We start from the raw sequence: 72,089 nt of genomic DNA, 5'->3' as shown, positions 1-72,089 counted from the left end.
AAATCTTATTATTTGTCTACAAAGCCACAAACAGTCTTGCTCCTCAATACCTGTCAGATTTGTTTACTGCGCACAATCCACGCAGAGCACTCAGATCACAGACTAGTCACCTATTACGGGTACCCAGAACTAGACTGAGATGCAGGGGGGACAGAGCCCTGGCTGTAGCTGGCCCAAAGCTATGGAACAAACTGCCCTTATCGATCAAAACTGCACCCACAGTATCTGAGTTTAAAAGTCTTTTGAAAACCTATCTGTTTTCTTGTGCGTTTAATGTCTTGTGAATGTCTATTTTTATAGGTAATTTCTGTACAGCACTTTGGTCAACCAAGGTTGTTTTAAATGTGCTCTATAAATGTAATAAACTTGAAACTTGAAACTAGTACTACTACATAAAAGTTGACAGTACAGGACATTAGGAACTCTAGACACAGACATATTTCTTACAAAACAAAGCAGAGAGACAATCCTTCACCAATGGCCAACCTAAAGTTTTGTGCATTCTTACTAGCCCTTCTATTACAGTTTAAAGCGAGGGTTAGGGTTTGGCATTCTGATTCCCCTTGAATCAGACTAAATTCCCAAATTATGTTGTACATTTAAATATTGACATTAATGATATCTGCAATACATTGTTGGTTCTTTTCTGTTCACCCTAAGGGAGGTTATTGCTGCTTTTATCCATGCTAGGCTGCATGGTTGCGCAGGGAGTTCTTCCCCAGAACAGAACCATGCCGTATAACCATAAAACCAATTGTAATACGTCTTCCAAAGCAGTAGACAACTGCTTAAATGATGTTGCAGGTAAATAAAATGTCATATCATCTGCATACATGACTGTCCATGCACACTTTGGTTAGCTCAAAGGGTAATAATTATTCATAACTCATTATGGTTATTCATTGTGATTAATTATGAATATATTAATAATTTAATGAGATAAACTTGATGTAGCTACATTAACATTACAATCAATCAGTTCATCCTGTGAACACTCAGTATTGATTATTAACTAATTCTAAAAGAAGGGTATTTTTCACGGTCACAGAAAAATAATTCTTCCTAATTAGTAATTTACAGCGCTTAGAGCGTGTAACGAAATCGATTATTTAAGTGATAATGTTTGCAGGCAGGGAGTCAGAAACCAAATATGTATTTTACACAATTTTTATTAATTAAATCATGAACACAACTAAACTAACAGAAACGCATACACATGTAACAGGTACGGAAAGTGTTTTGTTGAAACATATGTATTGATTGTTATAATTCTCACAAAATTGTTCGTTTACATGTACCTGATGTGATTGCCTAAGTGAGTTAAGTGCGTTTCCCCTTTAATTGCTGTGATGTCACCATGAGCCCACCTAATTTCTTGTTTTGTCCCCTCCTCTTCCTCTTGACATTGTAATTGTATGGAAGAGGTGAGTTATTTTTGGCTCCTGCTAATCCTTATTAATCTTTATTTTAATTGTTGCTTTTATTTCTATATCTTCATTGCAAATTATGTGTATTATGTTATTTTACTTACCTGTGTGGTTATTTTTGTCATTTTGCCCAATTTAAGTTATATTTGTGTCTTTGCTCTATATGTGGAGATGAAAAGCACATGGTAATTAAATCTACGTCACATTTGTTTTATAGAGAGCGAAATAAGGGTGATTGTACTCAGAGGCTGCATTTATTTGTTTTACATCAGGTATGTTTTCTCTGTATTTTTTCCTCTTGACATTGTAATTGTATGGAAGAGAGAGCGAAATAAGGGTGATTGTACTCAGAGGCTGCATTTATTTGTTTTACATCAGATCTCAGAGAGTAAAAAAACCCAGTGAAACCGCCGCCTGTTGTCCCGTGTCTGTCTTCACAACGCAGAGAAAAGTGATTTTATAACTGGTGTCGCGAGCCACCGGTTACACGTGGTGCCATAACCCTTCGGATTTCGCATGATCAGCTGATTACCGATCGCCGGAGTTGCTGCTTCAACAGACGACGGTGTGCCGTGAAAGATCGCTGGATGTGAGACGTTGTGCCGTGAAAGATCGCTGGATGTGAGACGTTGTGCCGTGAAAGATCGCTGGATGTGAGGGTGTTTCGCTGATCGCGGAGGCCGCTGCTCATTTCATCTCGGCCGATCTCGTCATCAGTGTTCTATCTTCTGTTGCTCCTATCACAGACGGTAAAGGTTGAACGGTTGCCCTTTTATGAAGTATGATGAAAAACAGTTTTGACTTTTATTAATACTATTCGCTGTGGGCTTTGTGCTGAACTTTTTTTTTCTTTTTGCACTGCTGCACGCTCATTACTGACGGGATATTTTTGTGATCACATTTTATTTTATTTCTCCTCGTGCAACGCTGTACTGAACTGTTCTTTGCGTTGCTGCAAGCTGAAGGACAGTGTTTTTGTGATCGTCGTCACATAAATTTTTTTTTTCTCCCTGAAACTAACATTGAGAGAGTCTAAATGAGTATTTCTGCAAACTACACTTATCTGCATATTAGTTAAGTGATTTCAGTGTTTGTTTGTTTTTTTTTGTTTTTTTTGTTTTCTTATTTTCTGAAACTGTTATTACTTTTTTTTTTAACAATAATTTTTTTTTTCTCTCTATCCGAACTGAGTCATGTTTGAGGACACTGTTAGTCAGGATAATTTTAGCCCTGTACAAAGACCTAGTGCCATGCTACCAGTAGGCAGGGGTAGTGGGGCTGTTCTTAATCGTCCTGACAATATGTATGGAGTTTCACCTCATTGTTTTGGGAGAGGGAGGACATTCTTTACTGCAGATATTGACCATGTACATGCATCTGACTCAGCTATTGGTACCTCAGGGAGCCCAGCTGCTTGCTCTACCCCTTTTGCACGCCTTAACACTGATCGTGCAGTTACCCCTGAGTCTTTGGGGAGTATTATTTCTGATTTGGCACTGAAAATTGGTGAAAGCATTTCAGCCAGTCTCAACTTAACGCAACAGCCCAGCCCAGTGCAATCTAAGTCAAATGTACAGCATTCAGGTGAATGTTTTGATGGTTCTAATTTGAAAGTCATTGTCCAACATGATGTTGCGCCTCCACCGTTCTTTAGAGGTGATCAAAGTGATTCGTTTACTGTACATGAATGGGAAGATTTGATGTACAGTTATTTGAACAGAAAGAAATGCACTGATGAAACTGCTTCTGATCTCATTTTGAGCAGGTTAGCTGGAAAAGCGAGAGATGTGGTCAAAGTGTCCTTGCGCAGCTTCCCTGGGCCGACGGCTGCAGTGCTCCCCACCACTGTGTTCGATATACTGAAGCGCAATTTCAGTGAGTTGATGTATTCAAATATGCCTATGTCTGACTTTTATAACACCCTGCCTAGGGCTGACGAGAGCCCAATGGACTACTGGATACGGCTCAATAAGGCGATTGATGTGGCTGATGAGTGTTTGCGTAGACGGAACAAGTGTGTTGAGGACCCTGCTACTGAAGCTGTTATGATGTTTATCTCACACTGTCCAGATCCTGGCCTTGCTTTGTCTTTTCAGTTCAAGCCTGCTGAACAGTGGAGTGCTTCTGAAGTTCAAGAGCGACTGGATAGTCATCGCAGGACTCTGAAGAGAGCTTTTGCTAGAACTTCACGCTCATTGCCTATGTCTGCTTGCCATCAGAACACTGTAACTGTCTGTGACGATTCTGCGTCAAGTTCTCCCAAACAGCCTGAACTCTCAAGTCAGATAGCAAGTTTAGCTGGTCAGTTGAACCCCAACGCTGCTCCTTTTACTCCTGATGCTAGTATGCAGCAGTTGGTTGGCATGATGGACAAAGTTTTATCTCTCTGCACTGCCTCACTGTCCTCGTCCACCCCAAACTGTCCTGTCAGAACTTCAGACCCCAAGCCCAGTCTGAGCTCAGCATGTAGAGTATGTCAATCTAAAGAGCACACTACACATACTCATTGTATGCGCCAGAGGCTTTGTCGTAACTGCTTCAAACCTGGACACTTTAAGAGCAATTGTCCTAGGACGACAGGCCTTGAGCTGCCGCCTTCAGCCATTCAGTTAAACTAAATAGCCCATGTGCGGAGGGGGATAACATGGGCAGTGGCGTATTTCCCCTAAAAGATGAGTCAGACCCACATGAGATTTTTGTAAATAGTTGCAAATTGTTGCCACCCGACAAAACAGTGCTGTATGTGGGATCTCAGAAAATTGATGGTGCTAGTGAACTCTTCTATGCTCCTGTGACTGTCGGTGGCCAGTCCGTGCTGAACGGTATGCTAGATTCTGGCAGTATGGCTTGCACGCTGAGTATAGAAAGTGAATCAAAGTTGCGTGCTGATGGAGTTCTCCCTCAACCCTCAGTGATTCCTGGTAATGTGGTCCTGGTGGGCTGCGGTGGTCTGACTACTCAGCCTAAGTGCACATATGACCTGGAAATCGAAGTCTACGGGTTCAAGTTTGTCGTGCCAACCTTAGTAGTGCCTGGACAGAAGGATGAGTTCATTATCGGTAGTAATGTAATCAAATGTGTGCTTCAGAAGATGAAAGCCGAAAAGAGATACTGGGAACTAATTTCCTGCCAAAACAGCAACCCTGAGTGTGAAGAATTTCTTGAGCTATTGAGCGGTGTTTCTCGTTGGTCTGGTCCCCAACAGCCCGCTAAGCTCGGTACAGTTAGGCTTTGTCAGGCCGTTACCTTGCTTCCCAGGTGTGAGCACCTTGTCTGGGGAAAACTACCAGCTAACACTAATGTCGTCCCAGGAAGCTCCGTCATCGTCGAGCCCACTACGTCACGTTCAGCGCCACGTCATGTTCTTGTTGGACGTGTGGTGACTCCTATGTGGGGTGATCGATGGGTGCCGATGAAGATCTTAAATCCCACCCAGTCTCCAATCACTCTTCGACGTAACGCTAAGCTGGCTGATGTGTCTCCTTGTTTAGCAGTGGAGGATGTTACAGTCTCACAAGATGTGTGCAAACCTCAAGTTTCTGGTGCAGCTTTCTCCAAGTCTATTCCACCTGTTGACCCTGTGCGGTCACTGCACGAGTATGGTTTGGGGGACATTGATATCGAAAAGTGTGAGGTCTCAAAGTCATGGAAGGAGCAGTTGACGAGTCTTATCGTGTCCTATCAAGATGTTTTCTCCAGAGACAGACTCGATTGTGGAGAGGTGAAAGACTTTGTCCACCGAATTCATCTGAGCGATGAGCGTCCGTTTCGCCTGCCATATCGCCGAACCCCTCCTGCCCACTACCAGAAGTTGAGAGAGGTACTTTCTGAAATGGAAGAGAAAGGCATCATTAGCAAATCCGTCAGCGAGTATGCATCTCCTTTGGTAATGGTATGGAAGAAGGATGGATCTCTCAGAGTCTGTACGGACTTTCGCTGGCTTAATGCCAAGACCATTAAGGATGCTCACCCTTTGCCTCATCAGGCAGACTGCCTGGCTGCTCTAGGCGGCAATCTTCTCTTCAGCTCTGTTGATTTGACGTCAGGATTTTACAACGTCCCGCTCCATGTTTCCGATCGTCATTACACAGCATTTACAACACCAATGGGCTTGTACGAATACAACCGTCTTCCCCAAGGCCTGTGTAACAGCCCAGCATCCTTTATGCGCATGATGCTCAGTGTGTTTGGAGATCTAAACTTTTCCAGCCTCCTTTGCTATCTAGATGATTTGCTGGTTTTCGCCCGCTCTGAAGAGGAGGCTTTGAAACGCTTGGAAGAAGTTTTTTCACGGTTGAGAGCTAGTAATTTGAAGTTGGCTCCGAAAAAGTGTCACTTTCTCAGGCGCTCCATCAAATTTCTGGGCCATGTGATCAGCGGATCTGGAGTTTCCGTGGATGAAGACAAGGTAGCAGTCATTTCAGCATTTCAAAAGAATGACCTGATGAAGGAAGATAATGTCACACCTTCGCCAAAGAAACTAAGATCATTTCTAGGCATGGTTTTATACTACCAGAGCTTCATCCCTGGCTGTACACGTGTCGCAAAGCCATTGTTCAATTTGACGGCCGGTCAAAAACGTTTGGCGAAAGGCACAAGTGGCCGTAATCGATCTGGCACTTATCGAGAGTTGTCTCCCCAGGACTGGACTCCTGATTGTGATGTCGCCTTCGAAGAGTTAAAGAGAGCCCTTGTCGAGAGCGTGGTCCTGGCACACCCTGACTTTGAGCGCCCCTTTGTTCTCTGCACTGATGCGTCGCTGGACGGCCTAGGTGCAGTACTTTCTCAAGTTCCCAGTGGTGAGGACAAAGCACGTCCCATAGCCTTCGCCAGCAAGTCTTTGAGCCGCAGCCAAGCCAATTGCCCTGCACACAGACTAGAGTTCTTGGCCCTCAAGTGGGCAGTGTGCGACAAGTTCAGTCACTGGTTAAAAGGTCATGAGTTTACCGTGTGGACGGACAATAATCCGCTCACATACATCTTGACAAAACCTAAACTAGATGCTTGTGAGCAGCGCTGGGTTTCAAAACTTTCCCCGTACAACTTTAAAATCAAGTACGTTCCTGGACGATTGAATGTCGTGGCGGATGCACTCAGTCGTGACCCATTCGTCAACCCAGTGAGTCAGCGACTTCTGTCCGAGCCTTACTCTGAACTGCTGAAGTATGTACACAGTGTGGGAGATGATTCTGTGCAGAGGACATTCCGTCTCACGTGCCAGCCACAGACACTTGAAACTGACCTCAATCTAAGCTCTGAGATAAACTTTTCCATGACCTCTGAGGATGTTTCATCTATCTTGTCTGTTTGTGATGACTGGGATTCAGGAGCTGCATCCAGAGCAACATCCATGGGTGATCATTTGACTTCTTTGATTCCCGACTGTCAAGACGTAATCCATGCCTTTCCATTGTCTGAACTGCAGTGTCAGCAACACAAAGACGCAGTTATTTCGAGGGTGGCTTTCTATGTCAGCAGGAAGCGCAGACCTACCAGGCGTGAGCGTGCGAATGAGGATTTGCTAGTTTTGAGGATTTTGAGGCAGTGGGATAAACTCTGTTTGCTTCATGGCATCCTGTATAGAGTTGTCAAAGATCCACTCTCTAAGCATAAAAAGTTTCAATTCGTCCTGCCTGCCTCTATGAAACCGCAAGCACTCTCTGGTGTTCATGATCTGGCCGGTCACCAAGGTCAGCCACGTACCCTGTCTTTAGCCCGCCAGAGGTTCTATTGGCCTGGGATGGAACGTGATGTGCGTGATTATGTCAAGACTTGTGCCCGTTGTGTCCTGAGTAAAACTCCAGAGCCAGCAGCAAGAGCGCCCTTGGAGAGCATTAAGACCACTGCCCCATTGGAGCTTGTCTGTATTGATTTCTGGTCTGCTGAAGACAGGCACAATAAATCTGTGGATGTCTTGGTAATTACGGATCATTTCACCAAGTTAGCTCATGCTTTTCCTTGCCGAAACCAATGTGCTAAAAGTGTTGCTAAGAAACTCTGGGATGGCTTCTTTTGTATCTATGGATTTCCCCAGCGTATCCATTCGGACCAGGGAGCAAATTTTGAGAGTGAGCTGATAGCAGAGCTTCTTGATATTGCCGGCGTTGACAAGTCACGGACTTCACCGTACCACCCAATGGGGAATGGAGGGACTGAAAGATTCAACAGAACGTTAGGTAACATGCTGAGATCGCTTCCACCCAGATCCAAGCACAAGTGGCCACAGTTGGTACAAACAATGACATTCATGTATAACTGCACTGCCCATGAAACAACTGGGTTTGCCCCTTTTTACCTGATGTTCGGGAGGGTGCCGAGATTGCCTGTTGACCTTATGTTTCAAAGCGTGCTTCGTGATGAGTCAATCTGTGATTACAATGACTATGTTCAGTCTCTTGTCAGTGATCTACAGTCTGCTATGGCGCTGGCTCAAAAGAACTCTACTGCCGAACAAAAACATCAGTCTGATCAGTACAATAAGAGAGTCAAAGGATTGCCCCTGTCAGTTGGTGATCATGTTCTCATTGCCAACAGAGGCTGTAGAGGTAAACGGAAGCTTGCCGATAAATGGGAACCCACCATGTATTCCGTTGTTGACTCCAAACCTTCACTGCACATTTACAAGATCCGTGACAAATCTGGTCATGAGAAAGTGGTACATCGGAATCTATTGTTGCCAGTTAACTTTCTTCCTTTGCCTTCAACTGAGTTTTCTGTTGGTGAAAGTGCTAGTGGTAGTCCTTGTTCCACACCTTCTCAATCTGTTTGTGATGTGGTTGAGTCAACCTTACCTGTCACTGATGATTTGTCACATGATGAGTCCATGTCTGTCATTTCTCACATTGCTGTTTGTGATGATGATCGTACTGCTTCTTGGGTCTCATCCCATTCTTCTCAAACTCTTTCTGAAGTACAAAATGAGTTTTCTGTTGGCCTTGACACTGTAGCTAATGTTTTTTTTACTGTTCCTGTTGCTGACAGTTCACGTGATCCTTTGGTTGACCATAACTCTGACGATCATTACACTACCAGGTTTGGTAGAGTACTTAAACCTGTTCGTAGGCTGATTGAGTCAATGGTTCAACTTGAAACCTTACTTGGTGTGGAGTCTGTATCTCCTGTTATTCATGTATAGGTTTGTGTATTATATTACATGATCTCTGGTAATACATCTCAACCAAAGTGTAATCTTCTCTATTTTGGGTATATTAATCCTGTTTATGTATTTGGTATGAGTTTTTCAAAGTGTAATGGGCACTTTGTGTATGCCTGCAAAATGTGTAGAAGTTTGGCCAACTTTCTCCATATTTGTATCCCTTGTTTGGGTAACTTTCTAGGTGGAGTCTTCACTGATTTTAAAGTGTGGACCATGTAATTCAAGTGACCAGTGTTTTATTTTTTATACTCTAAGAATTTTGTGTGAATTCTGGGGGGTGAGTGTAACAGGTACGGAAAGTGTTTTGTTGAAACATATGTATTGATTGTTATAATTCTCACAAAATTGTTCGTTTACATGTACCTGATGTGATTGCCTAAGTGAGTTAAGTGCGTTTCCCCTTTAATTGCTGTGATGTCACCATGAGCCCACCTAATTTCTTGTTTTGTCCCCTCCTCTTCCTCTTGACATTGTAATTGTATGGAAGAGGTGAGTTATTTTTGGCTCCTGCTAATCCTTATTAATCTTTATTTTAATTGTTGCTTTTATTTCTATATCTTCATTGCAAATTATGTGTATTATGTTATTTTACTTACCTGTGTGGTTATTTTTGTCATTTTGCCCAATTTAAGTTATATTTGTGTCTTTGCTCTATATGTGGAGATGAAAAGCACATGGTAATTAAATCTACGTCACATTTGTTTTATAGAGAGCGAAATAAGGGTGATTGTACTCAGAGGCTGCATTTATTTGTTTTACATCAGGTATGTTTTCTCTGTATTTTTTCCTCTTGACATTGTAATTGTATGGAAGAGAGAGCGAAATAAGGGTGATTGTACTCAGAGGCTGCATTTATTTGTTTTACATCAGATCTCAGAGAGTAAAAAAACCCAGTGAAACCGCCGCCTGTTGTCCCGTGTCTGTCTTCACAACGCAGAGAAAAGTGATTTTATAACTGGTGTCGCGAGCCACCGGTTACACACACAAATTACACACACATGGAAAGTAACAGAAGGAAACCGAAAAACAGGAATGAAGCTATGGAAAAGAGTCATTAACCATGAAAATAACCATCAGTTTGTTATCTTCAAAGCTCCTTTGTCAGGAGGACAACGAGCCGCCTTCTTTACAGAAGCTACTGGGAGGTCACCGCGCTGAGCACTTAGCAGGTGGTATCATGGGATACTGGAGGACTACATATTGTTATCCACAATTATCTGAAACTTTACACTTATATATTTTTGATATTTATACAATGTTTAATTATTAAACATTTATTTCACAATATGGCATTGTTGGATACATTTTAGGTAGGCTACTTATTACAATATTAAACAACTAAAATTGTAATCAGTGTTCCAGTGTTCTTTTCAGAGAAAATTAAACTATTGCTATTTTCCAACACTTTTAGACATTTTCATATTGTATTGGGTTTGTTTTCATGTGGCCATGGTAGTTTGTATAGGCCTACTTGAATTTTGTATTTTGAAGAGACAATCTTTTCAATGTTTTTCTCAGAAATGTGGGCCCCCTCATTCAACAAGGTCCTACACCCCTAGCATCTCAAATGTCTGCATCTCCTGGTAGATAATAACTCAAATTGAAATATAGCTCAGTGCAGGGGGCATGCTGAGCTTTTAAGTAAAAGTAAAATACATCTTGTGTAAAAAGAATTTATGTTTAAACAGAAAAAAAAAACAGTAGACAGATCAGGGGATGTAGCTCAATCTGGAAATGGATTTCATGTCATTTAAATGCTTAACTCCATTAAAGGGTTACTTTAGCAATTTAGCATTAAGCTTTGTATCAGTAGAAACCCGGTAGTATTATTCGAATTATCGTATACTTTTCCTTCTCATGTCCCCCTGAGACGAGAGAATTATGCATTTCCCAGAGGCTATAGACTACAGCCAGTAGAAAGAGCTAGTTCTGCATGTTTTCAACCCATAGGGGTGGGATCTCACTCACAGAATGTAAATGCTCACGGCCGCTGCCGCTCTGCTCGGGCATTCATAACGGAGCGGTGCTGAGCAAAGTGAGTGTTTCAACTTTTCAATTAATTCCTATGAAAGTTAAGCTTCCATAGGCATGATCTGATAATGCGCCAGACTGGACACACGCCGTGAATGACTGCTGTGCTTACCTCAGCTCTTCACTCTCGTGATTAATGAAATCTGACTCCTGCTGCGTTTGTGTCGTGACTTTCTTTCGGCTCACTCACACTTTATTGAAAAGACACGTTCAGTTTTTAATTGTAGTGTCTATTCTCTAACTGAACGAAATGATTTTACTACTATGAATATCAAAACGACGGTGGGGTGTAGCCGCGGTGGACAAGAGATGTAACCAGTAGCCGTGGCTTTGGGAGTGGCCTCGTAGGGCAGCGAAGCGTGTGCATTCTGGGAGTTGTTGTCTTTCATCCACATGAGACAAAAATACATTTTCTGTCTTTTCTCGGTCTAGAAGGCACCAAATCACATTTCTACTACATAAATGACCCAGTTTAAATATACATTCAGCGCTGAAGTACCCCTTTAATGAGAATGTCATATTTAATCTAAATGTGTATCAGATGTAATATATATTTGAATATTGAATATATATTTTATTTATTCAAACTGTCATTGTGAACATGCACTGTGTTTATGATTAGGATTGAATTAAATTTCACGCCAAGTTGTTTTAACGTCTCTTTCAGGGCCTGTTTTGTGTGCTTTGTATCAGGTACTGGGTTCAATCTCCAGCAATGTTGGACTTTTAAGGCCTGCTATATCACAAATACATCTTGCATAAAGGAAATTGTATTTAAACGGTAAATGTTTTGTGGGGTTCAATTATATAGTATGATTTTTCCATCAAAAATTGTCATAATTTAGAAATAAAAGACATTTTTTCTACCCTGATTTTAGCCCTCTGATTTGAATGCCCTGTTTGCTGTGAGACTTCCGTGTAAATGCCCACTGCTACATAGCTATATAGCACCATATCTTAACATGTTCTGTATATGGTAGCGGTGCTTTATGGCACCATAGTTAGCAGTGCTATATAGCACCTTAGTCAAAGAACCGTTGAAGAACTGCTAAAGAACCACTGAAGCACCAAAATTGGTGCTATATAGCACTTAAAAAATTTCGCTTTGGATAAAAGCGTCTGCTAAATGCATAAATGTAAATGTAAAAAGGTTCCCCTATGATTACAAGCCAAGAACCACTTTTGTGCCATATAGAACCTTTTTTTTTAGAGTGTATGATTGTATGTAAATGCCCACTGCTAAACCTTGTTGCAAATGTCTCTGTGTGTCTTCTGCCTCTCTGGGCCAGACACTCAGAACTTGGTCAATCCGCTTTGGGCTTTCTGGCATGGAGACTCGAGACTTGCTGTAGTCACTGTCTCGCTGGGCTAAAACTCTGAACGTAGTGTTTGTTGATGTCTCTTTCCTCACAGGCTGAAGGCTTAAAATGTGGTCGTATCTGTTGCTGCCTCACAAGCTGTAGACTCAGATCCTCTGATCTTTTGTTGCCTCTCTGAGTAAACCAGAGGCTCAGAACTTGGTGATCTGTTTTAGTCTCATCCTTGCCGGACAGACTCAGAACGAGGGAGTGTCTGTTGAGAGGGTACCTTTATCATGTAAAGAAATTATGTAAAGATTTATATACCAATAATACAATTTTATATTCAATTCTGTAATTTATTGGAAGCCAATGGAGGGATCTCAAAAGGGGGGTGGCATGATCAAATTTCCTCTTTCCCTTAAGGAATTTAGCCGCGGCATTTTGAACAACCTACAGGCGCGATGTCTGGGATTTTGATATACCAAAATAAAGTGAGTTGCAGTAGTCCAGGCGCGATTTAATGATTTAATTTTTGCCAGGAAGCGAAGATAGAAAAAGCTAGATCCAATGACACTACCAAGGGAACTATCTAATATCACACCTAAATTCCGCACTTGGGAAGAGATAGATAAATCTAGAAAGCTAAGGTCAAGATCGTGTTTTGGCCTGGTTTCTGAAGGGTCAAAAACAAGTTCAAAAATTGGAAATTCTTGGCAAGCCAAGCTTTAACCTCCTCAAGACATGCTGTCAAACTGTCGAGAGCACACCTATTTTTCCTAGACAAAGGCATATAAATCTGCATGTCGTCAGCATAACAGTGAAATGAGACATTGTGTTTCCTAAAGATAGAACAGAGAGGAAGAAGATAAAGAGAGAATAGGACAGGAGCCAAGACAGTACCCTGAGGCACGCTGCAAGAAAAATTACGGTTGGAAGAAGAGAAACGTCTATCAGTTAAAAAAGCTTTGAACCAGCTTAAAACCTTGCCCCCTAGACCAATGCAAGTCTCCAGCCGAGAAACTAGAATCGTATGGTCAACAAAAAAGCAGAGGACAAATCTAACATTACTCAAATTACTGAATCTGTAGCCATATAAATATCATTGAGAACTCTTGTAAGGGCAGTTTCTGTGCTGTGCAAAGATTTAAACCCCTACTGAAACTTCTCAAAGATATGATTGTCATTTAAGACAGTCTGAAGCTGTAATAATATGATTTTTTCCAATACCTTGGAAATAAACGGCACAATGGATATAGGGCGAAAATTTGATAAAATAAAGGAATCAAGTGAGGGTTTCTAGGTGTAATTGAGGCAATTTTCAAACTCGAGGGTATCACTCCGTCAGACAAGGATTTATTCAATAACGACACCATCCCCGGACCGACAGTCTCAAACAATTGTCTCAAATAACGGGGATGCAAAGTGTCATACGTGCAGAAGGAAGGTTTAAGTTTAAACAATACTTCCAACTTACTATGTATTTCCGCTATTGAAATTACATTAGATTACATGAGACGTGATATGGATTTCGGTAAGTTATACTGTATCTTTTAACATATCTTCTGATGTTCATTCATGTTTATTTCCTGCTGTAACTAGTAGTAAAGCTGAAGAGATGATCAGTTCACATGCACTTCTCGCTTTGCTTGATCAGAGGCGGCAACAGCGATCTGTTACGCCCCATTAAAGAGTGCCAAAATGGTATTTATTGTTTAAATTTCGGATTTTTAAATCTGAGACTGTTTCATATCAAACGTGACAAATCACAAAGCTTATTGCGATTTATTGGATGGGAGGCACGTTACAATGTCCTGTTGATTCATCAGCTGAAAATGACTGCAGTATCGATACTTAGGATTTAAAAATCGATATGGGTTCATAAAAATGAGAATCGATTAAAACCAAGATTTTTTTTTTTTACTCAGCCCTACTGAATAACATGCACTAGTATCTGTACATCATGTGTCATTAATGCTTTGTGTAGGAGTTCCCACAGTGGCATCAGGCCAGAGGAACAGCCTCCTTGAGTGTGCTGCTTTCCTAGACACACCTGTCACCAAGCAGCCCCTATTCATGTGTGCTGTAATTGGAGACCACTAGCAGGGCCTGTTGTGGAAGCTTTGTTGTGGTTAGTAGGCTGGAGTGTTGTTGCCAATGCCGACGAAACGCTGTTATTTTCATCAGGATTGCAGGTCCACTTTGTTCAGCCTTCCTAGGGACGGGGGTGCATTGCAGTGCGTTTAACATACAGCATGTTATATGCATAGTGTATGAGACAGTGGGGAACAGGTCGCATTTGCAGCAGATATATGCAGCCCATCATAAATCAAAGCACGAGACAGACGGGTCGGAGTAGAAGAACGGAAAATGTGACATAATGGACAATATTCGTCTGTATTTGCAATATACAAAGTAACAACATGCCACTTGGGGCCTTCTGTGCCAAATATGGCTGGGTCATCTTACCCCAAGAGTCTAATTTTATCTTTTTACTTCAAAATAAAAGCTATAACATTTACTCCACAAAACCAAAAACATTGTGTCCACAAATCCCTCATTAACAAATAGACACAAAAACTTTGATATTCAACATAATACAATGTCATATATCACTATTTACGATAGACACAAAATTTAGATCAAAACTGTTTTGACTGACTAGTAAGAGTAAGATGGATAATTTGTATGGACAAGCACCCAATCCTCGCCCCCAACCCCAGTGCCTCTTTTCTTGGTTTGGGCCACTGCCCCTCAAAATGTCTGTGCACGGCCCTGGATAGTACTGTTGTACCATTTAGCGACTTAGTAGCAATCTGCTTTTTTAATACAAGTAAAAGTGTTAAAAAATGTATAAGGGGGTATTACTGATGTATTTTATGTTGTAGAATACTTCTGAATAAATCTGTAAAGTGTCACATTTGATGCTGAGGAGCGTAGAAGGGTATTTACTTATACAACCATTTCTGATCTCTTTCAGAGAGCAGTTACTGGCAGCTCTGCTCTCCTTCGAAGGCCAGCCTGCAGGGGGTGCTCAGCTCCAGCCCTGAACCGTCCGCTCGCCCCTAGCACCTGTGACGAACCTGTCTTTTCCGCCTGAAGCACACTGTCTTCGATGCTCCGTACTCTTCCTCAATCCTCATCAACTTTCACGTTCCATTATTCTCAGCCCTGCGACCTTCTCCTGCTCAAACCTGGCCGAAAGCGGACAGACCATGCACACGGCCTGTGCTAGACTTCGCCAAAATGACACAGGTATGCGTTGGCGCGTTCTTCAAAAATGAAGCGGTCTAAACCCTCGAGTGCACAGGGACGGAAAAAGAGAAAGGCAGACGATCAAAAGAAAGCCCAGGTAAGTCTTCTCATCTCATCCATAAAGGTGTCAAACGAAATAAATTTACTTCGTATTATCGATATCAACTTATATTGGACGGCATTGGACGTTTCATTGCTGTCACTAAGCTATCACTAGCTAGCTAGTTATCTACATATTACTACGCATTTCACTGACAATAAGGAAATCCAGACGAGCCAAATTTTAATGCTGCGTCAATTTTGAAGGTGAATAGAAATGCCAGAAACAACTGTTCATCTTTTATTATTTAAGATAGGGATAAAGCTACAAGAACTTGAATATTTTTATTTTGTAGTGGTAAGTACAGTGTATCCATAATAGCACTTTTGTTTGTAGAGGGTATAGTTAATCCAGTTTATAGGTCATAATTTGCTTAAGTGTCTTTACAGGTGCTTAAGAGAGTTTTTGCACAGTTTATGGAGTTAATATTTGGTAAATATCCTTGAACATTCTTTCTAGCATTTGTGTATGATCAATTTATTGCAGTTGATCCTTCAAGTCTTAATTTTCTTGATTAAGTGTTGGAGTGACTATAAAAGCATTTTTGTTTGTTCATCCATAGTTTGAGTCACAATCTCGCCTAGGGCAACCAAAGAGCTAGAGCCGCACAATGGGCCTGGCTACAGCTAACAGGAATGTTTTTTTTCTGAGGAGGAAAAGGAGCCAGTCGACTGTACAGAAAAGGAGCCAGTCGACTGTACAGAAAAGGAGACATTACAAAATGTGACATCAAATAGCGTGTAAACTAGGGCTGGGTATTGACAGATTTTCTGAGATTTAAATTTGACTCATTTCCTGTTCACAAGCTCTTAATTCAGACCTTACAGAATTAACTTCAACTGCCAAATTGTTTTGTTTAAAAATATTACAACAGCTTGGCTTATGAATATTAATTAGGTGCTGTAACACATAGTAATCTTTATTAAAAAGTGGGTGCTAGCTAGTAGGGGTGGCACGGTTCACAAAACCCAAGGTTTTAGGGTCACGGTTTTCGGTTCTGTACGGTTCTTGTTGTTTTTTTTTTAATCGTTAACACTCCAGAAATTTACATCAGCATATGATATATAGCTTAATCATCCACAATTGTTATATCATGTAGAAGTTGTTTCCTAACTGGCTGTCTACTGAGTCCAACACATTGGTGTAACATTTTTCATGTTAATCATGTCAATTTTGATCAGAACAATGCACTGTGGCTTTAATTCAGCTGACCTGATTAACAAATTTCACCATGAAGTGTTCCGTGTGTTCAGCAAGGGTTCACCATATGACAACCAGCGCTGTGAAAAGAAACAAAAATACACAAAAACACAACACTGCCAGAAGTTTTCGCCCAAACTTCAAAGGCATGTTTAAATTATTAAAACTAGAAGCATATCTTAACTTTTAAATGTTACATTTATCATGTGAACTACTTATATACAACATGTTATATGCATGTGTGTATGAAACAGAGGGGAACACGGTCGCATTTGCATCAGATATATGCTGCCCATCATAAATCAAAGCATGATACAGACAGGGGTCGGAGGAGAACACCGGAAAATGTGACAGAACGGACAATATTTGTCTTTATTTGCAATACACGAGCCGCGGTTCAGCTGCGCGAGACAGGGCACGCGCGGCTCCCGTTTTCCATACGCACAGTATCTGCCCTTCCTGCTATACGTCGCTGGCGCATCCTCCAACTCCGGGCAGCCTTCCTTATCTCTCCCACTTGCATTTCTAGTAGGGGTGTAACGGTACACGTATTCGTATTGAACCGTTTCGGTACAGGGCTTCCGGTACGGTGCACGCGTGTACCGAACGGTTATGAATGTAATGTTTAACAGTTAACAGTCGGCTTGTTGTAAGCGCGGAACACACTTCAATCCGAGTTCCCACACGAACATATTAAGTATTCAGTCCATATTATCATGAAATTCAAACTATAAATGACGTTTTGATGCTCTTTAATGTGCGTGACTGATCAGTGATCACTAAACACAGTTCAAGTGGCCGCGCGGCGCGCGCGCGTGACCGCGATCATTTGTGAACGGTGCACGCGTCGAACGGTTATGAATGTAATCTTTAACAGTTCACTGTCGGCTTGTTGTAAGCGCGGAACACACTTCAATCCGAGTTCCCACACGAACATATTAAGTATATAGTCCATTTTTATCACGAAATTCAAACGATAAATGCCGTTTTGACGCTCTATGTGGCGTGACTGGTCACTGATCACAGTTCAAGCGGCCGCGCGACGCGCACGCGCCTGAACGCGATCATCTGTGAAGGCGATCGATCATCTGTTACTAAAGATTCAAGAATAAACATGAATGACGATCTGAAGGTATGCTGAGGATACATTACAATTTACTGTCATGTATATATGTGGTGTAATCGCTAAATCAGTGTTTCAACTGCGGAAAGATGTCAATATAACTGCTTGTGAACTAAACAATGTCATGTAACGTTAGCATCACATTTACCTCAGGCAGTCATTCAGTGTCCACAGAATTTTATTCACTAGAGAAATCAACTCTTTCGCTAAATATATGCTCTATATTAGCCGTTATATTCATTATATTCTACTTAACCTGTTAGTGATGTCTTGATTATTTCATGCATGTTAAATAAACCTTTCATGAAAATGACAGACACTGTATATAAATTATTATATTTCAACAACGATTTGGAGAAAAAAACTATTTTATAATTAGATTTAGAAGTTAATGCAAAAACTGCCTTATGTGAAGTTTACATATTTGCACACAATGTGTTATTTGAGTGTTGATTATTATACCTAAAAATAAATAGCAACTGAATTTAGGCTAATAGTTTGGGCTCTGTTGTGAACCTTTAATATTAATGTGCAAGTAAGGGCTCCCTATATAATTTACAGAAATATCTTAAATAAACTTTTAGATATAATTTAATTCATTCAAGGACACTTTTTTCTCCAGTAAACCACTGTTAAATATAAAAAATAAATAAAAAGCAATTTTGTAAATCTGCTGTACCGAACTCGTACCGAACCGTGACTTCAAAACCGAGGTACGTACCGAACCGTCAGTTTTGTGTACCGTTACACCCCTAATTTCTACACATGACGTGACCTGCAGCACTACACTATTACTTTATTTTACTGTATGTCCACACACACACCTCTTATTTCGAGCGAAAAGGACACCCACTGTCTGAGGTAAAATGCGGGCACGAGGATACATTGCGCATGCTTCGAAACCGTGCGACGCACACGCTCCGAACCGAGACAAGCGAGCCGAACGGTTCGGTTTTTTTTCATGTACCGTGCCACCCCTACTAGCTACACTGTTAGCAATTGATGTAATTTTTACAATAAATTTTACAACAACGTATTGTATTCACGGTTTTCCTGTAAATGCAAATGCATGACGGGAAATTTTTGGTCAGTCCTGTAATATTATTGTATCTACACTGTAGAAGCGTTCTTTTACAGCAACCGCATAGCATTGTGGGATCGCTGCTGTTTGAATTTCGAAATTTACGCGGCCAGCCGGCCAACGGTACCAGAAGTATTCAACCATTTTTGGAAGAAGGAACATCTCAGGTATGTAACATGACATTTATTTTATAAGTCTATGGATTAATACCGGTGATCTGAGTGAGTGCTGTTTGTTTAGTTTGGTCTATTTCCGTGACATTAGCGTTAGGTCCCGTTACTAAAATTAGCTCGCCTCGACTCGCTCGCTCCCGGTAGAAACCTCCTGAACTGACCGCGGTGAAGTTCGCGTCTTACTCTATCCAACTTAACTAACTTCACCGTTAGTTAAGTTGGATAGAGTAAGACGCGAACTTCACCGCGGCCCTGAACGGTCAACACCGAAGGAATCATATACTAACGTAACGTTAGACAAACTCAGCAGCAGCTGTAACCGCCGCGGGAGTAAATTAGCTGCACATCGGCTCCTAGCTGGATTATTTCAGACACGGATTTGTTGTCAGTTATATCAGAACCAGAGCCGTTGATCTGAACGTCATCTCATCGGCTCGCCTTGTTACCTCGACGGGTACAGTCACAGTTACCTTACAGCCACAAGGCACGAGATTTTCACAATGGAAAAGCAAACATGGGGAATACAGTTGAGGCGAGCTGAACTAGTAACTAATGGAAAACCACCGCAATGACGATAGCTCAAAAAATGTTAGCATCATTAACATTGGCCCACTAGACTAACGTTAGACTGTAAAAATAAACATTAGTAGCCCGGTCAGCTTCCTTAGCTCAGGTTATTATTGCATCGATTACCGGTCAGGCTATTGTAACGTTATTATGACTTCTGTTTTGCTGTCTTGTAATTGACAACAGGTGTGGGTGAAGTCTTGGATGTCTATTAAGTAAAGAATGGCAGCAAGACCATCTACATTATTAAGACTCATGTGAGTATAACTTGCAAATACACACACACACACACACACACACACTTACTTTGGCTCGTTCTCTCTTCCAACAGTTATTTTGTAAATTGTTTGTGCAATACCATTGTGTTGATAATATAGTCTTCACACAGACTATCTATTCCAAATTATTCTAATATTCCATAGACAGTCTGAACTAGGGGTGCACCGATCCGACTTTTTCAGTCCCGATACCGATGCCTGGGCTTTGTGTATCTGTCGATACCCGATACCGATCCGATATATTGTTGAATTAATAATAAACTGTATATCTTCCACCTTATACCTTCCTTGAAGAGACTAAAGGCACCAGACTTTACTAACTAAACATAACTAAGACAAAATAACAGATGTATGTAAGGTGTTGAATTCTTATTTATTTAAAAAACAATTGTGCATTCAAATCTAAAATAGAATGTAATCTAACTTCTTTAAATAAATAAAATGTAGCAGTGGAAACAAAAAACAGTGTATTGGTCAAACATACAATAGTAATCTGACAGTTACCAAACATTTTTTTACACTACAGATAATTGTTTTGGTATATAATCATATCAATATTAAAAAGTAGCATTACAAATTAACAAATAGTCTAATTTTCTGCCATATGCAATTTAATAAAAATTTTCAGCTAGCTAATAACAACTTTGTTCTGGTTTCACCTCACTCCAGATTAAATGATTGTAGGCTAGGCCTATTTATTTTACTACACATTGTCAACAGAAATAAGATGAAATACTTTTGATAATTAAAAATAATTCTTACTACCCACTCTTGCTAAATTGGGTAAGCACACTTGTGTTCTCATTTCAGTTGCGTTCTGAGTAAATTAATAAACTGAGTTCATGAGTTCAGTGTTGGACAGATCAGTTGTTCTGGCCACTCGTTAAAATGATTCGGTTCAAAGGAGTCATTAGGTCACGAATCGGACATTAGCAGACGCGTTGTGTGCGAATCCCGTCTGTTAGAACATCGCGAAAGATGTCAACACACAGAAAACACTTCATAACTGGATATAATTTGTCTCCCGCTTATTGAAAGTATGCTTTATGTCAGCTGGTCAGAGAAGAGTCAATGTTTTTTGAGCGCAATTCACACCCAGTGATAATTCAAGGACAAAATTGTCCGAATGTGTCACGTGCAACATGGTTTCGGTCTTCCGAGCTTTTGATTTGGATTAATATGTGAAATATGAGAGCGAACACTGATTATTTTGAAGACCCAGAGAGCGCGCGCGGGGGAGGAGCTCTCAGATCGGTCTCTCTGTCACTCAGTCACAAGCGCAGCATCTGTTCTACATCACTCGTAAATCACAATAACTCATCAAATTAGGCTTTGGCCGTCAAAAAAATATCAATGCAGGAAAGACCCTGACTTTGCAGCAATACCCTCGAAACAGCGACGAACTAGTTGGCGTGGCAAGCGTGAAATATCTCCTCCACACAGCCGTGGCTCGCTCCCTTCTAGCATGCGACACACGTGAAGCTGACGAATGACGTAGGTTCTGCTGCGACGGAAAAAAAAACACCTGGATCGGCTTGTGGATCTGTTAATTTTTCCGATCCCCGATCCAGCTATTTTGTCAGTATCGCGGCCGATATCCGATCCTAATATCGGATCGGTGCACCCCTAGTCTGAACCGCTATAGGGAGTTGACTGGCTAACATCCTTTAACTGTTTTAGATGGTGTAGCATACATAAAGTATATTAAAAATATTAGCCATTTTTTTTCTTCTGTGTTGAGTGGACCATTTTCTTTGTCTCAAATTATATATGGCTGCATGGCATACTGTATGGAATATTAAAATAATAGTAATTGTAATTTGCTGTGTAATTTACCTTTTGTAATGTTTACATTTTTATTCCCTAGCCCAATGCCACAGCTGCTGATATCCAGAGAGAGACCCTACCCAGTACACCTTGCTTAATTGTGCAAGGTATATTCTTCCCTTTTTTGTTTAATAGCACTGTGCTGGAATTCTGCATGCCAACATCGCCACTTGTGTGTGTTTATGTCGTGCAGTTTTCTAGTGCTCTTTTAGTTATCATATTGTAATGCATTTCAGGAGAGACACTATGCGGACAAGTGGATGATGTCCATGGAACGACATCAACTTGCAGTATCCTAAAGAGGCCTCAAGAACTCTTGAATTTGTCCAAAGGTATGTTTAAACTGTTTACACACTAATAAAGAAAATAGATCTCTCATTCTCATATGGAAAGTCCCATTAATCACTTCCTTTTTGTCCAGTATTATTAGGCTCTATGATATACTATATGCATTGATGTCAATAGACAGGTTTACATCCAACTCATTTGCTCATTAAGTGCATTTGTACAAATTTGGCACACTCAAAAAAAACATTCTAATTAGAGAGCATTTCCATCAGCTCTGTTATCTCAACGAAATATCGAGTCAATCCACATAAAAGTTTTTATTCACATTAGAATATTTTATGTGAATTTTTTTCCAGTCAGGATTTCTTTTTCAAATATACATTAAAAAGTTGGATGGAGACCCAGCTATTGCCATAGTCTGACGGACAGCAGTTTAACATTACGACTTTCATTAATTAATTAATTAATGTCAAATTTGGTGAAGTATGGTTAAGGTATTTAGCAGATGCTTTTGTCCAAAGCGACATACAATATACAGTAGATGCATACATACAATGACATATATTGAAGAAAAACAATGTAAAAGCCAATGTAATTCTAAATGTTAAGTTTTTAAAGGGTTAGTTCACCCAAAAAAATTTAATCCTGTCATTAATCCTCTTTAAAACCGTAAGACCTTTGTTCATCTTCAGAACACAAATTAAGATATTTCTGATGCAAACCGAGAGCTCTCTGACCCCTGCATAGACAGCAATGTAACGAACACTTTCAAGGGCCAGAAAGGAAATAAAGACATCGTTACAATAGTCCATGTGACTCCAGTGGTTTCACCTTAATGTTATTAAGCCACGAAAATACTTTTTGTGTGCAATAAAACAAAAAAAATTACTTAATTCAACAATTTCTTCTAGCCTGTGTCAGACTCTTACGCTGTTCACATATTGCAAACAGTGCAGCGTTTTCAGAACGCTGGCTTACCATTGGCCGACACTGTTCACGTGAGCACCACGACGCATGTGCACAAGTCGTTCTGCCGTAGAACTAGGAAGTCTAACACAGATGAGAAGAAATTGTTCAATAAAGTCATTTTGTTTGTTTTTTCCGCCTAAAAATAATTATCGTCGCTTCATAAAATTAAGGTTGAACTACTGGAGTCACATGGAAGATTTTAACGACGTCTTTACTTCCTTTCTGGCCCTTGAAAGTGTTCGTTACATTGCTGTCTATGCAGGGGTGAGAGAGCTCTCGGTTTTCATCAGAAATATCTTCATTTGTGTTCTGAAGATGAACGAAGGTCTTATGGGTTTGGAACGACATGAGGAATTAATGACAGGATTTACATTTTTGGGTGAACTAACCCTTTAACAACTTAACATTTAGAATTACATTGGCTTTTACAATGTAAAAATGTTTTTTTTTTCTTCAATATATGTCATTGTATGTATGCATCTACTGTATATTGTGTCGCTTTGGACAAAAGCGTCTGCTAAATACCTTAACCATACTTTACGACTTTCATTAATTAATTAATTAATTAATGTCAAATTTTGTGATGTTAAACTGCTCTATGTCAGACTCTTCTGTTTAAATAAATGTCCTGCAGGGGAATGAATACCAACTCTAGATGGAACAGACACTTAACGACAATAGCTGGGTCTCCATCCAACTTTTTAATGTACATTTTAACCATTTGAAAAAGAAATCCTGACTGGAAACTGTTCAAATTCACATAAAATATTCTAATGTGAAGTTGTTGTAATATATAAATTGTTAATGTTAAATACATCAAGGTAGTTTTCTTCTATGAGCAAGTAGGAATTAGGTAACATTTTATTTTTTTACACTGTATTCATCAACAGATATGAAAACGTGAAACTTTTTTTTTTTTTTCTCTCTCTCTCTCCCAGGCGGGCAGCAAAGCAGAGAAGAGACACAGGCTCAACACAACTGTCTGCACCCTCTTAAGAACTCCTGGACTTTTGAGTTGATGGGCTAGTAGTGGTGTGAGCCTTTATAGTAAACCCCCCACCTCCCCCTGATGATGGGCTCTCTGGACATCTGGAAATGAGCTGGATTCTCCCGTGAGACTGTAATTTTTGTATGAAAAAAAAAAGTGGATACTTTTATAAGTCTGTAATGTGTTATTGCATAGTGTGTTAATAAAACAAAGAAAAGAGGCCATTGTATTGTTGTTAATTGCGGAAGACAGAAAATTACAGTATTTTATTGTAATATTTACAAATAACAGGAATATTTCATTGTAATTCTGTCCTGTAAAATTACAGGAAATTCCTGGCAACTGAGTTGCAGTAAAATTACAGGAAATATAATAAATTACAGCATTTTACTGTAATAATCACAGTAGTATTACTGTATAAATACAGTACTTTATTGTATAAAAAAAACAGGAAAAATACTGTATCTTACTTGCTGTAAATTTACGGCAACTAGTTGCCAGGAATTTCCTGTAAAATTACAACAAATTTTTAACAGTGTAGCTATTAGTAGCTTATAGGGGTGGGCGATATGACCTTATATCACGATATGTGTAATTTTATATCACGATATAGTTTATTTTTGTATTTTATTATAGGCCTATGAAAATGTTTTATACCATTTTCAATATCATAATTTTTATCACAATTTTCAATATCATTTAAAAAACCTAATACTAGCCTAAAAAACTCTCAAGCTTACATAAGACAAGTAAACTATGATGAAGAAAGAGCAAAGAAAACAAACTACAATAGAACAAAGACACAAATGAAATAGACCTACCTGAAAAAGCACTAGAAATAATGCATGGGTCTTCACTGTGTAAATGAAATATACATTTATTCTTATTAAAGTTACAAAAGTGATTCAGTCAAGAGCAGTTATGAAATTTCTCTTTTTTTTTTTAGTTTGTTTTCTTTTTTGACTGTTTATTTGCAAAGACATGGTCACTTTGACAAGGTATGTATTCAACTGTTCAGCTCTGCACCATCTGCTACCAGTGTTTAGGGTAACGCATTAAAAGTAACATGAGTTACGTAATCTGATTACTTTTTCAAGTAACTAGTAAAGTAACGCATTACTTTTCAAATTTACAACAAAATATCTGAGTTACTTTTTCACATTTATTTGACTGACAGCTCTCCTGTCCCCATGTTGAGAAAAATCGAGAGTAAGTGGAGAGGCTTTGTGTGTAAACATGATGGTTATTGTAGTTCTAGGGCCCTATTTTAACGATCTGAAACGCAAGTGTCAAAACGCGAAGCGCAAGTAACTTTGTGGGCGGGTCTCGGCGCTGTTGCTATTTTCCCGGCGGGATAAATGGCTCTTGCGCCCGGCGCAAATCTAAAATGGGTTGGTCTGAAGTAGCTTCATTATTCATAGGTGTGGTTTGGGCGTAACGTGAATAAACCAATCCGAGCGTCATCCAACATTCCCTGTAAAAGCAGGTGCGCAAGTTCCATAATGGATTGCTATTATTATGGCGTATTTACCAGGCGCACGCCAGGAGCGGTTCACAGCCGAGGAGACTGATGTTCTTGTAAGAGCAGTGAAAGACAGAGAAGTGAAGTTGTAATGTTGTACATTATGGTAAAGGTGATTTCACAGTCTTTTTTTTCAGTCTTTCAGTTTTTTCAGTTTTTCAGTCGATTTTTGTTCCTGGTTCTTGACGGACAAACCAATTTGTCAGATGTCCTTATATATATATATATGTCTTGCCACTATTGGGCAAACAGGTCTTATCCTTAATTATTACAATTAGCCTGAATCATTTGTAAGCTAGATTTATGCCTATTTTTTCACATCTTCGTGGCACACCACAATGATTTCCGTCATCTCATGTGTTAATATTTTTTTAGTGTAACAATTTATGATTTGCAAAAATAACTGTTGCATCTGTGTAGATTACATGAGCAAAGTGTATGCGCGTTGTGCACGCTATACATTATGGTCAAGCATGCGCCCTTAAAATAGCATAATGAACAACGCGCCACTGACTTTAGACTAGGTTTTTTCTGGTCAGTGGCGCAATTGTTTAATGGAACAGCAAAATAGCACCAGGGATTGTTTGCGCCGGAACACGCCTCCTTTTTTGCGCTGAACCGCCCAGGTAGCGCAAGTTCATTCACTAGTTTAGCGACGTGCTTCTGTGGAGGGAAAAGCGCGCTTTGCGCGGGTGCAAAATAGGGCCCCTAGACTCTCTCACTTGCACAATAAAGATTCAGTATACCTCAAAATGAATAAAATCAGTCAAATACAAAATCAGAGTATTATGCAAACCTCCAATAATTAATGTATGCATTTAATCTACCTTTATTGACCAATGTCTTGCTGCTGACCTTTGATGATTCAGTTAAACCATGAGCAAAAATTACTAGATTACTTTACTGTTCATACGTGAATTTGGATTTTGAACTCAGCCTGAGGCTTATAGGGATAGTTCACCCAAAAATGAAAATTCTGTCATCATGTACTCACCCTCAAGTTGTTTCAAACCTGTATGAGTTTCATTGTTCTGCTCAACACAAAAGAAGATATTTTGAAGAATGTTTGTAACCAAGCAGAGAGAGTAACCATTGACTACCATAGTATTTTTTTCCCTTTTTAAATTTTGGTATGAAGAGGTATTTACATTTGCACAAAAATAGAACTCTTTTTTGTTATAAAAAAACCCCCACACAAAAACAAGCCCAGCCCAGGTGAGCAAAAGTAACGCAAAAGTAGCGTAACACATTACTTTTCTTAAAAAGTAACTAAGTAACTCAATTAGTTACTTTTTAAGGAAGTAACACAATATTGTAATGCATAATTTTTCAAAGTAACTTTCCCCAACACTGCCTGCTACCTTACACTGACAGGCCTCTGGAACCCTGCTGCCCTTGCACGAGGCGCGCAGGCATAGACGCCATTAATGAAGACATGGCGACTACTATCATATGCAGGTAGTCACAGACACTGACCCATCAACATTGTACATTCCAGAATGAGTAGCTGAGACAGTCTGAAGGATGCAAATATTTCAAAAAGGTTTTATGTGTATTGGACGTCCTCTTAGAATTGATCATCAAATGGACAGAAAGGAACCGGGGCGAACAGCTTCCCGCTTCTTTCTTTTCTTGTCTTTCCTCTCGACTTGTTTAGTAAGAATAGACTTTCTTGGATGACGGTTATAAATATCAGTGTTTTGTTCAGTTGAAATATAAAAGGGCAGTATGACATAGCAGTATTTACTCTGCAGACCTTTATACTTCCTGACGAAGGTCCATCTAATTCAACATAAGCCTTAAGAGGCCTGTTTTTTTTCTTCCTCTTAGTCAAAAGATTCCTCAAGGAAAATAATTGTGTACTGTAGCTGTTCTTTTTTTTTTTCTTCTGCAGACTCTTTTTTTATCTGTACAATGCATTCCTCTAAAACTGAAATGTGTATACATCTATTAATGCACTGTATTTGGGACATTTAGAAAAAAAACAATGAAAGCAACTACTGTATTCTGAAGGCACAATATTATACTGTATTGTACAGCGAGTATGTGTTCAAATAAGTTGTGCAAAGATGGTAGCTTGAAGGTTGGAGACAGGCTATTTCTGTCATTTAGAGATTTTTTTATTGTATGTGTGATCAATTCAGACTCAGTTTATGTAAAAAAATTAAGTTTATTTGAAATTACAGCAAGTTGACATACTGAGCAGTATGAGCTGTGTAAAACTGGAATAATTAACATGATAGCAAAATGATAGGATTTTTTCAAAATGCAAGATTTTGTTGCATTCTCCCTCATTTAAAATGAATCTTGCTGTTTATTTGCACAATGGCAAAATTACATAAATGCAACTGAGTGAAAATATCCTCTTGGATGTTATAAAATGGAATGTCACATGCCTTTTGATGGTAAATTTCCCACTGAGGTACGTTGTATGGCATGCAAGTTGAAACACTTCGTTTAGTGGACGGTTTGTAAGTCTTTAAGTCTACAGTTTCAGTGATATCACATATTTTTCAGTTCACATTGAGCTTTTTACAATACATATTGTTTCAAAGCAGCTTTACAGAAAATGCATGTTTCTATGTTACAATTAAGAGTAATCTGTTCTCAGAGGTGACTCTGTCAAAATAATGTCCATTTACCACAACTGTACAGTTAGAAGATAATACAGATCATGCGGTTAGCTAAATTTGGGTATTCATTTAAGCAGAAACAATGAGCACGTAAAAGCAATTACAGTTTTGTATGTCACATAGTATAACTCCTCTTTGAGACGTCACTTACCTCGTATTACTTACCTGGTGAAACTGATCAAATGAGTTACTTAACCTCTGTAGAACTGAAGCATAATCGGAATAGTTCATATTTACAGATTATTATATGTTTTCCCAATAAAATAACACATTTTGTGCTTTTTTCACAAACATTGTGGTTTAATGTGGCACACAGCTGTGGCATGAATCTGCAGCAGAGGAGCCTTTCTCAGGCATCATGTCAGGAACCGCTGGGAAGCTGTTCAACTGGAGCTGCTATGACAGAGCTGTGGGACCATAGCGGGTTCTGGGGTTGCAGCAGCAGGAACCTTCAGGCCTGGACAAAAAGCTTTGGGAGCGGCAGCTCTGAAAAGGTACCTTGTCAAATAACCTCTTTGGTGCCTGTGACTCGAAATAGTTCATATTTACAGATTATTATATATTTTCCCAATAAAATAACACATTTTGTGCTTTTTTCACAAACATTATGGTTTAATGTGGCACACAGCTGTGGCATGAATCTGCAGCAGAGGAGCCTTTCTCAGGCATCATGTCAGGAACCGCTGGGAAGCTGTTCAACTGGGGCTGCTATGACAGAGCTGTGGGACCATAGCGGGTTCTGGGGTTGCAGCAGCAGGAACCTTCAGGCCTGGACAAAAAGCTTTGGGAGCGGCAGCTCTGAAAAGGAACCTTGTCAAATAACCTCTTTGGTGCCTGTGACTCGGACCTCTCTGACCTCAAAGGATCAGCAGCTGTGTCAGGAAACGTTATGGTGTTCTTCACAGTGATTTCTGGAGCGGGCTGACTGGATCTTTGGGACCCATTTGCCAATGGCAGGAATCTTTGGAGCAACAGTGCAAGGGACTTCAGAGACTGTGACTGTGGCGTCCTGGGACTTTTAAGTCAGGAATCTCTGTGGGGCCTCAGAAGGTTCTGGAGCAGCAGTGACAAGAACCTGTATGGCCTTCACTGGCATTTCTGGAGCGGCCCTGACGGGATTTCTGTGCCCAAGGCGGCTGAGAAAGTGAGCTCTGTGGCCAAGGAGCAGGAACCTCTGAGGTGGCAGTGCAAGGAACTTGTGAGATGGCTTGACAAGGACCTCTGGAAAGCTGAGTGTGACTCCACTACTAAAAAACGCTAAAACTACTGCCTTAAGCCAAGGTGCCAGACGCAATCAAGGCCTGCCCGCCCCGCAAGACGCTAAGGCTGGAGGGATGGAAAGGCTAACTTAACTAACTAAAACTAAACAAACTATTTACAATATGTCCACATCCCTAGGCGAGTAGTTCCGCAAGACGCTAAAACTACTGCCTCAAGCCAAGGCGCCAGGCGCAACCAAGGCCTGCCAGCCCTGCAAGACGCTAAGGCTGGAGGGATGGAAAGGCTAACTTAACTAACTAAAACTAAACAAACTATTTACAATATGTCCACATCCCTAGGCGAGTAGTTCCGCAAGACGCTAAAACTACTGCCTCAAGCCAAGGCGCCAGGCGCAACCAAGGCCTGCCAGCCCTGCAAGACGCTAAGGCTGGAGGGATGGAAAGGCTAACTTAAACTAACTAAAACTAAACTAACTATTTACAATATGTCCACATCCCTAGGCGAGTAGTTCCGCAAGACGCTAAAACTACCCCCTCAGGCCAAGGCGCCAGGCGCAACCAAGGCCTGCCAGCCCCGCAAGGCGCTAAGGCTGGAGGGATGGAGTGGCCACCGATGTCAGCCCGCCAGACGCAAGGCTGACCCTCTTCATGATCTACAGGGGGACCTGAAACATATTTATAAATTGTACAAGTTAGACAAACACATTTTATAAGGTAAAAAAATACAACTTGTCATCTGTGTAGTGGATGAGGATTGACTATATGACAGTTGAAGCAGGTATTGAAAGGAAGCTAATGTCTATATTCAGATAATCAATCCCAACAAAAAACAATAAGAAAATGTCAATATATCTTTAAACTCATTTAACTTATTAGACTCAGTACCTTGAACCAGTCCTGGAAGAGCATCTCCTCCAGATGAAGCCTCTGCTCTGGCTCGCTCTTCAGGCAACCCCGAATAAAACGGCAGCATTCTGTGCAGAAAGATGGAGATATGTCTGATTATTACCTTCGACTTTAAACTTGTTGTCTAAGCTGTAAAACTGGGGGAAATTCCTGCATTATCCATAATAACATCTATAAAGCCACTGTTTTCTCTGTTTTGCATGTTTAAGAGTTCCATTGTCCTTCTTTGTTGTAATGAAACTCTCACCATCTGAGAAGCCCGGCTGGAACCAGACATTAGCATCCATCAAATTTATGTCGGTGCTGTCTGGAAAAAGGCTGGTGATCATAGTAAACAGCAGCACCCCCAGCGACCACACCGTTGCCTGCTTCCCATGGTACTCGCCCTTCTCAAAGTACTCCGGAGGGCAGTACTGTTCTGTTCCTGGAGGAAAGAGTTTGTCACGTGTCAAAGTTTGCTTTACCACTGCATTTTTTATCACTTTACTCTGACTGAAATGGCATTTAATTTTTGTCAACAAAAATAATTTTATGCTGAGAATGTTGCATTGTGCATTGTTAATATCTCACTACGTCTCATCTGATTAAGACATGGTGTAACTGGACACTTGAGTTTAAGTCCCAAACTATAAGTTTGAAAGATACATACCAGAGTAGGTATCGTAGGACGAGTTTTTCAGGAGGTCCCCACAGCCGAAATCAATTAATTTGACCTCCAGGTTCTCTGTGTTGACCAGGAGGTTCGGCATCTTGATGTCCCGGTGGAAGACCCCCCGGGAACAGCAGACGGCAGCAGCCTCAATCACCTGCCACATTAAGTGACGTGCCAACTCCTCACTGAAGAGTCTGTCGTGAGACTCCCACAAACAGTGCATGTCCATGCAGGGCAACGGGCGCTCTAAGACCATGATGTACTCATCGGGATGGTCCTGCCAGTCCAGCTGCTCTATTATGTGGCGACAGCTGGGGCCTTGATTGGCCATAACTGTCAGGGCCACCTCAAGAGGAACTGGTCTGGGATGGTCAGGCTAGAAGACAGATAGTTTTCATGAAAATCAGATTGAAGTGGTTTCTCAAATGAGGATTTTGTCCAGTCTGTTCATCTATTGAAATAAAATGTTGTAAATTGCAAACAGTGACTAAGAGGAGATGACATAGACAGCTCAGTCTACTTACAAGGCTGATGTATGGCGTGTTCTTAGTCTTTGCTGTGAATTTCACAGCCACCCGAAGGCCATCCTTGCAACGGGTCCCTTCATACACCGTGCCAAATCCTCCTTTCCCCATTTTCTTGCCGATGGCGTATTTCCAGCAAATGTGGTCTGTTAAAAAAGAATTATAGTTATTTTTATTTTTGTATTGTTTAATAAAGCAGTGTGCTACAGTGTGGCATATTTATTCTAACTGGGGTTAAAAATATGTTAACATTGTTTCTAATTCTCATATAATTAATATATTTTTAATCGCATATTAATTGAGAAATATATAGAATGTTTGTACTTTAAAAAAATTAATTTACAGGAAAGTCAAATTCCCCCTTAGGGCAAATGAGGGCAAAATTTTTCTTAATCTGAGCGGTACAAGACTCAGCTACTTTTCCTAAATTTGCCCCCTGAACACACACAAATAAAATTGACTCAATTCTACAATGTTAATAGCTTGAAAAAAAAAAAAAAACCTCCTTAATCCCTTCTTCGTGGACAAAAATGGGCACCAATAGGAATGAATGGGAAAAATAAAAAAAATCCAATGCAGATCATACATACACACAAATAAAGGAGTGAGCCCATTCTCAATGTGGCAAACACATCCACAAAAGCATTGCATTGAAAGCCATTGAATGAGCCTATAACAGAGTGATTTTTTTTTTTTTTGTAAATAAAAACAGTCACTCACACATACACAAACAAAGGTATTAAAAGAGCCAATAACTGGGCTTTTTTTTTTTTTTTAAAGTGCCAATCAGCCACTGCAAAACAAACACACACACACACACACACACACTTCAAAGTCAGAATAAAGTCCTGCTGCAAGATTTGTTGACACTTCCAAACAAAACGTGTTGAACATTGTTTATTTTTATATGTTTGATACCATTTACTTGTATAGAGATTTTGTTAGGTTTATTGTTTATTCTTACCTGTTTGGTGCTTTTTTGAGTTATTGAAGTTTGATGTTTTTTCTTAGAAATAAATGATTTTGCATTTTCTTTATAGCATGGTCATATTTGTCTGTAAGCATATTTTGGCATCTTTGTATAGTCTCACCCAACACAAATGGTTCTTAAAACATTCTATAATTATAACTTGTGATAAAATCTAAAACTTAAGAGGTTAAGGTTGTTAAAACATTTGTTTACTGAGTTCAGCCCATATGCAGCCATTGAGTTCTATTGCCATCTAGTGGCTTTTGATATTTTAGCTTTTTAAAATATTTGTATACCATCATATGTCACCAGCTGTCACCAAAGCCACCACATTATTAGGTTTTGCCTCTTGACTTACTGGAATGATTTTTTTTACTGAAGTAATGAAATATTAAATATAACATAAAAAATAAGCATATTTTACATTAAAAAATATGGTACTTTTTAAGAGGTAAATAAATAAATTAATACCCCAAAAATCACATAAAAGGCATAAATTGATAGAATGTATTTTATCGAAGATGGTGACATAACATTTTTTTTTTTTTTAAATGTGGGATGTGGGAGACCTTCATGGCCAAATTTGTCCACGAAGGCGGGATTTCTTGGGGGTTAAAATGACGAAACAAAAAATAAATAGAAGAAATGTTACAGCTGCATTATTTAAACTTAAACTTTCGTTTATACATATACACCTTAAATAATATATTTGTGCGTGTTTTATTTTGGGTTATGACAGTAAACTCACCCTCGATGGTCAAGATCTCATCACAGTCCAGCTGTCTCTGCAGATGTGGTGAAATCTCACCCACTGACAGACTGGCTGAACTGCCCTGATCTTGAAGCAGGACGTCCTCCACTTGCTGGTCCTCGGCAGTAGCAGGGGAGACTTCAGGACTACTGGAAGGAGGTTCCTGATGATCATTGTCCTCAGTACAGGTGATATCCTGTAGAGAAGTCTGATCTAAAGAGAGGAATATCAACCAAAAGCTTGTTTTAATCAAATAATATCAATACATTTTTTTTTTTTTTTTAAATGTGGGAAACCTTCATGGCCAAATTTGTCCACAAAGGTGGGATTTTTTTGGGGTTAAGATGACGAAACAAAAAATAAATAAATAAATGTTACAGCTGCATTATTTAAAACTTAAACTTTCGTTTATACATATACACCTTAAATAATATATTTGTGCGTGTTTTATTTTGGGTTATGACAGTAAACTCACCCTCGATGGTCATGATCTCATCACAGTTCAGCTGTCTCTGCAGATGTGGTGAAATCTCACCCACTGACAGACTGGCTGAACTGCCCTGATCTTGAAGCAGGACGTCCTCCACTTGCTGGTCCTCGGCAGTAGCAGGGGAGACTTCAGGACTACTGGAAGGAGGTTCCTGATGATCATTGTCCTCAGTACAGGTGATATCCTGTAGAGAAGTCTGATCTAAAGAGAGGAATATCAACCAAAAGCTTGTTTTAATCAAATAATATCAATACATTTTTTTTTTTTTTTTAAATGTGGGAAACCTTCATGGCCAAATTTGTCCACAAAGGTGGGATTTTTTTGGGGTTAAGATGACGAAACAAAAAATAAATAAATAAATGTTACAGCTGCATTATTTAAAACTTAAACTTTCGTTTATACATATACACCTTAAATAATATATTTGTGCGTGTTTTATTTTGGGTTATGACAGTAAACTCACCCTCGATGGTCATGATCTCATCACAGTCCAGCTGTCTCTGCAGATGTGGTGAAATCTCACCCACTGACAGACTGGCTGAACTGCCCTGATCTTGAAGCAGGACGTCCTCCACTTGCTGGTCCTCGGCAGTAGCAGGGGAGACTTCAGGACTACTGGAAGGAGGTTCCTGATGATCATTGTCCTCAGTACAGATGATATCCTGTAGAGAAGTCTGATCTAAAGAGAGGAATATCAACCAAAAGCTTGTTTTAATCAAATAATATCAATAAAATATTGCAATGCATACACATATTAATTCTTCATTATGGGGAAATTTGGTTACATGACATCTTGAAAGATTTGTCTTCCAACTATGTTTCATCTATTTATCACATGTCTTGGAAAATAAGTCATTGATCAGCATTTTTTATGTATGATTGCAATGAGACATTTATATTGTGTATAAATTATTAAAGGTTAACTAAACCCAAAAACAATTTTTTTTTATCTGTAATACTGGGGCTTTATTAATGCTGTTCATTGATTCGAGGAAATGTTTTAACATTTGAGTATAAAGTGTTTTAATTCTATAAAATATGGTGTTAAACCGCCAAAGTGCTGCCCTCTTAAGGTTGAACGGTGGCTACTGCAGTTGAATTTTCCTATTCCGCGCAAGTGGTTGCCGTGGTAACGGACAACAAAAACGTAACGTGTTGGCCTTGGTGACGACGTATATAGTATAACTTATTTGAGGAAATCCGTTTATAATAGGCTTTTAGGTCTGAACTTATTGATTCAGTTATGAAAATACATCGTATATCAGATATCTGATCTATTTTTAGTGGCATTCAGTGTAAGGATTTGACTGTTCATAGATTATGTCAGTTCTCTTGCGCTGCTGCTTCACTGGCATCGTCGGCATCGGGAGCATTTTTCAAAAATTGCCAGTGGGTTAAGCTCTTTTAGTTACCCTTTAAGAGACTTTTTGATGTTTTGCTTGTCATTTAGCCTACCATCAGTACAGCTCCTGGATGGGGGTTCTTCAGTGTCCTCTTCCACCTCACCCTGCTCCACATGCTCATCCTGAGCTTTGGTGGATTCGGGGCGAGACAAACAAAAGAAAGAGGCAAAAAACTTTCTAATCCTCCTCTTTTTCTTTTTCTGCTTCTTCTTCTTTGTCTTCTCCTCCCCTCTCTCCTGCCCGCCTCCCTCACCGATACCCATAGGCGTATCGTCGGGACGAGGATGGTGCTCCGCCTTGTGGTCGGTGGGTGTCAGTGGTGTACTGAGATTTACCCAGGGCACACACTCACCTCCTCCCTCCGCTTTCTCTTTACGAGATAGTCGCTGTCCCATAATCAACACGATAAATCGCTATCAACAACTGCAAACACACCGTAAACACTGTTAATAACACAACTCCTTACTCGCTACAAAGTGAGCTGGTGAATTTCACGCCTTATATAGTCCCGCGTCAACGTTCTATTTCCTCTATGATGTATGTTATAAGGGCTCAGCAGAAGATTCACAAAAATTCAAGGAATGTCTAATGATGCCAGTGATATTTGTGTGTGTTTGTAAAATATGAAGGTATTAAAATCGCATTCAAACGTATAACACATACAGTAGTGGCCAATAGCCTAGTTATGTCCGGTCTAGGAAAATTAAAAAAACAAATATAGGCCTATAGCCTCCGAACATCACATTTTAAAATTTCATATTTTTTCATATATTGTTTCACCGTTTGTATTTATTAATCTTTGTGTGTTTCAAAAAGTATAATAGTTCAATATTACTGCATAAATTAATATTTTATTATTGTTGTTATTGTTGTTAGGCATAATAGCCTCTTATTATTACAGATTTCATTTTAAACATTTAATAGAGCACAACTTTGAATGTAGGCCTAATTCTTTTTTATTCTTTTTTTTTTATATATATATATATATAGCTAGAAAGCATAAAGACTTGTTTCATTTGTGCAGTGGCTCCCAAAATATTTGTCCACATTTAAATCGGATGTAGACACTCAATAGAAAACTTATGTGATCTTGACTTTACACATTCACTAGCTGGTTAAAAGTAAATGCAATAATGAATGGCTCAGAGAAGTGGAGTTAGTTTCTAGGAAAAATTTGAATCTTTTTGAGGATAATGCACTGACTTATTTTGAGTGTGGCTGAACCGTCCAAATACTTTTTGAGGCCACCGAATGACATGTAAAACACAAAAATTGACTCTTGTGTGAATGTATTCCACAATGTATTTACCCAAAAGCCATTACAAAAATATAATGATAGCCTATTTGGAATTATGCTTTGCAATCATATCGGTGGTCTCCCCTCAACCACCACCAGTGTTAGTTATTGTCCTTTTATGTTTTAGTGTTTGAAACCAACATATGAAACCACTACTAAAGAAAATAATTTGTCTAATTGAATTTTTTGTCTCAAAGTCGAGATATTGCCCTTGTGACATCTTTAATAGCCTAGAACTAGACTCATTTTGGTTTTGCCAAATAATTCATATTTAAAGGGTTAGTTCACCCAAAAATGAAAATAATGTCATTTATTATCTACTCACCCTCATGCCATTCCACACCCGTAAGGTAAATTAAGATATTTTGTTGAAGGCTCAGTGAGGCCTGCATAACCAGCAATGAAATTTCCTCTCTCAAGATCCATTCATTTACTAAAAACATATTTAAATCAGTTCATGTGAGTACAGTGGTTTAATATTAATATTATAAAGCGACGAGAATATTTTTGGTGCGCCTCAATAATGACTTATATAGTGATGGCTGATTTCAAAACACTGCTTCATGAAGCTTCGGAGCGTTATGAATCAGCATGTTGAATCATGATTCGGATCACGTGTCAAACGGCCAAACTGCTGAAATCACGTGTATCACCAAATATTGGATTAAATCTTTTTGCCAACTTGATTACTTAACTGGTTTTGTATTTATTTTACTTTTTGACTGATCATAGGCCTCAGTGATCTGACCTTATGCGCCTCAGTGTTTGAGCAAAAAAAAGTTCACTCAAGCTTATTCACCTCAACACTGAGTTGCACAAGCTTAGACCAATTAGGCCTTTAGTAACAAAAAGAAATACAAAACCTGTCCCAATTGAAAGAAAACAAGTTAATAAAAAGATTCAATCCGAAATATGGCAATAACATAGCATATTAATGAGAGATTTATAAGCATTTTTTTTTCACAACAGATGTAACAACCCCCACCCTCCCGAAAAATAGATTAAAAATACTAATTTTTGAAGAGGAAGTTTTTATACTTTTATTTTTTATACATTTATTTATTTATTTATTTATTTATTTTAAATACAATTTTACAGGAGTATTCATACTGAAAGGGATTCACACACAAATTAAAGTTGTCATTATCTACCGATACTTACAAAATACACATTTTCAGAATGTGACATCACCAGTTCCACTCATTTGTGAGTGAACAATCCCTTTCTAAAATCAAAAACTGAATTATATTAAAGACTTGCAGGATGTGTGAATGTCTGTGTATGAGTAATGACGAGAATCAGGTGGTTTTTGTTTCCTATTCCAGGGTATAGATATTTTCCTCCACTGGTCTTCTTGTGCGTATTTCATATATAATGTGTCGGGCTCCTTTGAGAAACTGAGGTTCAAAACACAGCAATCATTGTGATTACACTGCATTTCAAAGAGCAATATAGTATTCTAGAAGTGAATCACATGTACTTGCCACCCACTGTCAAATACCGTCCCATAAAGGCCACCTGAATCGAAAATACATATTTCCTTTCAGCTCAGAATATATGTACATCACAACTCAACTCATTGAAATGTCATTAAACAAATGTTCAGTAGATTCATAGCTATACGTACGTTTGAAGGTCAGAAGGGCCAGTGCGCCCAAGAGGAGCAGTAGCAGACTGAGAGACAGAGACAGCATGGGATGTTGTTTATCTGTAGTGTGATCCGAGAGATCGGCTCTTCCATCTTTAAATCACAAAGTCAGAAGGGTTTCATCATTTTAAGTTACATTTTATGGTTTAAATTCAGTTTCAAATGTTCCTTTGTTCCCTGTCTGGTTTTGACAATGACTTAGTTAATGTGGTTGTGTTTATTCTCCTGCAATCTACTGAGTTTTCCATTGTGGATTTATTAATTAAAGGCTCATTTGTTTTCATCTACTTCGCTATGTGCATCACCGTAGCCACCACTGTTACATTATACCAGACCCACAAATTGAGTAGTTATGGACATAGCTGTCCAGCTGCTCTGCCTGGAGTAAGAGCAGCAAATTCTCCTGAGGACCACACCCGAGGATTCCTACAACTGCCATGCTAAACAGATTTTCCGGACAGCTCCCCGCACCTTTTATTTTACCAGCTTGAATGCAGAAACCAAAGCATGCCTACGCAGTGTCAGTCCTCAGGGGAAATCCACTGTGTTTGGGGTGTGGGTGCTGATGAATAACAGATCAGCGTTCACCATTGGCCCTGTGGAGGACATCACAAGTCCCACTCCAGATTCAGAGCCCAGCCCGCCACTGCCCCCACACACTGCATGGAGCGAATGCCTGAGCCAACCACAGACAGTGAGCCTGAGCCTGCTGCAATTCATGAGCCAGCTAAGAGGACTGAGCAAACCATCCGCCCGGAACCTGAACCACATGGTGAGGAGAGAAAATATCAATAATCGATAAATCGATTCATGTTTCGATTCATGGTCGCTAAGGGGAACCAAAATGTTCGATGTGACCAGGGGCACTTTTACTAAAATGGCTATAACTTGTGAACAAAACAAGATATTTTCGCTAAACTCGGGACAGATGTGTATGAGCTCAATCTTAGGTCATGTGAAAAAAATTGCGACGATTGGCCACTTGGTGGCACTATAACGGAAAAAAATCCATAAAAATGGCTGTAATCACACCTAACCGTTGAAAATTGGCATACAAGCTGTGTCCCAAAGTGAAGGGTGCGCACTTCGAAGGCCGTGCACGTCGAAGGCCAGACCAGGCCACGCCTTCGAAGTGCATGAAGGGCGAACCGAGGGACAGGGTTGCCAGGTCTGCACAACAAAACCCCTCCAATTGCTAATCAAAAGTAGGGGAATCATGGCCAAAATGGGCCAGCATATGCCAAAACGCGGGGGGTGCCCAGTACAAATATTGCTAAAGTAAAGACAACTTACACCTGTGGACTATAGGCTACAAACAAAACAACCCAAATCAACAGTAAATGCTTCCCAATTCCAGACTTGGCAACACTGAACCGAGCGTCGTTGAATGGGCTGTTGCAGGTGTGTGACTGACAGCGGACGTTCGTGAGGAGATTTTAAAAAGAGAAATGGAGCAGAATTTATTTATTTAAGTAGAATATCCTACACACAGTGTCAGAAAAGATGATTTATGGCTTTATTTATGACCATAGTTATGTCCAAGTGTCACTCAAACTGACAGGTCAGGGGTCTGTCAATGGATGTATTTATGAGTGTTGTCACCCTGATTGACAGGTCACGAGTGTCAATCAGATATAGGGTCTGTTGGATTTATAGTGAGATATATGGGTACATTTATGGCGGGTGTATCTCCCCCCCAGATTGGCGTTTTTACAACATTTTTGTTGAACCCTAGCTCTATGGCTCCTTTCAGTCTGTTGGAAACTCTTTGTGATTGTGTTTCCTTTGATTGTTGGGGGGTGAAAGTCACACAAGCAAGTTTTTAACTTTATGTTGACATCTCAGCAGGATCAGCAGTGTTTGATAGGGTATATGTTAATTGTGTCAAGACATACAGGACTACCATTACCCCTATGCAGCACTGGCTATATCCATTAAAATAACATGTATGGGCATGATCTATATAGATCAACTGTGTGTGTATTGCCACCACATTAGTACCTGAACTATAGGTTAATGTTAGTGTTTAAGACAAAGAATCAGAAATAATCATCAAGCCAAAGAGTCCTCATTAGTGACATACCCATCCTATTTTCTTCTCAACAATGTTGAAAACTTTCTAGAACATCTGAATCTGTGTTTCCAGACACAATGAGAGGATCTATGTTAAAAATACAAAAATAATTAAAAACATTTATTTAACTCAAAATGAAGGTGTTTGTGAGTCAATCTGGTGGGGGAAGAGATCATCCTTAATGTGTGAATGGATTTACGAGAGTTGCTTTGTCTAGATGTTTAACGAAGTTTAAAGACATTTTATCAAAACCTATCTGTTGATTCTGGGATCTTATTTGGATTTAGTGCACATAGTTTTGTCTTTATTTTTGTTATTTAAGAATTTTTGTTTTTAAAGAAATGTTTTAGCTTTTAATCCAACCATACACTGTGTGTGCCACAAAAGCAAAGCATGTTGTTTATTTTCTTTTAATAAAACTTGACTTTGACTATTTTTATTCTTTAAATTCTTATAAAAAAGTCTGGTGACATGTATTTTTTCTTCAGGAGTGATAAGTAAAGACAAGTAAAAACTCTTTGGATGTGTTTTTGGCAAACACATCATTTTCACTTAGAAAGCGTTTTAATGTTTGGACTGAACCTTTTTCTTTTGACAAACCTATATTTCATATGATTTACCTGAGGTGTTTAACAACCACAAGAGATACATGTTGATCTCTTTGTTTCAGGTAGTGCAAACATGTGATGTTTAAGAAAGCTAATCTTGGTTTAATCTTTGTGAGGCCAGAACACAAAATTTAGTGTTGGGTGATCCAGACAAAGGTTCACTAAAAGTTAATGAGTTTGTTTGCCCATATAATTTTAAGATATTGGGTTTAACCTATTTGGCTTGCTGACCACTGATGAGGGGGCTCGATGAAACAGTTTCAACTCGAGCTCTGATATACCCCCACAGTGACTAAATATAGGATGTGATTATGTAGGGCAAGGTACCTAAGATGTCTGTTGATTGGAAGATTAGATGGGCTTGCTCTACCCTAAATTACGTTTAGGAACTTTACAAAATATTCTAGAAGTCATTTTCACTCTGTGAGTATGCTTCAACATGTAAATATACAATATATTGCATATTATGGTTTCATGTTGCTTTAAAGTTTTTGTTTGTTTGTTTGTTTTTTACTAACATCCAGCAGAAAATGAAAGAGATGAGCTTAAGATGTTTCAACTATTACCATCCTCTTTGACCCCAAATAAACAGGTAATGGGATGTTTTATCAAAGCGACAAAATACACAGTTAGATGTTTTTTCTTGGTATGTGTGTGTGTGTGTGTGTGTGTGTGTGTGTGTGTGTGTGTGTTTAGAAGTAGTAGTAGTAGTAGTAGTAGTAGTAGTAGTAGTAGTAGTAGTAGTAGTAGTAGTAGTAGTGGTAAAAATCTTTGTGTGCATTTTTATATTTTATATTTTTTCAGGGGTTATGTCACACCGCTGTTATTCAAAGTTCCACACTCTTGGCTATGGATAACTTTCAAAATAATCTTTATACAGGAATCATGTGTCCAAAATACCTTTCATTTTAAATTCAAAAGACCAAGAATGACCTTACTAAGAAAAGACAACATGCATTGAAAAGTATAATTTATAATGAATACAAAAAAAAAAATTTGTGAGCAATTGTGAAAGTTTGTAAATTGGTTTTGTAAGTTATGTTTTTATATCTTACATTGGAAAGTGTGTGTGATGAACACAGACCTTTGTGTGCAATTTGTAAGTTTGTTACAAGTTTGTAAATGTGTTTTTACATTTTACTTGTATTCTTCTATTACACTATTACTAGATTTAGTCATCTTGTTCAGATAGCACATTTTCATGTTTCTTCTTCTGTTCGGCTGTTTCGTTTTAGGTGAAGACGCCTCTTTGGATGTTGTCAACAAACCATGATCAAATCAGAGTAAGATCATAATTCTCACATTGGAAAGTGTGTGTGTGTGTGTGTGTGTGTGTGTGTGTGAACACAGACCTTTCATATACGAAAAGTTTTTTTTGTCTAAACATTCTCTTTTGACAAACCAACATTTCAAATGATTTTCCTAAGGTGTTTAACATTTGCAGAATCATTTCTTTCAACACCCCCCCCCCCCCCCCCGCTTGACATTAAATATTATAGTGTGTTTTCAGCTATTATCACCATCTTCTTTAAATCAAAAAAGCTACTACATGTGCTAAAATATTTGAACAGGTGTTGCTCTTCTATTAGAACTATGCCACACTGTTGTAATGCAAACACATTAAGAAACTATAAAGATGTAAAGGCTGGATAAATTAATAACATCATCTTTATACCAGTATTCATTTTGCACAAAAGTAAATTCAAGAGGTCAATTTATTAGGAATGTGTGTAAGGCATATAGGAAAAGAGTCATTTAGCTATAAAGAATACAGAAATCCTTTCTTTTGATCTTTTGTAAAAGTTTATGGAGATTTTGTAAATAAAAATGTTCCACTAGTCGATGACGCTGTTTACATTTTTGTAACATTTGTGCAGTTTGTAAAGACTACTCTCATGAAAACATGAACAAATACAGCATAGAGAGAATAGGTGACAGTCCTTCTACATGACACTGTTTAAGACTAAACAAATTATTTTTATTTGAGGTCATCTTTCTGGGTAGTCTGAAACATCGACATGATAATGAGTCTTGCTGTTTTCTACCTCTACAACTATTACACTTTAAACTATTGCACTAAAATCTGTAAATTTCATGGCACAGTCACAGATAGTTATTTTGTGTATTTCTCTAAAAAAAAAAGTTAAGTAAATGTAATACAGTTAAGTAGTAATTTAAGTGAAAGGTGAGATGATTCTTGTTTTTTTTTTTATTTGTTCACACCAATACTTTGACAGCAGTGATTTCGGTGTCTGTCTTATAGATCTGATGCAGAAAACAGACGTTGTGTCTCAATATTTTGTTATACCAAAATGTTTTAACATACTGTAAATATGTAGTAATAAATAGTTAGTTCAATAGTTCTGTTGCATTTGCTAGCTGAGATAATTTACAGTTATATGTGAAACAAAATCAGTCACTTCAGAGTTAGATTCTAATTTATATTGAACATTTGTTATTGTACCGCACGTTTAACAGTGTTAGTGCTCTTGGCCCTCATCAAGGTTTACATAAGTCACAAGGTCTTTCTTAGTGGTCATCTGACTCTGAAACAGCCAAAATATTAGCATGTAACCGTATGGAGACATTTTTTGTTTTTATGCGTTCTTTTATTTTGTTTGCATTTCTCCTGAAACACACTGTTTTGAAATTGTGTGTGTGTGTGTGTGTGTGTGTGTGTGTGTATGTGTGTCTGTTTTCCTTACACTTTGCAAAACAACAACAGTGTTTCGTAGAATCTGCTGTAATGTAAGGAAACTTTGTTATTGTCTTCTCTTTGTTCATATACGACAGTGTTCCTGTGAATTTGTTTGCTTTAATAAAATTATGGTTTTAAACCATCCTCGTCACTGGAGACATGTACATTATATTATTATACTATCCTAGTTTTTGAATAGCGTTGACATAGATTTGTGGGGTGGTATGTGGATATTAAAAGCAGCAAGGAACTAGGTAATATTTTATCAGCAACCCTCACAATCTATGGTGTAAAACAAAATACAGTGCACACCGATTTACCAACAAATTACTTTATCACTTTTGTTTAAAGAAAAGGGTTGCTTTTCTGAATTATCTCAACAACTGTGGTGTTTTATGACTAGCCTACTGAAGCTGTCACATTCTTGGGGCGTCCCATTCTTGGATGTTTCGCACCTACTGGCCCTACCTCATGAATTTGGTATTTAAAAAAGGTTTAGGATACAGTAATTAAAACACAGAAGGCATTCTACAACACTAACGTTTAAAATTGCTACTCCCAATGGTAATGTATTGAGTTTTTGCTTCTGTTTTTGTGTTACTTGACATTATCCGTGTTCCTTGCTAGATGTTTACAATTTTTTGTTATTTTTTCTTTACAGTGATTGGATCCAATTTCCCACATCTTTAAGAGTATGTATGTTACTGTCATAATAATAGTTTATTCAGATTGTTGAAAATTGTTTAAAAGTGTTTGTATATTTTTGAAAAAAAGAATAAAAAAAACTAAAACAAAACAGTCCAATTATTATCGATGTGTTATACGCAATACATTGCGTTTTAATTTTACTTGAGACAATTTAATATGTTGATGTCACTAATCGAACATCTTAAAATTTTCTTTGGTAAAAGTTAACTTAAAGGCTGCACAAAAAGAAATGCCATCCTATCTACTTTCTAAATGCATATTATGATTCCGAACAATCCACCATGTGCATAGGATTTTTATTTGTTTTTGACCTTGTAATATTTAATCAAAATATCAAAACTGGTTAAAATGATAAACTTCTCTCTGGTGACATATGTAGGACTTTTACATGTGGCGATTTCTGTTAGATCGCGACTTAACAGTTGTTGGGTTTTTTTTTCAATTTCTAACAATTGCCTCAATGCCTTTTGTCCAAACTGTTGTCATATCTTCAAAACTCTAAACAATTACCACAACATCCATCTGTTGTGACCATACCATTAACACAATTCATGTTGTATTCACGCAATATGCAGTCAGTTGATACAATTTTAAAATGCTTACATTTTTCTTTTCATACAAGCTTACCCAATACCAAAATAAATAGATTTTTCTGGTCATATCTACTGGTAAATGCTTATTTATATATGGGTAAACATATATCTATTGGTAAAATGCTTGTTAGCAGTTATAAAAAAACAAAAATGTTTCATTTTACATAGTTATTTATGACTCCCTGACAACAATCGTAAACCCAAGGTAACCCCAACCCCCCCAACCCCTGTCCTGATAAACTCTACAAACAGTGCTCTGTTATCACAAGCAATCTGGGTTTCCTAACTAAGCGAAGGGATCTAGCTCTACTAGCCAACCTGATTAGACGACTGCATCAGCACAGACGGCTGTACTGCAACATCTCATAGCTCAAAAGTTGAAGGAATATTGTCTGGTTGTTACATGGACTGCCAAAGTAAACTTCAACATTCCTTTTTGTCTGAGCCTGACATATACCACGCTTCTTCGACTCGCACTTTTGGGGATCTGACTCAAACACCCAAACTTCACAGCGTTAACGCCTGGTCTGGACAATAGTGCTGCAAGAACTCACTCACAGGAGATTCCAGGGACTATTCGAATCTTTCAGCATCAAATAGGGGACACAGTTTATACCGTGCACGAAGTTGAGTTCTGAAGAGACGTCTTCAAGACTGTGGATTTCTGGAATGGCTACGCAGAAGCTGAGCGACTGCCCACTGGGTTCTGATGATGCTGTGCAAAAGCAGGTGTGTGAATGCACCATGGGCAATGAATGTTGTGTAAAAGCTGTGTTAGGCGGTATGTTTAAAGATCATTTTAGAGGCCAGATGGTTGACTTGATGTATAAGATCATCAATGCAGCATGTGATTCAAATAATGATTGTGCAGGGGATACCAAACGTGTAACAAATCTAAAAAAAGAAATGGATGTCGTAAGAGGCCTGACAAATTCATGGCCTGATGTTACAAGCTTGTTTACTAATAACAAAGAGCCTCTCTGTGTAATCCTCAGAAAAGTTATTGATGCGTTGGGTGATTGTAGCGACGAGTTAGGAGTTACTGAGATGCTTTGTATGTATACATTTGTGACAGATCTATGTGTGTCACTGGTGTCAAAAAATGAGAAAACTGACACTGATGAAATGATTAGAACTCTGGTCAGCTTTACCCTAGAACAAAACATGATAGTCTGCAGAGATTTTCTTTTCTGGCTAGACCACATGTAATGTCCTTATTGTTGTTATAATGTGTGTATCTAATGCCATTTTTTATATTTTTCTTCACTACTTGAATGTATGAATGTATGTTCAACAATATATTGTTGACATAAAAGGCTGAATCACTTAACATGTTTTTTGTGATCATGTCTGAGCTCAAAAAAAAGTACAAATTGCACCTCTTAGACGTGAGGGAAATTGGATCCAATCACAGTTAAAAACAAATTTAAACGTATAGAAAGGAACACGGATAATGAAAGAAGCAAGAACTCAATACATTATCTTTGGGAGTACCCATTTTAACGCTAGAGTTGTAGAATGTCATTTTAATTACTGTATCATAAACCTTTCTAATCAGGTATTGGTTGGCTAGTAGAGCTAGATCCCTTCGCTTAGTTAGGAAACCCAGATTGCTTGTGATAACAGAGCACTGTTTGTAGAGTTTATCAGGACAGGGGTTGGGGGGGTTGGGGTTACCTTGGGTTTACGATTGTTGTCAGGGAGTCATAAATAACTATGTAAAATGAAACATTTTTGTTTTTTTATAACTGCTAACAAGCATTTTACCAATAGATATATGTTTACCCATATATAAATAAGCATTTACCAGTAGATATGACCAGAAAAATCTATTTATTTTGGTATTGGGTAAGCTTGTATGAAAAGAAAAATGTAAGCATTTTAAAATTGTATTAACTGACTGCATATTGCGTGAATACAACATGAATTGTGTTAATGGTATGGTCACAACAGATGGATGTTGTGGTAATTGTTTAGAGTTTTGAAGATATGACAACAGTTTGGACAAAAGGCATTGAGGCAATTGTTAGAAATTGAAAAAAAAAACCAACAACTGTTAAGTCGCGATCTAACAGAAATCGCCACATGTAAAAGTCCTACATATGTCACCAGAGAGAAGTTTATCATTTTAACCAGTTTTGATATTTTGATTAAATATTACGAGGTCAAAAACAAATAAAAATCCTATGCACATGGTGGATTGTTCGGAATCATAATATGCATTTAGAAAGTAGATAGGATGGCATTTCTTTTTGTGCAGCCTTTAAGTTAACTTTTACCAAAGAAAATTTTAAGATGTTCCATTAGTGACATCAACATATTAAATTGTCTCAAGTAAAATTAAAACGCAATGTATTGCGTATAACACATCGATAATAATTGGACTGTTTTGTTTTAGTTTTTTTTATTCTTTTTTTCAAAAATATACAAACACTTTTAAACAATTTTCAACAATCTGAATAAACTATTATTATGACAGTAACATACATACTCTTAAAGATGTGGGAAATTGGATCCAATCACTGTAAAGAAAAAATAACAAAAAATTGTAAACATCTAGCAAGGAACACGGATAATGTCAAGTAACACAAAAACAGAAGCAAAAACTCAATACATTACCATTGGGAGTAGCAATTTTAAACGTTAGTGTTGTAGAATGCCTTCTGTGTTTTAATTACTGTATCCTAAACCTTTTTTAAATACCAAATTCATGAGGCCAGTAGGTGCGAAACATCCAAGAATGGGACGCCCCAAGAATGTGACAGCTTCAGTAGGCTAGTCATAAAACACCACAGTTGTTGAGATAATTCAGAAAAGCAACCCTTTTCTTTAAACAAAAGTGATAAAGTAATTTGTTGGTAAATCGGTGTGCACTGTATTTTGTTTTACACCATAGATTGTGAGGGTTGCTGATAAAATATTACCTAGTTCCTTGCTGCTTTTAATATCCACATACCACCCCACAAATCTATGTCAACGCTATTCAAAAACTAGGATAGTATAATAATATAATGTACATGTCTCCAGTGACGAGGATGGTTTAAAACCATAATTTTATTAAAGCAAACAAATTCACAGGAACACTGTCGTATATGAACAAAGAGAAGACAATAACAAAGTTTCCTTACATTACAGCAGATTCTACGAAACACTGTTGTTGTTTTGCAAAGTGTAAGGAAAACAGACACACATACACACACACACACACACACACACACACACAATTTCAAAACAGTGTGTTTCAGGAGAAATGCAAACAAAATAAAAGAACGCATAAAAACAAAAAATGTCTCCATACGGTTACATGCTAATATTTTGGCTGTTTCAGAGTCAGATGACCACTAAGAAAGACCTTGTGACTTATGTAAACCTTGATGAGGGCCAAGAGCACTAACACTGTTAAACGTGCGGTACAATAACAAATGTTCAATATAAATTAGAATCTAACTCTGAAGTGACTGATTTTGTTTCACATATAACTGTAAATTATCTCAGCTAGCAAATGCAACAGAACTATTGAACTAACTATTTATTACTACATATTTACAGTATGTTAAAACATTTTGGTATAACAAAATATTGAGACACAACGTCTGTTTTCTGCATCAGATCTATAAGACAGACACCGAAATCACTGCTGTCAAAGTATTGGTGTGAACAAATAAAAAAAAAAACAAGAATCATCTCACCTTTCACTTAAATTACTACTTAACTGTATTACATTTACTTAACTTTTTTTTTTAGAGAAATACACAAAATAACTATCTGTGACTGTGCCATGAAATTTACAGATTTTAGTGCAATAGTTTAAAGTGTAATAGTTGTAGAGGTAGAAAACAGCAAGACTCATTATCATGTCGATGTTTCAGACTACCCAGAAAGATGACCTCAAATAAAAATAATTTGTTTAGTCTTAAACAGTGTCATGTAGAAGGACTGTCACCTATTCTCTCTATGCTGTATTTGTTCATGTTTTCATGAGAGTAGTCTTTACAAACTGCACAAATGTTACAAAAATGTAAACAGCGTCATCGACTAGTGGAACATTTTTATTTACAAAATCTCCATAAACTTTTACAAAAGATCAAAAGAAAGGATTTCTGTATTCTTTATAGCTAAATGACTCTTTTCCTATATGCCTTACACACATTCCTAATAAATTGACCTCTTGAATTTACTTTTGTGCAAAATGAATACTGGTATAAAGATGATGTTATTAATTTATCCAGCCTTTACATCTTTATAGTTTCTTAATGTGTTTGCATTACAACAGTGTGGCATAGTTCTAATAGAAGAGCAACACCTGTTCAAATATTTTGGTTGTCAAAAGAGAATGTTTAGACAAAAAAAACTTTTCGTAAATGAAAGGTCTGTGTTCACACACACACACACACACACACACTTTCCAATGTGAGAATTATGATCTTACTCTGATTTGATCATGGTTTGTTGACAACATCCAAAGAGGCGTCTTCACCTAAAACGAAACAGCCGAACAGAAGAAGAAACATGAAAATGTGCTATCTGAACAAGATGACTAAATCTAGTAATAGTGTAATAGAAGAATACAAGTAAAATGTAAAAACACATTTACAAACTTGTAACAAACTTACAAATTGCACACAAAGGTCTGTGTTCATCACACACACTTTCCAATGTAAGATATAAAAACATAACTTACAAAACCAATTTACAAACTTTCACAATTGCTCACAAATTTTTTTTTTTGTATTCATTATAAATTATACTTTTCAATGCATGTTGTCTTTTCTTAGTAAGGTCATTCTTGGTCTTTTGAATTTAAAATGAAAGGTATTTTGGACACATGATTCCTGTATAAAGATTATTTTGAAAGTTATCCATAGCCAAGAGTGTGGAACTTTGAATAACAGCGGTGTGACATAACCCCTGAAAAAATATAAAATATAAAAATGCACACAAAGATTTTTACCACTACTACTACTACTACTACTACTACTACTACTACTACTTCTAAACACACACACACACACACACACACACACACACACACACACACACACACACACACACACACACACACACACACACACACACACACACACACACACACACACACACACACACACACACACACACATACCAAGAAAAAACATCTAACTGTGTATTTTGTCGCTTTGATAAAACATCCCATTACCTGTTTATTTGGGGTCAAAGAGGATGGTAATAGTTGAAACATCTTAAGCTCATCTCTTTCATTTTCTGCTGGATGTTAGTAAAAAACAAACAAACAAACAAAAACTTTAAAGCAACATGAAACCATAATATGCAATATATTGTATATTTACATGTTGAAGCATACTCACAGAGTGAAAATGACTTCTAGAATATTTTGTAAAGTTCCTAAACGTAATTTAGGGTAGAGCAAGCCCATCTAATCTTCCAATCAACAGACATCTTAGGTACCTTGCCCTACATAATCACATCCTATATTTAGTCACTGTGGGGGTATATCAGAGCTCGAGTTGAAACTGTTTCATCGAGCCCCCTCATCAGTGGTCAGCAAGCCAAATAGGTTAAACCCAATATCTTAAAATTATATGGGCAAACAAACTCATTAACTTTTAGTGAACCTTTGTCTGGATCACCCAACACTAAATTTTGTGTTCTGGCCTCACAAAGATTAAACCAAGATTAGCTTTCTTAAACATCACATGTTTGCACTACCTGAAACAAAGAGATCAACATGTATCTCTTGTGGTTGTTAAACACCTCAGGTAAATCATATGAAATATAGGTTTGTCAAAAGAAAAAGGTTCAGTCCAAACATTAAAACGCTTTCTAAGTGAAAATGATGTGTTTGCCAAAAACACATCCAAAGAGTTTTTACTTGTCTTTACTTATCACTCCTGAAGAAAAAATACATGTCACCAGACTTTTTTATAAGAATTTAAAGAATAAAAATAGTCAAAGTCAAGTTTTATTAAAAGAAAATAAACAACATGCTTTGCTTTTGTGGCACACACAGTGTATGGTTGGATTAAAAGCTAAAACATTTCTTTAAAAACAAAAATTCTTAAATAACAAAAATAAAGACAAAACTATGTGCACTAAATCCAAATAAGATCCCAGAATCAACAGATAGGTTTTGATAAAATGTCTTTAAACTTCGTTAAACATCTAGACAAAGCAACTCTCGTAAATCCATTCACACATTAAGGATGATCTCTTCCCCCACCAGATTGACTCACAAACACCTTCATTTTGAGTTAAATAAATGTTTTTAATTATTTTTGTATTTTTAACATAGATCCTATCATTGTGTCTGGAAACACAGATTCAGATGTTCTAGAAAGTTTTCAACATTGTTGAGAAGAAAATAGGATGGGTATGTCGCTAATGAGGACTCTTTGGCTTGATGATTATTTCTGATTCTTTGTCTTAAACACTAACATTAACCTATAGTTCAGGTACTAATGTGGTGGCAATACACACACAGTTGATCTATATAGATCATGCCCATACATGTTATTTTAATGGATATAGCCAGTGCTGCATTGGGGTAATGGTAGTCCTGTATGTCTTGACACAATTAACATATACCCTATCAAACACTGCTGATCCTGCTGAGATGTCAACATAAAGTTAAAAACTTGCTTGTGTGACTTTCACCCCCCAACAATCAAAGGAAACACAATCACAAAGAGTTTCCAACAGACTGAAAGGAGCCATAGAGCTAGGGTTCAACAAAAATGTTGTAAAAACGCCAATCTGGGGGGGAGATACACCCGCCATAAATGTACCCATATATCTCACTATAAATCCAACAGACCCTATATCTGATTGACACTCGTGACCTGTCAATCAGGGTGACAACACTCATAAATACATCCATTGACAGACCCCTGACCTGTCAGTTTGAGTGATACTTGGACATAACTATGGTCATAAATAAAGCCATAAATCATCTTTTCTGACACTGTGTGTAGGATATTCTACTTATTTATTTTTTGCTTTTTATGAGTTTTATTGGATTTTGACATGCTTCAAAGCCTGCGATGATGGGAGACCGGGCCATAAGCACGTAAATCTCTAGCATATGGTTAAATATTTAATCGTTAAGTTGCAACTATTGTTTATTTATTATGTAAAATGTAACTGTTACAATATATTTTAAACATTTATATATTTACGTCCAAGTCTTTATTTACTTATTTTTATTCAACTCCCATCATCTCAGATGCAATTGTAGCTACTTTTTATGACATGCCATGCCAGCCGTCGACCGATTCAGCACCGCAAACCTGCGGACAGTGGAATGCACTCATCCCAGATGAAGATGATGTCCCGCTGGCACAGGCCTTACCAGGGTTTCTATTGTGCATTACCATCCCGGTCCAGCTCCACCAGCGTCTCCTGCTCAGCTCAATGAAAGTGTAGAAATGTGTTCTTCTGTTTCAGCTGTTAATTTAAATTTCTGTTGTTTCTGATTTTTATTGTAGGCCTATGAATAGTTGTAAAAAGTACTTTAAGTAATGTATAGACCAATTTATTTTCATTTACACATTTTAATTTACATGACAAGAAAATATATGCATGAACATATGAATTTGTTTAATGTAGCTACAAATTATAACTTGCATTACAAAAATAAACAGAATGTACAGAACAACCACTTCTCTTTTATTTAGCCTACACATTTCAAGTTAACGAAAATGAACAATAGACAGCAGTTACTTCGTTTAATTTACAAATAACTTGCATAAAAAAAAACAATAATAATATAGAGAAATTGTTCTGTGCATCCCGGCCACGACTTTACATTCAGCCTTTGGAGGAGACTTTCGGTATAATGGACCGTCGTCAGTGAGCGACATTCATTTATTCATTCATATAGCCTAAAATACTTTATTTTGCAGTAAAGTCAGCAGTTTTCGTTTATTTGCATTTTCACTTATAGTTTTGAGTGACAGATGTCATATTTGATTTAGCCTATTTTTGTCTGTGACATTTTAGCTACGGTGTTGACAGTAGGCTATGATAAGAAAAAATAAATAAATGATTGCTTGGCCAACATAGCCTTTTACTTCTGTTATCCCCAGTCTCTCTCTCTCTCTCTTTCTGTAGGGGACATTTAAAAGAGAGATTCTGGAAATTAAATCTAAATTTAGCTGGATCGGTCGGGTCGGGAATAAAATAATTTATAGCGCGTGAGCACGGAGTGAATTTGAAGCGCGAGCGGGAGGGTGCGGTGCGGAATAGATCCTATTGCGGGAGTGGGACGAAAAAACAGCCCCGTGCTGATCTAATTTGAAAGTGCAGAAATAAGAAAGATAAAAGAAAAAAGAAAGAAAGAGCGAAAAAGGAGAGAATGGACTGATTCCTCTTCTTGAGAGAATGGTTGAGAAATAAATAACACTTTTGCAAGTTAAAATTGGGAAATTACAGTTTATCTTGCCAGGTTGCTCTACCACGAATGCACTAAACGTTTTGTTTACTTCAAGTTCAAGCGGTTGCGCCAGGCTACACTGGAGTTACCGACCGCTACCGTCTTTCACCTGGAAATTTAAACCCGCGCCGCAAGAAATCTGATCGAGTGCCGCGGGAATGCGGACCAGTCAAATCCTGTAATCACCAGTGTGCTATGAATTCTGGGATAGGGTAGGCTGCGAAGTTGTGCAAAGGTTCCATCTGCTGTACCCTTCCTTTGCCTGAGAAACGGAGGGCGCATTTTGAGTCGCTTTCGACTTGCGGCAGCCTTCGTCACGCTGCTGCGACGCAATCGCACTTCAAATGTGGCCTTCAGAGGTGCAGCTTTAACATTGGGACACCCTTCGTAGTGCCGCTGTGACACAATCGCACTTCAAATGCGGCCTTCAGAGGGTGCAGCCTTCACATTGGGACAGCCTTCGTAGTGCCGCTATGACGCAATCGCACTTCAAATGCGGTCTTCGAAGTGCGCGCCCTTCACTTTGGGACACAGCTGCAGTGTCTTTGTCCAGGGTGCCATCATAATCTATGAGAACTTTGGCGTATCTAAAAAAAACTCGGTATGCGTCATTGGCACAATGCCCTGAAGGAGCCTGAGAAGTTTCAAGCCAGTGTTTTTCACGGGAATCACCTCCTTAATCACCTTCCGTGTCGAATCCAACAATACTAAACATGGCAGGTTTTGCCTTATGGTTTGTGTAACGTGTCATTTGGCGCTTAAAAAACTTTTGCGATTATCTTCAAAACCGCTAGTTCAATCGAGACAAAAACCACCGCAGGAAATTTGAAAACATAGGTCGATAGCTAAACAATAGGCCTAACGTCCAAATGTTAAAATTATGATAGGAAGTGAAATCCAATCAATGTCGCCCATAGATAATTGTTATAAATATGCAGTAAGTTTCTAAAACTTTAAAATAAAATGAGATATTTTTAACAAATTTGACACACATATGTATGGGCACACTCTGAGGACACCTAAAACAAGTGGTGGAGATTGGGCAAGGCATAGTGCTAAAACTGCCAAAAAAAAAACATATTTTTCCTTATAGTAAATTGGCTGTAAATTTAAGTTTATTTGGATCCTCATTAGCCAGTAGAATGTGGCTGGTCCCAACAAGTAAAAAATACAAAACTACATTAAATCAACAACAATAAAAAGTCAATGAAACATACAAACCCAAACTTCATTTCAAATATTCAAATCAACAATTGTGCCATTAAATGTTTCTTAAAAATATATATAAATAAAAGTACCTAAAATGTAATATCCGACGGTAAATCATTCCATATTTCCGTTCCTCTATACATTACAGTCCATTGTTTTACAGTAGTTTTTGATGCAGGAAGTAAAAAACATCCCTTTGATGTATGCCTTTGTGTTAAAATTATGACTAGTACTACTACATAAAAGTTGACAGTACAGGACATTAGGAACTCTAGACACAGACATATTTCTTATAAAACAAAGCAGAGAGACAATCCTTCACCAATGGCCAACCTAAAGTTTTGTGCATTCTTACTAGCCCTTCTATTACAGTTTAAAGTGAGGGTTAGGGTTTGGCATTCTGATTCCCCTTGAATCAGACTAAATTCCCAAATTATGTTGTACATTTAAATATTGATATTAATGATATCTGCAATACATTGTTGGTTCTTTTCTGTTCACCCTAAGGGAGGTTATTGCTGCTTTTATCCATGCTAGGCTGCATGGTTGCGCAGGGAGTTCTTCCCCAGAAGAGAACCATACCGTATAACCATAAAACCAATTGTAATACGTCTTCCAAAGCAGTAGACAACTGCTTAAATGATGTTGCAGGTAAATAAAATGTCATATCATCTGCATACATGACTGTCCGTGCACACTTTGGTTAGCTCAAAGGGTAAATATTAATAATTATTCATAACTCATTATGGTTATTCATTGTGATTAATTATGAATATATTAATAATTTAATGAGATAAACTTGATGTAGCTACATTAACATTACAATCAATCAGTTCATCCTGTGAACACTCAGTATTGATTATTAACTAATTCTAAAAGAAGGGTATTTTTCACGGTCACAGAAAAATAATTCTTCCTAATTAGTAATTTACAGCACTTAGAGCGTGTAACGAAATCGATCATTTAAGTAATAATGTTTGCAGGCAGGGAGTCAGAAACCAAATATGTATTTTACACAATTTTTATTAATTAAATCATGAACACAACTAAACTAACAGAAACGCATACACACAAATTACACACACATGGAAAGTGACAGAAGGAAACCGAAAAAAAGGAATGAAGCTATGGAAAAGAGTCATTAACCATGAAAATAACCATCAGTTTGTTATCTTCAAAGCTCCTTTGTCAGGAGGACAACGAGCCGCCTTCTTTACAGAAGCTACTGGGAGGTCACCGCGCTGAGCACTTAGCAGGTGGTATCATGGGATACTGGAGGACTACATATTGCTATCCACAATTATCTGAAACTTTACACTTATATATTTTTGATATTTATACAATGTTTAATTATTAAACATTTATTTCACAATATGGCATTGTTGGATACATTTTAGGTAGGCTACTTATTACAATATTAAACAACTAAAATTGTAATCAGTGTTCCAGTGTTCTTTTCAGAGAAAATTAAACTATTGCTATTTTCCAACACTTTTAGACATTTTCATATTGTATTGGGTTTGTTTTCATGTGGCCATGGTAGTTTTTATAGGCCTACTTGAATTTTGTATTTTGAAGAGACAATCGTTTCAATGTTTTTCTCAGAAATGTGGGCCCCCTCATTCAACAAGGTCCTACACCCCTAGCATCTCAAATGTCTGCATCTCCTGGTAGATAATAACTCAAATTGAAATATAGCTCAGTGCAGGGGGGATGCTGAGCTTTTAAGTAAAAGTAAAATACATCTTGTGTAAAAAGAATTTATGTTTAAACAGAAAAAAAAAACAGTAGACAGATCAGGGGATGTAGCTCAATCTGGAAATGGATTTCATGTCATTTAAATGCTTAACTCCATTAAAGGGTTACTTTAGCAATTTAGCATTAAGCTTTGTATCAGTAGAAACCCGGAAGTATTATTCGAATTATCGTATGCTTTTCCTCCTCATGTCCCCCTGAGACGAGAGAATTATGCATTTCCCAGAGGCTATAGACTACAGCCAGTAGAAAGAGCTAGTTCTGCATGTTTTCAACCCATAGGGGTGGGATCTCACTCACAGAATGTAAATGCTCACGGCCGCTGCCGCTCTGCTCGGGCATTCATAACGGAGCGGTGCTGAGCAAAGTAAGTGTTTCAACTTTTCAATTAATTCCTATGAAAGTTAAGCTTCCATAGGCATGATCTGATAATGCGCCAGACTGGACGCACGCCGTGAATGACTGCCGTGCTTACCTCAGCTCTTCGCTCTCGTGATTAATGAAATCTGACTCCTGCTGCGTTTGTGTCGTGACTTTCTTTCGGCTCACTCACACTTTATTGAAAAGACACGTTCAGTTTTTAATTGTAGTGTCTGTTCTCTAACTGAACGAAATGATTTTACTACTATGAATATCAAAACGACGGTGGGGTGTAGCCGCGGTGGACAAGAGATGTAACCAGTAGCCGTGGCTTTGGGAGTGGCCTCGTAGGGCAGCGAAGCGTGTGCATTCTGGGAGTTGTTGTCTTTCATCCACATGAGACAAAAATACATTTTCTGTCTTTTCTTGGTCTAGAAGGCACCAAATCACATTTCTACTACATAAATGACCCAGTTTAAATATACATTCAGCGCTGAAGTACCCCTTTAATGAGAATGTCATATTTAATCTAAATGTGTATCAGATGTAATATATATTTGAATATTGAATATATATTTTATTTATTCAAACTGTCATTGTGAACATGCACTGTGTTTATGATTAGGACTCTTATTGAATTAAATTTCACGTCAAGTTGTTTTTACGTCTCTTTCAGGGCCTGTTTTGTGTGCTTTGTATCAGGTACTGGGTTCAATCTCCAGCAATGTTGGACTTTTAAGGCCTACTATATCACAAATGCATCTTGCATAAAGGAAATTGTATTTAAAAGGTTAATGTTTTGTGGGGTTCAATTATATAGTATGATTTTTCCATCAAAAATTGTCATAATTTAGAAATAAAAGACATTTTTTCTACCCTGATTTTAGCCCTCTGATTTGAATGCCCTATTTGCTGTGAGACTTCCGTGTAAATGCCCACTGCTACATAGCTATATAGCACCATATCTTAACATGTTCTGTATATGGTAGCGGTGCTTTATGGCACCATAGTTAGCAGTGCTATATAGCACCTTAGTCAAAGAACCGTTGAAGAACTGCTGAAGAACCACTGAAGCACCAAAATTGGTGCTATATAGCACTTAAAAAAATTCGCTTTGGATAAAAGCGTCTGCTAAATGCATAAATGTAAATGTAAAAAGTTTCCCCTATGATTACAAGCCAAGAACCACTTTTGAGCCATATAGAACTTTTTTTTTTAGAGTGTATGATTGTATGTAAATGCCCACTGCTAAACCTTGTTGCAAATGTCTCTGTGTGTCTTCTGCCTCTCTGGGCCAGACACTCAGAACTTGGTCAATCCGCTTTGGGCTTTCTGGCATGGAGACTCGAGACTTGCTGTAGTCACTGTCTTGCTGGGCTAAAACTCTGAACGTAGTGTTTGTTGATGTCTCTTTCCTCACAGGCTGAAGGCTTAAAATGTGGTCGTATCTGTTGCTGCCTCACAAGCTGTAGACTCAGATCCTCTGATCTTTTGTTGCCTCTCTGAGTAAACCAGAGGCTCAGAACTTGGTGATCTGTTTTAGTCTCATCCTTGCCGGACAGACTCAGAACGAGGGAGTGTCTGTTGAGAGGGTACCTTTATCATGTAAAGAAATTATGTAAAGATTTATATACCAATAATACAATTTTATATTCAATTCTGTAATTTATTGGCCAATGGAGGGATCTCAAATGGGTGGTGGCATGATCAAATTTCCTCTTTCCCTTAAGGAATTTAGGCGCTGCATTTTGAACAACCTGCAGGCACGATGTCTGGGATTTTGATATACCAAAATAAAGTGAGTTGCAGTAGTCCAGGCACGATTTAATGATTTAATTTTTGCCAGGAAGCGAAGATAGAAAAAGCTAGATCCAATGACACTTCTAATTTGTTTATCAAATTTGAGGGAACTATCTAATATCACACCTAAATTCCGCACTTGGGAAGAGATAGATAAATCTAGAAAGCTAAGGTCAAGATCGTGTTTTTGCCTGGTTTCTGAAGGGTCAAAAACAAGTTCAAAAATTGGAAATTCTTGGCAAGCCAAGCTTTAACCTCCTCAAGACATGCTGTCAAACTGTCGAGAGCACACCTATTTTTCCTAGACAATGGCATATAAATCTGCATGTCGTCAGCATAACAGTGAAATGAGACATTGTGTTTCCTAAAGATAGAACAGAGAGGAAGAAGATAAAGAGAGAATAGGACAGGAGCCAAGACCGAACCCTGTGGCACGCTGCAAGAAAAATTACGGTTGGAAAAAGAGAAACATCTATCAGTTAAAAAAGCTTTGAACCAGCTTAAAACCTTGCCCCCTAGACCAATGCAAGTCTCCAGCCGAGAAACTAGAATCGTATGGTCAACAAAAAAGCAGAGGACAAGTCTAACATTACTAAAATTACTGATTCTGTAGCCATATAAATATGATTGAGAACTCTTGTAAGGGCAGTTTCTGTGCTGTGCAAAGATTTAAACCCCTACTGAAACTTCTCAAAGATATGATTGTCATTTAAGACAGTCTGAAGCTGTAATAATAAGATTTTTTCCAATAGCTTGGAAATAAACGGCACAATGGATATAGGGTGAAAATTTGATAAAATAAAGGAATCAAGTGAGGGTTTCTAGGTGTAATTGAGGCAATTTTCAAACTCGAGGGTATCACTCCTTCAGACAAGGATTTGTTCAATAACGACACCATCCCCGGACCGACAGTCTCAAACAATTGTCTCAAATAACGGGGATGCAAAGTGTCATACGTGCAGAAGGAAGGTTTAAAGTTTAAACAATACTTCCTACTTACTATGTATTTCCGCTATTGAAATTACATTAGATTACATGAGACGTGATATGGATTTCGGTAAGTTATACTGTATCTTTTAACATATCTTCTGATGTTCATTCATGTTTATTTCCTGCTGTAACTAGTAGTAAAGCTGAAGAGATGATCAGTTCACATGCACTTCTCGCTTTGCTTGATCAGAGGCGGCAACAGCGATCTGTTACGCCCCATTAAAGAGTGCCAAAATGGTATTTATTGTTTAAATTTCGGATTTTTAAATCTGAGACTGTTTCATATCAAACGTGACAAATCACAAAGCTTATTGCGATTTATTGGATGGGAGGCACGTTACAATGTCCTGTTGATTCATCAGCTGAAAACGACTGCAGTATCGATACTTAGGATTTAAAAATCGATATGGGTTCATAAAAATGAGAATCGATTAAAACCAAGACATTTTTTTTTTTACTCAGCCCTACTGAATAACATGCACTAGTATCTGTACATCATGTGTTATTAATGCTTTGTGTAGGAGTTCCCACAGTGGCATCAGGCCAGAGGAACAGCCGGTTCCTTGAGTGTGCAGCTTTCCTAGACACACCTGTCACCAAGCAGCCCCTATTCATGTGTGCTGTAATTGGAGACCACTAGCAGGGCCTGTGCCCTGCAGGGTTACAGTCCTTAGCGGCGATTAGAAAGTGAAAATATAATAGAAAATATAATCTGACAATACTTCAAAAGAGAAATATATATTGAGTTTAGCACAATAATATTCAAATAATGATCCAAATGTGGTCATATTCTGTTCCTTTATGTGTCTCGCACACATTCGCATGGCTGCCATTAAAGGGGTGGTAAACCACGATTTCACTTTTCTAACTTTAGCTAGTGTGTAATGTTCAGAGGTGGGTAGTAACGAATTACATTTACTTCGTTACATTTACTTGAGTACATTTTTTGGGTAACTTGTACTTTTAGAGTAGATTTAAAGATGGGTACTTTTACTCTTACTCAAGTAAATTTCTTGTGAAAAAACTGTACTTTTACTTAGTTACATTCGGTGGCGTTCCTCCGTTACTGTCAAATGGTAATAATTATATTATATATATTAAAATAAGTGAATATGACTTTCGCAAGTCTCGCGAAACTTTGGAAAGGCTGCTTCGCGAGAGGTTGCTAGCTACGCATCACCCGCTTATAATTAGCGCGCGTTTAGTCGGAAGATGTGTGTGAGCTACGGGAGGCAGATTGCCCGTGGCCTCAAGTTCAGTCTATGTTTTCACTCCAAGATGTCAAAAAGAATAGTTTCATAATGCGATGCATGTTGTGTGCACCAAAACGAACTGACATCTCTCAGCATACAATAATTCCACCCTGAAAAGAGCGGTAAGTGTCACAATGATGCCTATATTTGAACACTATTAACGGTCATTTTGGTAACTATGGGAAATTTCCCCTTATTATAATACTATTTCACACACTGTCCGAGTGTTTTCCTCATATGCGCTCTTGTGCAAGCAATGAATCGTTTGAATCCTCCAAACAACACACGTCCACGAACAAACGTTCACATCTTCACATTTACATATCCTTTTCTTCACAAAACGAAACAAATTGAATAGCCTAATGTGACGTCTTGCATTTATACACAAATCCGGACAGACACTTGTCTGAAGTGTAGAAAATACACACAGATAAAAACGGTATTGTATTTTATTCCTACCTAAAGAATAGCCTATATACTTATAAAAATATAAGAACAAAGTATGTTTTAAGAAGAGCTCTAGTTAGCCCAGCACACCATTAATTTACACTGTTTATCCATTAATCACACACACACACACACACACACACACACACACACACACACACACACACACACACACACACACATATATATATATATATGTGTGTATATGTATATATATATATGTGTATATATATATATATATATATATATATATATATGTATGTGTGTATATAAATGTATATGTATATATATGTGTGTATATATATGTATGTATTATGTATGTGTGTGTGTTTTATATATATATATATATGGTTCATTAGCTTACATTAGTTAACATGAACTAATAATGAACTGCACTTATTTATCTTTATGTTAATTTAAACATTTACTAATGCATTATTAAAATATTGTTAACATTAGTCAATGCACTGTGAACTAACATGAATAAACCATGAACAGCTGGATTTTTATGAACTAACGTTGACAAAGATTAACTAATTCTGAACAGAGGTGTTGTTCATGGTTAGTTCATGTTAACTAATACATTAACTAATGTTAACTAATACAACCTTATTGTAAAGTGTTACAGAGAGGTGTGTGAAAGCTCTCCAAGTAGCCTGAAATTCAGGGTTTTCGCTTATCAATCAGATCGAAAGTAACTAGTAACTAACTACTTGAGTAGTTTTCTCATCGAATACTTTTTTACTCTTACTCAAGTAAATATTACGATTGTTACTTTTACTTTTACTTGAGTAAATATTTCAGTAAGTACTTGTACTTTTACTTGAGTACAGATTTTGGCTACTCTACCCACCTCTGGTAATGTTGCTGTTTGAGCATAAACAACATCTGCAAAATTACAACGTTCAAAGTTTAAAGCAGAGGGAGATATTTGCTTTTAAAGAAATCAATTTCTAAGGACTACAGCAAACGGCCGGTAGGCGACTACAGACATTCCTCCAGGGTTGCTGACATCACCAGCCCCAATATTTACATAAACCCCTCCTCCGAGAATATTAAATAAGGGGGGGCGAGGCCATTTTGTTTCGCCGCGGGGAAGCTTTGTTGTGGTTAGTAGGCTGGAGTGTTGTTGCCAATGCCAACGAAACGCTGTTATTTTCATCCGGATTGCAGGTCCACTTTGTTCAGCCTTCCTAGGGACGGGGGTGCGTTGCAGTGCGTTTAACATACAGCATGTTATATGCATAGTGTATGAGACAGCGGGGAACAGGTCGCATTTGCAGCAGATATATGCAGCCCATCATAAATCAAAGCACGAGACAGACAGGGGTCGGAGTAGAAGACCGGAAAATGTGACATAATGGACAATATTCGTCTGTATTTGCAATATACAAAGTAACAACATGCTACTTGGGGCCTTCTGTGCCAAATATGGCTGGGTCATCTTACCCCAAGTGGCGGAGGAATTGAACAGGTTTTCTGGGTCAGCAGAATAGCAGGGGTGAGTATCAAAGGAACTTCAGGATCCGAAGATACTGGCACGAGAGGGCGTGCATTAATGATAGCAGACACTTCAGCCATGAGGGTTACAAGAACGTCGTGTGTGAAATGCAGGGACTTTCTTTCAAGCAACATACAGTCAAGAATACGTCGGGCTATACCCACCATCCTTTCCCAAGCACCTCCCATATGTGATGCATGGGAATGGTTGAATACCCATGTACAAGCATGTTCTTGTAGATACTTCTGAAGACCAGAGCCTGAAGTTTCTTTATTCATCTTGAGCTCCTGCACTGCTCCAAGAAAATTTGTGCCACAATCAGAGCGTATCTGCTTAGCAGGTCCCCTTATTGCAAAAAAACGTCGTAGAGCATTAATGAATCCGCTTGAGCTCAATGTCTCTACCACTTCAATGTGCACTGCTCTTGTGCACATACATGAGAAAATGACTGCCCATCTTTTGGAATTGGAGCAGCCTCCTCTGGTGCGGCGAGAAACAACCTGCTATGGCCCAAATACATCGACTCCTACATATGTGAAGGGTGGAGCCACTTGGAGTCTTTCTGCAGGCAAGTCTGCCATCTACTGGAGCTCTGTAGAACGACGAAGCTTTCTACATGTCACACACTTGTTAAGTAGACTTCCAATGCATCTTTTGGCACTCATCAGCCAATACCCTGCTGCTCGTATTGCTCCCTCAGTAAAATGCCTTCCTTGATGCTTGATGGTAGTGTCGAACAAGCAAGGTTGCTACGTGATGTTTCCCAGGAACGATCACAGGATTGCATTCTTCCCTCTCAAGACCTGCCTGAGTAATACGGCCTCCAACACGCAGAAGACCTTTATCATCCAGAACAGGACGAAGTTTTCGTATACTACTTTTAGGTGAGAGATTGCTTCCTGCTTTTATATCACTTAGCTCTTCGGGATAGGCTACATTTTGAACGCTCTTTAGGATAACAATCCTGGCTTTTTCCAACTCCTCATTTGTGGGACTGTTACTACAGAGATGCCATCCACTACATCTTGGCTCTTTTGATAAATGGGAGAATGACTGGGAAATGTGGCTTAAATGAGCGATCGCTCTGATTAACTTACTCAAGCTGGAGAAGCGTTCAAAACGCTCAGGAGTCAGGAACTTATTAGGCACTGCAGTTAGACATGAAATCACTTGTGGTCGGATTTCTGGATCTAGTTCAAGATCAACAAGGTCATGGTTCTCTTGAAGCAAGGCATTTAAGGGTGGAGAGTTCAAAAGGAAGTCTGGCCCTGTAAGCAAAGTTGTGCTACTGAGATAGTCAGCTGATACAGATCTTGACCCATGATCTGCAGGCAGGGCTGGACTGGTAATCTGGCATACCGGGCATTTTCCCGGTGGGCCGACGCACTTTGGGGCCGATACAAGGTTATTTATTTATTTATTTAATTTTTTGCCACGGACTGGCCCATCATGCAGGGACAGCGGCCCATTGGTTTGTCTTCTGAATTGACAGGCCAAAGCGAGAGAGACCTTCCCTCCTCCATAGACTGTGTCCATATGAGGCGCTGTTTAAAAATTTGGGCGCATGAAACTGCAAAAGGCGAATATCCGCGCAACAGCGCTGCCACCGACGAACGTGCGCTGCGTTTCTGCTGCTCTATGAAGTGATGAACCGGCACTTTGACTCCGAATGTTGTTTTATACAATCGTGTGATATGGTAACATTAAAGGTTCTGTGGTGAATCAGCTGAAAACAGCCGCGACCATGTAAATACATCACGAGGTAAATTGGAAAACAGCAATACACACAACTACAAACTTGTCACTCTAGCACAACCAAATTCAATAGTTTATTATTATTTATTTATTTATTTTCGAAACCATATACCTATGGTAATGAGGAGCATGATTTTACCTGTGACTACCATGCCCATACAGTTAAATGAAACTGACCTACAGTTAAACTCAGTTAAAATGTCATTACACTCTAAAAAAAAAAGGTTCTATATGGCACCAAAAATGGTTCTTGGCTCGTAATCATAGGGTAACCTTTTTAGTGCTATATAGCACCAATTTTGGTGCTTCAGTGGTTCTTCAGAAGTTCTTCACCGGTTCTTTGACTAAGGTGCTATATATCACCTCTGAAGAACCACTGAAGCACCAAAATTGGTGCTATATAGCACTAAAAAAGGTTCCCCTATCATTACGAGCCAAGAACCATTTTTGGTGCCATATAGAACCTTGTTTTTTTTAGAGTGTAGGGTAATTAAATTATAATTCAACAAAACAGCTTTAAAGCCTGGATCCCATGCATTAAAGGGATAGTTCACCCAAAAATGAAAATTGTGTCATTTACTCACCCTCAAGTTGTTCCAAACCTGTATGTGTTTCTTTGTTCTGCTGAACACAAAAGATGATATTTCGAAGAATGTTTGTAACCAAGCAGAGAGAGCAACTATTGACTACCATAGTAGGAAAAAAATACTATTGTAGTCTTTAGTTGCTCTCTCTGATTTGTTACAAACATTCTTCTAAATATCTTCTTTTGTGTTCAGCAGAACAAAGAAACTCATACAGGTTTGGAACAACTTGAGAGTGAGTAAATTATGACAGATTTTAAAAGCAGTAAATTCACTTTAATGTATCCTAGCTCAAAATCAGTGGTTTACTGTCAAGTGCATTTCTGTATGACAAAAGTGCAATATTACGTTTGTTATCTGCATTTGCAGTAAATTCGATAATATCCATCATCAGTTGTCATTGTCCTAGATTTATTTATTTACTCCAATTTAAGGCCCTAACCCCAGTTAAAACATTCAAGAGGAACTCATGGGCCGGTTGGGCTGGATTTGCCAGGGCCGAATTTTAGCCCCAGTCCAGCCCTTTCTGCAGGATTGACATCGGAGGGAACATAGTTCCATTGACTAGGGGTAGATGACTGAAGAATTCTTTGGATTATGTTGTTCACATACACATAAAAGCGTTTTGTTTGATTATGAATATATCCAAGAACAACTTTACTGTCGTCTGGGCAGAACTGGATACTGTTGAACTGAAAGCCTATTTCTTCTACAACCATGTCTGCGATCTCAACTGCTAGAACTGCTGCACAGAGCTCTAATCTTGGAACAGTCAGATCTGGCCGTGGTGCCAACTTTGTCTTTCCAAACACGAAACCAGTATCTATTTGGCCATTTTGAGATGTGGATCGCAGATAAGCTACAGCTGCAACAGCTTTCATGGATGCATCTGCAAATATAGACAATTCTCTTGTCTGAACCTCTGAAGTAGGAAAAGATGAGTAAGTACGTGGTATCTTTAGATCTTGCAGGGTTTGTAAGGAGTTCCTCCATCTGATCCATTCGGCTTTTATGTCATCTGGTAATGGAGAATCCCAGTCTTCGGCCTGCATTGAGAGTTTCCGCAGCAACAGCCTGCCTTTGATGGTAACAGGAGCAATGAAACCAAATGGATCATATAAGCTGTTTACGGTTGACAGTACACCTCGCCGGGTGAATGGCTTCTTATCATCAATAGCTTGGAAAGTAAATGTGTCTGATGCCAAGTTCCATGACACTCCTAGACTACGCTGGACTGGGGTATCTTCAAAGAAGAGGTCAACATCTTTGAAATCCACAGCCCGATCTTCAGGGTGAAATGCCTCAATTACTGCAGGTCGATTAGAGATGACTTTATGTAGCCTAAGGTTTGCTACCGCAAGCATGTCTTGAGTTTGCTTCAGAACACTAATGGCTGCTGTTTCAGTTGGGAAGGATTTCAGAGCATCATCAACATAGAAATCGTGTTCAACCAACTCTTTCACTTCACTGTTGAAGTTCTTTTCTTCCTCTTTGGCTGCTCTATGCAAACCATATATGGCAACAGCAGGAGAAGGACGATTGCCAAACACATGAACACACATTCTGTACTCCACTATTTCTTTACCTGGGTCATTGTCTTGATACCAGAGAAAGCGCTGAAAATCTCGGTGATCCTTTCTGACCAAAAAACAGTGGAACATATGCTGAATGTCGCAACCGGCTCTCTACGAAATCTTAGCAACACTCCCAGGAGGTTATTGTTAAGATCTGGCCCCTTAAGTAGGACATCATTCAAAGAGACTCCATCATAAGGTGCACTGGAGTCGAAGACCACACGGATCTTGTTTGGCTTCTTCGGGTGATAAACACCAAACAAAGGGAGATACCAGCACTCTTGGTCTTTCTTGAGTGGGGGAGAAATTTCTGCATGTCCGTTAGCAAACATGTTCTTCATAAACTCAAGAAAATGAGCATTCATCTGAGGACGTTTGTCCAAAGTATGACGAAGTGAGGAAAGACGGTTGTAAGCATACCCTCTGTTATTTGGAAGCTTCTTCTGGGAACTTGAAACGGCAAAGGAGCCACCCAGCCATTGGATTCATCTTGGTAGAACTCTTTGTCCATTATGCGTAGAAACCTGGCATCATCCACTGACAGTGCAAGCTTGTGATCTCTGGATGCACAAACAAAGATTGATTGGCCTATCTTCTCGCTTGCACATGTTGCTAAAGCACTTACACCTTTTGCTGTGAGATGATCTCGCAACGGAAGCTTGGCGCCATACTGCTCTTTTACATGGAACTGACTTTCATAGGGCCAGAAACAGCTGGGGCGACCACTTTCGAGTATGGAGGTCTTAAAAACATCTACACAAGCAGGTCGATGAGCACCTCCCAGACACACATCTCCAATAACTACCCATCCTAAATCTAACCTTTGAGCAAATGGAGCGTTGTGTGGACCATTAATCTGTTGACGGACCTTGTGGACCCTAATGAGGTCCCTGCCAAGTAGAAGGAGAATATTAGCATCTGGGTCTAGGGCTGGTATTTCCTCAGCAATATCCCTGAGGTGACTGAAATGACACGCTGCATCTGGGGTAGGAATTTCAGAACGAATGTTAGGAATCTGATTGCACTCTAGCAGTGTAGGAAGATGAGGGCTTACACTCTTATCCAATGACTCCACAATGTAGCCACTTGCTCTCCTTCCTGTGGTCTCTTTTAGTCCAGCGCATGTCTTGAGTGAATATGGAAAAGATCCTTTGATTTGAAACTCTTCAAAGAATTCTGTTCTTGCCAATGACGATTGCTCTGATCATCCAGAATTGCATACATTCTTCTGGATTCTACCTTATTACCCACAGGATAGACATTAACCAAACAAATCTTGGAACATGCTCTGGCACTCATCCCAGCTCCACACACTTCTGTACACTTTGATGTTACCTCTTGATCGAATAATTCTCTTTCCTCCCCGCCATCTTCTAAGACAGGAGAGATGGTTTTCCTCCAAGGTGCTGGACCTGGATGTAGAGCTGACACATGATGATCACTATCACATTCAGTGCAATGGATTTGAGCTTTGCAATTTTTTGCCATATGATCTATAGAGGAGCAGCACCTGAAGCATACTGAATGTTCTTTAAGAAACTGTTTGCGATCTTCAAGACTTTTTGCTCTGAAGCCTCTGCATCTTTTTAGTGGATGAGACAGTATCACTGAGGGTCAACAGTCCTTATCCTGTCCGTAGCATCTCGTCTCAAACATGTTAACTTGGGTTTTATGCACAGCTATAGAAGCTTGCCTGAATTTATCTGATCTTTCCCTTTTTTCTTGTGGTGCTGAATGAAAAATGGTAAAGCTGGGATCTGTTCTTGTTTTTGCTTCTGAACGAATAAAGTCGGCAAACACAGAAAATGGTGGGAAGGCCACAAGATGCTCTCTCTTGTACTTTGATCCATACGATATCCATTATTCTTGGATATTATAAGGAAGTTTTCCTACAATCGGGCTCAATCCATGAGCGGTGTCAAGGTAGGACAACCCAGGAAGATAGCCATCCAGCTTGGCTGCCTCTAACTCTGCAAGCAGATCTCCAAGATCACGCAGCCTATACAGATCTTTACCTGATATTTTAGGGAAGTTTTCCAATTTAGAGAAGAGAGCTCTTTCAATTGCCTCTGATGAGCCATACATTTCCTCTAGCCTCTCCCAAGCCATTTGTAAACCATTAAAAGGGTGCCTAATATTCACTGATTTTATTCTTCGTACCTGTTCAGATGATTCTCTTCCGAGATATTTGATGAGCAAATCTATCTCTTCCTCTGGCTTAAGGTCAAGGTCTGCAATGGTACTTTTAAAAGATGATCGCCAAGCCCAGTAGTTTATAGGTCTATCATCAAAAGAATTCAATCCAGAAGTTACCAACTGACTGCGTGCAAGGTATTTGGCCAGGCTGTAAGTGTCTGATATGTGCTCAGGACTGCTTTGTGCATTGCAGCTAGTAGCTTGATAACTTACATAGTCTGCAGTGCGTTGGAGACTGATCTCTTTGGAAACCTCTGATGCTGATACATGGTCTACTTCTGTGAAGGCTGCTGCTAGAATTTCTGCTTCCGCTATAGCCGCATCTTTTTCTTTCTCTTCCTGCAGTGCCTCTAGAGTTGCTTGAAGTCGGGCTTGTTCCACTTTAAGCTCAATTTCTTTCTTTGCATGAGCCACTCTTGCCTTGGCTGCCTTGGCTTTTCATGTTAATCATGTCAATTTTGATCAGAACAATGCACTGTGGCTTTAATTCAGCTGACCTGATTAACAAATTCGGTTCAGCTGCGCAAGACAGGGCACGCGCGGCTCCCGCTGTCCATACTCACAGTATCTGCCCTTCCTGCTATACGTCGCTGCCGCATCCTCCAACTCCGGGCAGCCTTCCTTATCTCTCCCACTTGCATTTCTACACATGACGTGACCTGCAGCACTCCACTTTTACTTTATTTTACTGTATGTCCACACACACACCTCTTATTTCGAGCAAAAAGGACCCACTGTCTGAGGTAACATATGGGCACGAGGATACATTGCGCATGCTTCGAAACCGTGCGACGCACACGCTCCAAACCGAGACAAGCGAACCGAACGGTTCGTTTTTTTTTCATGTACCGTGCCACCCCTACTAGCTAGCTATTAGTAGCTTATAGGGGTGGGCGATATTAACTTATATCACGATATGTGTAATTTTATATCACGATATAGTTATTTTTGTATTTTATTATAGGCCTATGAAAATGTTTTATACCGTTTTCAATATCATAATTTTTATCACAATTTTCAATATCATTTAAAAACCTAATACTAGCCTAAAAAACTCTCAAGCTTACATAAGACAAGTCAACTATGATGAAGAAAGAGCAAAGAACAAAGACACAAATGAAATAGACCTACCTGAAAAAGAACTAGAAATAATGCATGGGTCTTCACTGTGTAAATTAAATATACATTTATTCTTATTAAAGTTACAAAAGTGATTCAGTCAAGAGCAGTTATGAAATTTCTCTTTTTTTTAGTTTGTTTTCTTTTTTGACTGTTTATTTGCAAAGACATGGTCACTTTGACAAGGTATGTATTCAACTGTTCAGCTCTGCACCATCTGCTACCAGTGTTTAGGGTAACGCATTAAAAGTATAATGAGTTACGTAATCTGATTACTTTTTCAAGTAACTAGTAAAGTAACGCATTACTTTTCAAATTTACAACAAAATATCTGAGTTACTTTTTCACATTTATTTGACTGACAGCTCTCCTGTCCCCAAGTTGAGAAAAAGTGGAAAGGCTTTGTGTGTAAACATGATGGTTATTGTAGTTCTAGACTCTCTCACTTGCACAATAAAGATTCAGTATTCCTCAAAATGAATAAAATCAGCCAAATACAAAATCAGAGTACTATGCAAACCTCCAATAATTAATGTATGCATTTAATCTACCTTTATTGACCAATGTCTTGCTGCTGACCTTTGATGATTCAGTTAAACCATGAGCAAAAATTACTAGATTACTTTACTGTTCATACGTGAATTTGAATTTTGAACTCAGCCTGAGGCTTATAGGGATAGTTCACCCAAAAATGAAAATTCTGTCATCATGTACTCACCCTCAAGTTGTTTCAAACCTGTATGAGTTTCTTTGTTCTGCTCAACGCAAAAGAAGATATTTTGAAGAATGTTTGTAACCAAGCAGAGAGAGTAACCATTGACTACCATAGTATTTTTTTCCCTTTTTAAATTTTGGTATGAAGAGGTCTTTACATTTGCACAAAAATAGAACTCTTTTTGTTATAAAAAAAAACCCACACAAAAACAAGCCCAGCCCAGGTGAGAAAAAGTAACGCAAAAGTAGCGTAACACATTACTTTTCTTAAAAAGTAACTAAGTGACTCAATTAGTTACTTTTTAAGGAAGTAACACAATATTGTAATGCATAATTTTTCAAAGTAACTTTCCCCAACACTGCCTGCTACCTTACACTGACAGGCCTCTGGAACCCTGCTGCCCTTGCACGCATAGACGCCATTAATGAAGACATGGCAACTACTATCATATGCAGGTAGTCACAGACACTGACCCATCAACATTGTACATTCCAGAATGAGTAGCTGAGACAGTCTGAAGGATGCAAATATTTCAAAAAGGTTTTATGTGTATTGGACGTCCTCTTAGAATTGATCATCAAATGGACAGAAAGGAACCGGGGTGAACAGCTTCCCGCTTCTTTCTTTTCTTGTCTTTCCTCTCGACTTGTTTAGTAAGAATAGACTTTCTTGGATGACGGTTATAAATATCAGTGTTTTGTTCAGTTGAAATATAAAAGGGCAGTATGACATAGCAGTATTTACTCTGCAGACCTTTATACTTCCTGACGAAGGTCCATCTAATTCAACATAAGCCTTAAGAGGCCTGTTTTTTTTCTTCCTCTTAGTCAAAAGATTCCTCAAGGAAAATAATTGTGTACTGTAGCTGTTCTTTTTTTTTTTTCTTCTGCAGACTCTTTTTTTATCTGTACAATGCATTCCTCTAAAACTGAAATGTGTATACATCTATTAATGCACTGTATTTGGGACATTTAGAAAAAAAACAATGAAAGCAACTACTGTATTCTGAAGGCACATTGTTATACTGTATTGTACAGCGAGTATTTGTTCAAATAAGTTGTGCAAAGATGGTAGCTTGAAGGTTGGAGACAGGCTATTTCTGTCATTTAGAGATTTTTTTATTGTATGTGTGATCAATTCAGACTCAGTTTATGTAAAAAAATTAAGTTTATTTGAAATTACAGCAAGTTGACATACTGAGCAGTATGAGCTGTGTAAAACTGGAATAATTAACATGATAGCAAAATGATAGGATTTTTTCAAAATGCAAGATTTTGTTGCATTCTCCCTCATTTAAAATGAATCTTGCTGTTTATTTGCACAATGGCAAAATTACATAAATGCAACTGAGTGAAAATATCCTCTTGGATGTTATAAAATGGAATGTCACATGCCTTTTGATGGTAAATTTCCCACTGAGGTACGTTGTATGGCATGCAAGTTGAAACACTTCGTTTAGTGGACGGTTTGTAAGTCTTTAAGTCTACAGTTTCAGTGATATCACATATTTTTCAGTTCACATTGAGCTTTTTACAATACATATTGTTTCAAAGCAGCTTTACAGAAAATGCATGTTTCTATGTTACAATTAAGAGTAATCTGTTCTCAGAGGTGACTCTGTCAAAATAATGTCCATTTACCACAACTGTACAGTTAGAAGATAATACAGATCATGCGGTTAGCTAAATTTGGGTATTCATTTAAGCAGAAACAATGAGCACGTAAAAGCAATTACAGTTTTGTATGTCACATAGTATAACTCCTCTTTGAGACGTCACTTACCTCGTATTACTTACCTGGTGAAACTGATCAAATGAGTTACTTAACCTCTGTAGAACTGAAGCATAATCGGAATAGTTCATATTTACAGATTATTATATGTTTTCCCAATAAAATAACACATTTTGTGCTTTTTTCACAAACATTGTGGTTTAATGTGGCACAC

At 38.5% G+C, this 72,089-nt stretch overlaps 1 long non-coding RNA gene across 1 annotated transcript; it reads left to right on the top strand.

The window, feature by feature from the left end:
• Positions 1-14,986: 14,986 nt before the first annotated feature.
• On the top strand, positions 14,987-31,704 carry LOC307140865. Its single transcript, XR_013818293.1, has 3 exons — positions 14,987-15,264; positions 28,233-28,410; positions 28,545-31,704. It is a non-coding gene; the product is annotated as an uncharacterized lncRNA (long non-coding RNA).
• Positions 31,705-72,089: the final 40,385 nt, after the last annotated feature.

This window comes from Gobio gobio (genome assembly GCF_949357685.1).
Source record: "Gobio gobio genome assembly, chromosome: 17".
Classification (NCBI taxonomy): domain Eukaryota; kingdom Metazoa; phylum Chordata; class Actinopteri; order Cypriniformes; family Gobionidae; genus Gobio; species Gobio gobio.
The sequence above is the reverse complement of the archived record's forward strand: the minus strand, read 5'-3'. Positions and strand labels throughout refer to the sequence as shown.